General features: G+C 45.7%; 2 protein-coding genes and 1 non-coding gene across 4 annotated transcripts; 1 reads left to right on the top strand and 2 right to left on the bottom strand.

Annotated features, from left to right (window-relative positions):
- Positions 1 to 20,812: 20,812 nt before the first annotated feature.
- Positions 20,813 to 51,464, bottom strand: barr (non-SMC condensin I complex subunit H). 2 transcript variants are annotated; one of them, XM_077665777.1, is made up of 17 exons: positions 51,158 to 51,464; positions 50,724 to 50,912; positions 50,171 to 50,261; positions 50,001 to 50,090; positions 49,781 to 49,910; positions 48,752 to 48,828; positions 47,358 to 47,423; positions 46,299 to 46,464; positions 43,251 to 43,351; positions 38,560 to 38,738; positions 33,675 to 33,799; positions 31,640 to 31,869; positions 31,049 to 31,141; positions 27,891 to 28,022; positions 26,806 to 26,892; positions 26,218 to 26,403; positions 20,813 to 21,741 (listed from the first exon to the last, which is right to left on the bottom strand). In XM_077665777.1, exons 2-17 carry the CDS (start codon positions 50,903 to 50,905, stop codon positions 21,682 to 21,684), a joined length of 1,995 nt encoding a protein of 664 aa, XP_077521903.1. In that variant the 5' UTR covers positions 50,906 to 50,912; positions 51,158 to 51,464; the 3' UTR covers positions 20,813 to 21,681. The 2 variants fall into 2 exon arrangements, with proteins under 2 accessions (XP_077521903.1, XP_077521904.1); XM_077665778.1 differs by having other exon boundaries at positions 50,724 to 50,927; positions 51,158 to 51,277.
- A 535-nt stretch (positions 51,465 to 51,999) lies between these two features.
- On the top strand, positions 52,000 to 53,742 carry LOC144135238 (swi5-dependent recombination DNA repair protein 1 homolog). Its single transcript, XM_077667972.1, has 3 exons — positions 52,000 to 52,246; positions 52,598 to 52,708; positions 53,517 to 53,742. The coding sequence occupies exons 1-3, from the start codon at positions 52,187 to 52,189 to the stop codon at positions 53,694 to 53,696; spliced, it is 351 nt and encodes a 116-aa protein (XP_077524098.1). The 5' UTR covers positions 52,000 to 52,186; the 3' UTR covers positions 53,697 to 53,742.
- A 4,780-nt stretch (positions 53,743 to 58,522) lies between these two features.
- On the bottom strand, positions 58,523 to 58,645 carry LOC144135580 (U5 spliceosomal RNA). The gene has a single exon (XR_013315530.1). It is a non-coding gene; the product is annotated as a U5 spliceosomal RNA (small nuclear RNA).
- Between the last annotated feature and the right edge of the window lie 13,444 nt (positions 58,646 to 72,089).

Raw genomic sequence — 72,089 nt, 5'->3', positions numbered from 1 at the left:
ATCGGAATTTTAAGTGTTGGAAATCAGCTGTACCAAGGATGGGCTCACGTGTCAGGTACTCGTGTATTTGGTAACGTTCATAACGCGACACACTCTCGCGCTGTGAACTTCACATCTTCGTCTTCATTAACTACAACTAATAACCAACAAATATTAGCTGCCTGAGCTATGTGGCGGTAGTGAAAGAGAGATGTGCGCTGCATGCGTTGGCGTGGACAACGCTGCGGCAGAAACAGATTCCCAAGAACCGTGCAGACGCTTGGCACGAAGAATCAACAAGAAAGCACTAAGGATTCTCTTCAAAACGCACCGAACCAACGAAAAGATCCAACATAGGATCTACTGGGTACCGGGACACGCCGGAGTCGAAGGCAATCTGAACGCGGACAAGCTAGCTCGCGAGCTTACTATCCGAGCTGGTGCGTCAAACGCCTCGGACGGCCCGGAGATAACGGTAGAGCTCACGTACGCAGCTATCCTCAACCTCATCAAAGGCATAAGACGCAAATATCCCCAGCCACATCCTCTGCTAACACAATATGACGCGACACGTCGGAGAAGACTCCAAACAGGAGCCTTCCACAACCTTCACATTCTACATAAGATGCATCCGGAGCAGTATAGGGATACATGTCCGTGGTGCGGGGCAACCCCCACGCTGTATCATATCACTAGAGAATGCATACACAATGCAGCTTTCCGGGGTAACAAAGAGCCAAATGCGGGGCAGTGTGAGGACCGGCTAACCAACAGCCAGCGCAAGGTCCTAAGAGACCTAGTGAGCCGCGCATGCCGGATGGCCAGGGACAGTAGTGCCTTGGACTAGGGGCGCCAGCCACGCTCAGCCTGGAAGACATCGGCAATCTTCGGGCAAGCAGCAAGACTCCTTTATTAAAGCAATAAAGTTTATTCACTCACTCACTGTGGCAGAAAGACGGCACTAGAGAAATATGCGTTGGCGTTGACAACATTTCTGCAGAAACGCTGCACTGGAGCATAGGACGCCGGCGTACATTGGGTAAATTGGCATTGACGATGAGAAAGTTGAACGTGGTCAAAACTGGCTTCCTAGGTCATTGAACACCTGAATCGCGCTTTCAGGTACGTGGCGGTAGTGTCCACATGCAAAAGCTGTGCTTTCACACAATAGTTCGTGCTAAGCAATGATAAACCGCCAGTCATTTTTTCTCTGTTTCGGTCAAAGGATAAAATATTTCATTGACGTCTTTTCTTTGTAGCTGCAGGTCAAAGATTACAAAATAAATTTTATATTGATATTTTCTTACAGCTAATTACACATCCAGGAAGCAAACACTGCGTTCGAAGTGAGATAAAACAGCAAAGTAACCCTGCAGAGCCAGGCCCGACATTTGCGAGATAACGCAGCTTCATTCGACACTGCAAATGGCAACAGCACAACATCGCAATTCAGCAAAACTAATTCGAGCTACTCACGCCCTTACCTTCAATCTGATACCATGGACTCATGTAGTCATGAAGGGTATCTCAGAATTGTCAGTGGCAAATTCTTGCAGGTAAAGTTTTCTAATTAAATTTTCGAGCTGCGGATACAGTCTGTAGGAGACAGAATCCAAGAGATTTAGCTGTAAATGTCTGTTAGTTGAAAAACATTGCCACAGGAGCAGTGTTACAAGCACTGGGATACAACGCTTGAAATGCACTTGTATCGTTTTTTTACCGTTTATATTTTAACTTTGTATTGACATTTAAAGCCTACCTGAATTTTATATTGCCATGGCTACGCCAAATCGAAGGCGATGATGCATGATCAATTCCGGAAGAAAATTCGCTGGTTCGATTAATTCAGCAACTTGGTAGTTTTCGCCACCGATTACCCCACCCTCTACGCGTAGACCAAAGCTCTACCTAGGGCCATCTACACTGAGGCAGACCGGTTCCTCACTGAAAACACTGCCCTCAGGCCCGGCATTCCGGCACTGATCTTAACAGATCGAGGGACCGCGTTCACGGCTGAATTATCATCCTGATGTTCCGGCTACAAAATTCTAGCCTACGTGATATTAGACTGCAATACGGCACAGCAATTGAGACACTACCCTCATGTCTCCATACAGTCTCCTTCACGGGCGAGTAGCCATCGCTAAGCAAGATGCGGTCCTTCTCTCGAACAAAGACACCAAAGAATTCACACAACAGCGACAATTCACGCAACTTGTACAGTAAGCACTACGACTTGTGCACGTGTGGATCACAAAGGAACAGGACTATGGTGCAAAACGCTAAAATATCCTATTCGGTCATTCCAGCTCCTATAGGTGGCGCGGCGGCAGCACGACATGGCGGACAAGGCGGTGATAGCGCCGATGCCATAGCGTGCGCCTCTGTTGAAGCAAAGCGGCTTCTTGAAGTTGTGCCACTTTTGGTGCGATTAATAAGATCCTGCATTTAAGTTTGGGTGCATTACAGGCACGAATTAAATTTTTATCGATAGGAGCATGGAATCGCTAGTTCGCAAGTGCCGCAAAAACTCCGAAACTTGCGAACTCAGCATAGTAAAATGCGACGAACACTTTGATCTGTAATTTTTTTTTGCGCCATCACATTCTTGGTCATTCGGCACTCACCCGAAAGCGGAAAGAAACTACTTTAATGACCCAGAGAGTTTGACGCTATATTTCGTGCCTACACGAGCTCGGCCCTTACCCGCATAAATACGGTATGCGTATTTATTGCGCGCTGATTTTATAAGGACACAACTGAAAACAAAAAATCAGCAGTTGGTAACGCTGGCCATGGTCCATGGCGTAATATAACTGCACTTACCAATTACAGCAGTTATTAAAATCAACATTTTAATGTGGCTGTATCAATGTAGCCAGAGAGATCAAAACCCTTGAGCCTACAAATATCACTCGCGATTGGCTGCTTGTTTAGGTAAACAGAAAAGTTTTACCAGCGGTCTCCATTTTCTCATGGAGGAATTCTGTTCGTTGGTGCTGAATGTGGGTGGAGCTTTACTGCAGATTTAATTGTATCCGACTATAGTCCACCTGCAGCGTACGTTGGCCACATATGTGGTAAAAAAAAGAGGCAGTGTAGCTGTTGTTTGAAGCGGCACCCAGGGGGTTGTTCGAGCTTTATAATACAGTCCAAATTAGCGCTCAAAATGTGTTTTTTTACTAGCGGGGGAAAACGCTTTGATCGAGTGAGCAGACGACAGTTGCCAAGAAGCACTTGCGGTTATTCGGATCCACTTTGCGCATTATGTCCGAGAACTGAAGGTACAATATTGTGGAGTTCTTGCCATTCATATCGCCATTTAGCAGTCACGTTGTGGCCAGAAAGCCGTGTTTATTCCAGACTGGAATGGACTGAAGCGCCTTTGTTTTCTGCAAACGTCCACCTTAAAATATAACCAGTAAACTTCATATCACCTCAGTTTTTAAGCACTGCACTGCTTTCATACAGCTGTAATACGCTACGCTAGTCGAATGAACAAAACTCCGAACAGGAATGTATTGACGACACGGTGTCGTGGCGTCAACAGAGTACGTCGCTGAATGAATGAATGAATGAATGAATGAAAAACTTTATTGTATAATGGTTATTTCTCGCAGCGTAGGTGAGTAACAGACGGGTACGTCACTGGGCTCAAACACGTTATCAACCTGCAGAATACACTTAACCACTGCTTTTTGAACTGTTTACGTGTTTGCAGAAACAACGTGTTTGCTGTTTGGGATGTTCGCACATCGTAGAATAACAGAATATGCTCATTTCTGACGCGTATCTTACGCTCCTAACCACTGCGATTGCACGCGCCGCGCAGAGCGATCACCGGCTCGCCGCTTCAGGAAGACGCCGCGTGGCGCCGCCACCGTCGCTGGAACGACCGAATAGATACATCTTGTACGATCCCGGCGACAAAATTGGGTTTAAGCACCCTTGCTCCGCCATGGGCTCTCCGAGAAACTGTAGCGGCAGTACTTTGTTTCCCACACTGTTCTCCGATGCTTGAGCGGCGTCACTTCGGAGTGGTCCCGAACGACTTCTTCAAATCGAAGCGTCTACAGCGACGCCCCGACATCGTCCATGTTGTCCGCATGAAGCTTTATACTTTTCGGACTGAATTTAGCTGACTACTTTCTTGTCTCAGCTATGCGGTGAATAGCCGCCTAAGCGTAATCATCGAAAAAACTAGGAGGGGGGGGGGGGGGGTAAATGCCATGGCTGGGCCGCATAGGAAAGAAGAAGATGCCTGAGAGAGGCTTTAGGCTGAAGGAGAATCAAGCTGCAATGCAGTACTGTTCGCGGTCGTCCATGAAAGTGCGTTTTCTTTAAGTCTTACGAGGGGGATATTCCTTTGTTAAGGCGCGACAGTATGTTTCGTTTGAAGGTTAAACTATTTCTCAGGCTGAAATAAACCGTTTCGGCCGATGTTAATACTAGCATAACATTCCTACCTAGCATGCAGAGTTACAACCTACCCCACATTTGTGAATATTTGTAATAATTTGTGTCATTTGGGTTTACGCAGTGCAGTGCATTCGTCAACAACCAAGCTCTCCATGAAGGCAGCAGTGTAGTTGTTTTTCAATGCTTTGAATTCTGAAGCTCCCTGTCACAATTGTTAAGCGTTAGTCTGCACTTTTGCTCGCTGGGGAATTGTTAGAGAACTATGTCCCTGGAATTCATCATGAGTTTCTCGGCCGGCAGAAAAACTCTAAATGCTACGTACAGTCAAGCACAGTAAAAGACTGGCATAGGTAGGAACCACTTTCTCAAGGCCGCAGCTTCTCCAACAAAGTAAAAAAAAAACGGCAGACAGACGTCTGTGTGCGAATACCGCCGGCATATAACCTTTTTTCCAATGACGCACGCTACACATACATCGACGAATTATAATCGTTGGTGCGGTGTTTATCTCACAGGCGATATTATCGTCAAATATGGCGTGATTTCATATTTATAAGCTATTCTAAAAGCGTTCTTGGAAACAGATATCGATACTTTATAAGAGCTCACCGCTGTGCCAGCATACAGGAGGCTGCACAAGTTCAAAAAGTCTTTTTATCTACCTAGCGCTTTAATCTGCGTGGACCAACTATGCGGTGTCGTCCTCTGATCGCCATCGTTACATGGTATGCCTTAGTAGCTGCGATGGTTGCAGGTACGCCACCTATTTATTCTGTTTTTAGGTGGAAGTTTTTAGACTAGCAAAGGGGCTGGAGATTCACATGGGCAAGCCGAGAGAAGATCTTAATGAGAAAAACTGAGACTTTTCCGAGTTCTGCAAAAAACTAAAGAAGAGGGCCTTGACCAAGTTGTGTAGGTCAGTGACCCCCCCGCGCAAAACAGTTTTTGTCTATCAACAAAAACAGCGGTTTTACAGTTGATGAAGTAAATCTCGAATTCAGTAAGCAAGGAACATATCGGAATTTCACTGCAATATTCGAAGGCTCTAAGAGAATGAAAACTTACTGTTAGCACTGCTATCTGAGCATGAATTCCTGTTTGACATTATAGCTTTATCAGAAACCTTGTTAAAGACTGGCGAAGAGATCCGTGAGCCTGGTTATATAACCTTCCAACCTGGTTAACTGTAGGAACTGTTTGTCACGAGGAGGAGGAGTGGCACACTTAATGAAATGAACATTACGACACAATATAACAATCAACATATCAGTTCGTCATCAAGTATTAGAACTACATCTTGTTGAGTTGTCCAATGTACACGTGTAATACTGGAACTGTTATCAGGCCCTCCAGTTCGTCGTCTGCTATTTATACAGCAAATGGATCAAATCCTTCAATCCATGCATATAAACTGTAAAGTCCCTGTTTTAATAGCACATACAACACTAACACCTCTACACATTTAGCTTGCGAATATACGTTGTTGCTGCAGTGATACAACCATAACAACTTAATACTAGAACCTACTAGAATTTCGGCAACATCGGCTACCGTTTTGGATCGTGCTTCGTGCAACGTTCACAATGCATTTTCTGGAGTCTACAATGTAGCAATATATGACAACTTACCAGTGTTTTTATTCGTTGGCATCGGGAATACAGTTGATAGCCGCAAAACACCGTCACGACAGTCCAGAATCAATCACAACTTATTACGAAACGAACTTGATCTTGTGAACTTAAGCTGTGCTTAATTTTGGAAGTTTATCTCCTTCGTAATAATTTTATACCACACTGTAGCGCATATCTTGAGCGCATATATAGCGACCCTACATTGCTTTGGATAACTACCGCTGTACTCAATGTGATAACGGAGAAAGACGCATGGTACCAAAAGTGAAAGGCACACACGAACAACAGCTTCTACCTGCAGCAGTTTCGCGTGACTAGAAAGAAGAATGGTGGTTATTATTAGAAAGATGGTTTATGGGGTTTAACGTCCCAAAGCGACTCAGGCCATGAGGGGCCATTATTAGAAAGAGAAAAAAAATTCAATACTTCACTTAAACAACAGGTGCAGCGAAATACGAAAAAGAAAAAACAACAACATGGGAGGTTGTTACTAGCGTAACAGGAAAACAACCTCAGAACAGCGCCTTCTTTATAAAAACAGAGAAGGGGCAGCCTCAACAATTCAAAGCTTCTTGTTTGGCAAATCCTAGTATAGCAGAAAATTTTGACAGATACTTTGTGAACATTGGAATGCAACTAGCTGCCCCGACATCTCTGGCTCAGACAATCACAGGTTTTGGTGCAGGTTAAAAACAGTTTCGTGCTTAAAACCACGGACGACTTAGAAATTACCACAATAGTTTTTAGTCTTGCGAATCGAATAGCTCCTGGATGTGATGGCATAAGCGTCAATGTCCGTCAATGTCCTAAAAGACAACAACGATGTTCTGGCACCCATAATGACGGAGTTATTTAATTACGCAATGTAGCAGGGTGAATACCACGATATCTGGCCTATAACGGAGGAGATATGAACAACCCTGACAGCTATCGACCCATATCTATGTAGATACTCTTTGAAAAAAGTAATATATATATATATATATATATATATATATATATATATATATATATATATATATATATATATATATATATATATATATATATATATATATATATATATATATATATATATATATATATATATATATATATATATATATATATATATATATATATATATATATATAGCCGTGTATATATATATACACGGCTAAAACACCTAAATGAAAATAATGTAATTATGCCTGCACAGCTTGGTCTTAAATGTCATAGGTCAACGTAATCCGCGGCAATGGAACTAACACAGACCATCTACTCTTCATTACATAAAGATAACATAACAGCGGCTTTATTTTGGGGCCTTAAGAACGGTTTTGATACAGCCGCATATCCAGTTTTGTTGCGAAACGTACAGCAGTATGGTTCCAAAGGGAGAACTTTAGAGTATTTCACTAGCTAGTCAGAGAAGTCAGCGGTACGATTGCTTAAACAATTACTGTTCATCTTCGCGCCTAATAGTTCTAGCAGAAATCTTTCAAGGTTCCGTTCTAGGGTCAATTTTGTTTGCTCTGTATTTTAATGGGTTACCATAAATTACGTGTCACTCTGAAACTATTATGTATAGCATGTCCATGCGCGCCTGCGTCATGTTGGTCGCTCATGATGTACCAAGTGAACTCGCACTCGTAATCGGCCCGGAGGTTGGCGATATCAGGGAAAAGCTCCTGTGCATGTCGAATCAGCAGCTGCTCGTTCCTGTCCCGGTACCCGTTGGTGGGCTGTATGTGCCCGTTGAAATCCCCCGTCAAGAGTACTTCGTGCTGTGGAGCCCATCGCGCTTTACATCTTCCATGATGCACTGCAGAATTATGTCGTTTCTGTCATATTTCCTGCGTGCAACCGCGAGATATTCGACGGCTACAAGCTCATGGTGACAGGGACGCTAACGATTCTTCCTGCAACCTAAGTGTTTTCGTCGCAAGAGCCCACCATAGCAGCCATGTGAGTTTCTGGGCCAAAGCGCACCATCGCCAACCTCTTTACTGCATACGCCGGTGCGGTTGCAGCCAGACCAGTGTCATCCGGAGTGAATTGGAGGTTCTTCGAATACGTAGATGCATGGGCCTCCACAACACTGTAGACAGTTATGTATTCGTTCTTCAGCGCCGTATACAAAGAAAACCTTACGTTGGCGGCGGTGGTTGCGCGTTTGCTGCGGTGACGGCAACAGCGCCTGCACCTATGCACTACTGAAAGGTCGATTGGGCAGCAGGATGTATTGGCGGATCATTTCCCCTACTGGACTGTACTCGTAGGGGAGAGCTAGCTGCAGGCCCCCCGGGATAATCGGTGTCATTCCACATGATGGGGGTTAGTGCATTGGAATAGAGTCTGGCAGGAACCACTGCTGGAGTTGCTTTGGCATGGGTGTCAGCTCGCTGTTGCCACTGTCTGAGAAGCCACACCGTCTATATAGCGATGTTGACCTCGCAGCTGGCACTGTTTGGGGGGCAGCTTGGGCGATTGCGGTACTTCAGTGCTCCATTGATCGCTGTCGCCGGGACCGCTTACCTAAAAAAGTCTGCAGCATCGACCTTATCTCCTCAGTCATTAAACATACACCATCACGGCTGTATTGTAGCCAGTCGCATGTACGCATCTCAAGGTCTTTTGGCCCAATCGTCAAGTCTATGCTTGTTCTTCCATCACCGTCGCTTTAGCTGTGCATTGGCGGTGATAATTACTGCACAGATCTCTCCGCCGCTGGTAGTGACCTCTGGGACCAAGCACACGAACAGCTCCGTCGGGCGGTCTGCAGTGGCGCTCAGGACTCTTGTGGCAGCTTCGGGATCTCGTCGGAGTGCATCAGCTGGTCCGATATGGGCGACACACTGGCACTTTATTGGCCTGGTTTTCCTCTCGTAGCTGGTGACATAGTCCATCAACTTTTCTGTACTGCCTTTTTTACTGTACAGAAAGCCAACTGCTTTGGGGGCAACAGCCTTCTTCACAGCATCAGCGGTCTTACCGGCGTTTCTGTCGCCGACCAAGATGGGGGATGGTGCCTCCCTGGCCTTATGGGGCAGGGATCTAGGGGCTCTCACACATATGGTGAGAGCTGCTTGTCACCGGGGGTATCTGGTGCTAAACCGTAGTCAGCGCTACAGATGACGTGGTTGTTGCGACGCGCGTCCTTTCTTTCAATCTTTCCTCTCATATCTCTTTCATCTCTCCTACTGCCTGCACGTGGCAGCGATTGTGGCTCAGCTTGAGCCAGTGGGCAGGCCGGTGAACTTTACTTTTCATTTTTCCTTCAGTCGCAACAACAACAGATTAGCTCCTCCTTGTTGACTGTTGGTCTAGGGCTGACCCAGGTGCTGCCGTTGGTGGCTGCTTGTTGAGGAGTGGCCTGCTTCGGGCCACGAGGCTCCTCCTTCTTGCCCCTTCTCCCGTGTGGTCCTGGTTTTCACGTTTTAAAGCGACAACGTTAAGGAGATCGTGTCGCAGAAAATCTGGCGTCGCCGTCGTTAGCTGTGAGCGAAAAATCCACGAAAAATCCCCAGAGAACCAACCTAGAAGGCAGGTGGGCCACCAAAGTCACATAACATTGTGGCATCATCGCAGCCTGTCCACCGGATTGCGAGCAAACTGAGCACTGTGGCAGGTGGTAGATAAATTAATGATTGGTCGCTAGAGGTTGCTCGGAAATAGCAGCCTGGGTCGCACGAGCCCCACCGGTGATAACGCCCGCCATCGCAGGGAAAGTGGCGCATCGCTTAACATCTGCACCACTGTACCAGGAGTGGTAGGACTCCCAGGGATCTTTGAATGTAAATTCGATAATGACGAATTCTGCATATATGGGCATTACCCCATTAGGCTGTCACGTCATACCCTCAAGGCGGAGCTTATTAAGTGTCCCCTCCAATCTTTTTTTTTTACACCCGTACTTGGCCCAATATTCTTGTTGTCTACAGGATACCGTGCACTTGCGGGGCGACTTATATTGGCCAGACTGGACGTTGTGTTAACGCTCGTCTAAATGAGCACCAGAGGTCCCGAGATAATGGGTCATCTTGTAACCTTGCCGTCACTGGAGAGAAGGTGCATGCACCCCTCTGCTTTCTATCACCGTCATCTTAGGTAAACATAATGACAGCCTAACGCGTGAGATATTGGAGGCTTTTCACATCCGCTTGGAATCAGATAGTTGTATTAGTGACCTTTCTGTCGCACTAACTGATAAAGAAATGATGTACTTATCCGGCCAAGATGTGTAGTTTTGCGCTCGTGCGGATTGTCACCGTTGTGGTCATGATGATTAGCTTTTGTGTTCACTTGTTTTCTTTTGTTTTCCCTCTTGTTTGTGTTTGGTGTTCTTGGTATTTAAGATACCTTTGATGTGAATAAAAATCTAGTTGCGAGTCAGCGCTTGTGGTGTCCATTCTTCGTTGTGTCCTGTAGTTTTACTGCGCTGTTCAAATATGAATTCTTGGAGAGTTCCCGTCCACTGCTACCGACTGTTCCCTAGCTGTTCCTTAACCATCGTCTTCCGGTCAATTCTTTGTCAGGGGGCCTTGTAGCTCACCCGAGTTCTCGTTGAGTATCGGCGGCACTTCTTTCTTGCATTCATCGACCATGCGCTATCCATCGTAGACGTTTCTGGAGGTACCAAGGGCTCTAGCATCTCGCTGCAGTCCTGGCCTCCAGTGTACGTGGAGGCTTCGTCTGTGTCGGTGATCTTTGGCTGTGCAACATTAGGTTCTGTTGCCGATGCAGGTGATCCGTGTTGTTTTTCCATTGCCAGGCTTGCACCAACAGGTGGCTGGGTCTTGGAATCAGTGCCGTGGTTTGTCCCAGTGTCAGCTTCTTTGGCCAAAATGTTCTTTCACATTTCTTCTTTTCACAGAACTACGAGGAGGACATGGCAAAGAAGATACCATCAGCAAACCGCAGTGCCAGACTCCACAGGAACCGTTTTTCAATTTATCGGATGAGTTTGATGAATCAGATATTCTGTTTATATTCAACACCACAAGTCAGTTGTGCGAATCTACACTCATCGACCCAAGACATCATAACAACACGTTCAAATCCCGCTTCGAGTGTGTATCTGCCTGTAATCCGAGTAAGTAGCTCTTTAACTGTGCGTTATACACTCCGGGCGCATCATCTGGTTGGCCGCCAGGTTACTGAGTGCCCGCAGTTGAACACTTAAACACTCACTTTCGATGTGGCAGCAGACTGCGTAGTTTTGTGTCATGGCGTCCCTCATAGCCTGAGTCGCTTTGGAACATTAAACCCCCACAGACCCATCTCTATGTGTCACATTGCGTTTTTCTTCAAATGCCGTGACAGCTCTCCTCGTTTGAGCTCCCGTCCATTAGTGGTGCGCGGGCGAAGCCTTCTGCTCTATCTACAGCCTGTCGACATGTATAATGTAGTGTGCAGTTTTCCACGTCACAGCACCTGTGCCTGTGTGTGATTATGTTGCTTCTTGTCCAGCGTGTGTTTTGCAGGTGTGTGAAACAGAGACCTTGGGTGTGTTAATAGAATCTTAGCGCGACCGTACAGCCAGTATAGGGTATAGTGGTTGCTGCCGTTGCCGTCACTGTGTACGACAGGATTTTGCGCACTGTCGTAGCTACTGTAGTTGTCGAATTTACCGCACGACGGTGCTGCAAACTAAGTAATGTGAAAACTCATATGTACCCTGGGTTGCAAAATCGATTACGTGCAATGCATATAGCGCATACACTCGTGTAAGTGATGTTCTTTTTTTCCTAGATTTTGACTATTGATGCGGTCCTCAAATGAAAGCCACACTTTTTAACTCAGTTTTCTTGACTACAGTGCAACCCAGAATTATGCGTACTTCGTTCATGAGGCGACACCGATTTTATGAACAATTAACGCGGACCTGTTAGAGAGTTGGAACGTTGAAAGTCTATATGTTCGACGACATGCTCGAACCTTGCTTAATGAAACGGGCTGGTAGTTCATCCAAGAGGCAGACGTCACGTCACAGCAAATTACTCCCAGTTAGGATCAACGTGGACACATTTGCGTACAACCATCGTTTCGGCAACGATTCAGAAATGCGCCTCTCGCGCGACATTCGCGGCCATCAGTGGGAGGCGGCTGTTAGGTGCTGTAAGGTTCACGCAATTCAGTGTTACCTTCTTTTCATTAAGGGGACTGGTTATTTCGCTGTTGGCAGCTTACCGCGCAACGTACCGAAGAAGAAAATTATGCACTGGTGAACGACATCTTACTCTTTGCCGCTGTTATTTTCTTTTGAAATTTCCGGAAGCAAAGTTAGGGGGTGCGGTCCTTACACGATCGCGGCCCATACACGAGTGTATACTGTAAATTGCAATTCGCATTACTTTGAAACGTGTACTGCAGAGTAAAATTTAGCAGGTAACAAACCGTGAAAAATAAAACTCAAACCGGGCAGGAAAACGAGAACGGGCAAAACATCTTGAAGGGACCGACCACTGACCAAAACGTCATCATCATCATCAGCCTGACTACGCCCACTGAAGGGCAAAGGCCTCTCCCATGTCTCTCCAGTTAACCCTGTCCTTTGCCAGCCGCGCCCACCGTATCCCCGCAAACTTTTTAATCTTATCCGCCCACCTAACTTAATTACTGCCGCCCCCTGCTACGCTTGCCTTCTCTTGGAATCCACCCTATTACCTACCCTTGAGGGACCGTTACCTTAAGGGTTACTCTATGCGGTCATCACGGATGTGCACCCTTTGTTTAGCACACAGGGTTATATCTGCCCTCCATATCCAAGACAAAAAGTAAATCGATTATTCGCATCCTAATTTCACTGGATGCCTCCAGGAAAATTCTTGGTTTATCGTTTCCCACTATCACATTTGCATACATACTAAAAATTGAAACCGCTGAGTATCATACGTATTTAGAGTAGTTATACTCGCAGTTGTAGCTCAGGGGCTATGGCGTTCAGCTGCCGTGCCCAAGGTCGCGCCGTGCCCAGCTACAGCAGCCGCGTTTTGATGGAGGCTGTAGCAAATGGGTCGCAAGCCCCAAGGGTAGCGTTGGCCTGGCGGCCTGTGGCACAGCTGGAAACATCCGAAGGTCCTGGCAAAGGATGAGTCGACTGCCAACAGAACAACTTGTTTATTCTAGCATCGCAAAAGAGCAGCCGGTCAGGGCAACCACGTTACTCGACGGAAGAAATCGAAGCCTCGGCGTCCGTTGCATCCGCGCCGGCTATACCGCGCGTCGTAGGCGAAACGTAACAAGGCCAAATGTAAACGACGCCCGTGCGATGTCAGCGTACCTTAAATGACCCCACATGGTCGAAATAAATCCGGGGCTATCCACTTACTGCATCCCTCATAACCGCGTGGTGCGCAGCGTCGCGAAGCCCCAAATACAAATTAGTTGCACTTGTGCCTTCAGCAGTGCAGCCAAAGACCAAATATGCTACTCTTTTTGAGAGGACCAGGCTCCCTCCCCCTTCCCCCTACCAATTTTCCCTGGTTTTACTTCTGTTTCCAAGTGCAATATTGATGCCTTTTGGTAATTCCATTCAGGCCAGGGCGCCCCATTCTGTGCTCAGAAACCGCGGAGTGCTTGCAATGACTCTGCCACATCCGACGAAGCTGAAGTATCGTACTTCTACAATGTATCATCAAGGAAATGCGAAGAGTACCGAGACTGTGGCGGTTTCTACCAGGACAAAGAAACGGACGTGAATGGCTTCTACGATAATATCAATTGTCGATTCCAGTGCCAGTGAGTACTTCTATAATTAGCTACAACTGCAAAACGATAGCTTTCCAGTCACTACAAAATTATTCTCACCGAAAAGCACATTTATACTGCTCCCATCAGTTCAGGTGATTGCTTCGATTTTTTTTTTTTACGTTCAGCCCTTTTGTTTTTTTTCTTTTGCAGGGGGTTCAGCGAAGCAGACGTATACGGAAGTAACAAATCCGAGCATACTGAATAATAAAACACTGCCGACAAATTACCTGCTGTTCAGATGCCGAGCTGCTTGAGGGAGCAAGTAAACACACTCCCGTAAACTCCTTCTTTACACCTTTTAAGCGTGCATCCCTGCTGCACACTTTTCTATGCAAAGGCGGCGTACCGCACAGCAAATTCCTGCTAATCTATTACGCTACCCTAAGCATTCCTCCGAAATATTGCAGACGTTCGCTCTGGGCCGAAACTAGGAAGTTGGCAGATTGTTCCACCGCCTGCGACGTTTAGACGAAATGCGCAGCGCTGCTCAAGCCGCCAACCTAGTACAGAAACTGATGTCGAAGACGCCACCTACACCCGCCGTGTTGGCTCAGTGGTTAGGGCACTCGGCTACTGATCCGGAGTTCCCGGGTTCGACCCGCCGCGGTGGCTCAGTGGTTAGGGCGCTCGACTACTGATCCGGAGTTCCCGGGTTCGAACCCGACCGCGGCGGTTGCTCTTTTATGGAGGGAAAACGCTAAGGCGCCCGTGTGCTGTGCGATGTCAGTGCACGTTAAAGATCCCCAGGTGGTCGAAATTATTCCGGAGCCCTCCACTACGGCACCTCTTTCTTCCTTTCTTCTTTCACTCCCTCCTTTATTCCTTCCCTTACGGCGCGGTTCAGGTGTCCAAAGATATATGAGACAGATACTGCGCCATTTCCTTTCATCCAAAACCAATTATTATTATTATTATTATTATTATTATTACACCACCTACAACTAATAGCAAAGTACATAGAGGGCTTCGTTGTCTCTTGACCTCTGCGATGTGGCCACTGGAAAAAGCCCGGTTCCGAAGCGAAGTTTTTGCAAATGGTATAATTGAAGAGCGCTGCCGAGCCGCGGTATTATTCAAATACATTAGGAAATCACCTTGAAGTGCGCTCCATTTCGCGTTCAATTCCAATGATGTTCATCTTCAAGATAAAGTCACTATTAAGCGGGCAAGGTTTGAGCAGCGTTCCGCAAAACGAGGCATCTGCAAACTTGAAAATTTTATTTGTTTTCCAAACCGACTGCGTTCGAATAAACCATCGAAAGCGAGGAAGAGAGGAAAAACGCTGAAGTAAGAAGGAGCACAGACAATCCAACAAAAGAAAGCATGCAAAAGTCGAGAAAACATACAAATCGAAGGAGAGGGGTGAACACAAAGGTTCAAAGCAGGTCAGATGTCCCATTTGCAATAAGTGCAGCTTGTGCGGACAGTTTTTGGAAGGTTCGCAACAGTCCGAAGCACAAGACATATAAGAACAGGGAACTGTGATATTATGCCTTGTTTCAGGACAAGAAAAACGTGGACCGAAAAACGAGAAAAAAGAATAACAGGCAACTCAGGGACAATATACATAATGCGGTAGCATCAAGCGGTGTTGACGCATACAGGCAACTCAGGGACAATATACATAATGCGGTAGCATCAAGCGGTGTTGACGCATACAGGCAACTCAGGGACAATATACATAATGCGGTAGCATCAAGCGGTGTTGACGCCTATTCCGGAAGTAACATCTCTTCCGGTTCAGTGAGGTTATTTCAGGTCTGGTGACGTCACGTCACACTCGTCACACGTCGCCTGGTGATGTCGAAAGTGACAATCCGCGGTGACTCAGTAGTCATATGGTTCTCGGCTGCTGAGCCGAAAGACGCGGGTCCGATCCCGATAAGCAATCCGAAGTGGTCAGAATTATCTGGAGCCCTCAACTAAGGCATCCCTCATAGTTAGAGTCTCTATGGGACGTTAAACCCCATAAATCAACCAACCTTACAGCACACGGCGCCACTTTTTTTTTCTCCGACGGTGCTTCCAAAGCTGCCACATGAAAAAAAAATCAGAAAACGCTATTCACGCCCACAAAATCCTGTGGGATACATGATAAAATTTTGCGGCTAGAAAAAATTCCAGTGTGGGAACATAAGCACTTGATGCAGTTGTCTTTATCTGAAAAGAGGAGGAGGAGGTAAACTTCATTAAAGAAGAGGTCTTAGGCGCGGGTTGGGGTGACGTTCCCCTCCCCGCGGTGGGCTCCTCTTCTAGGGCGGACGCCAGGTGGCCGACCGACGATGCCGTTCGGCGACCTCTTCGGCCCGCTCCGTGACTCGGAGTTGAACCTCCGGGTCCGAGCTGAGCAGCACGGCCTCAATTACTTAGAAGATGTTATTTCTCTAGTTAGGTGGTTGCCACTTTTACTGGCATTTTATAAAGTATGGTTAACACCCACGGGGCCTGGAATGAGTATTCCAAGGTGACCGTTGACAACTACCTGCATGTTCTATTGACGTTCATGCAAATTAAACAAAGGTTATATATCGGCCCGGTAAACATTGCCACAGTTAAACAAAAAGGCTCATCCCCCCCACTCCCAAACTTCCTATCCCCGAACATGAACCTGGAGCACTCTCCACCTCCTGCATACCTCTGCCTCATTTGTGAGGCCACCTGAATAATGGGACACATGAAGACACACAGAACACATACAGCAATTTGTTGTGTTTTCTTACATCCCATTGTTCCAGCTAGCCCCACAGGAACCACACCAACTAGTCCGGAAGAATGCCATTATGCAGTACTTCTGTTCTTTTTTTTCTCCATGTGATGAACATAAAAAAGGGTCGAGTCAACATTGTGCATTCAAGGAAAGGGCTGAGTCGGGCTGGTTTATTCATGTTGCACGGTACGCCGAAACAGGGCTGACGGACGTTGACAGAGCACATGCGTGTCTTCTCTTCCGTCCCGTCCACCAGCGCTGTTTCGTCGTACCGTTATTGTGGATGCCTGTATCCCTCTTCAATATTATACAGATTTTATACCATTTCAATTGCAGTGACTATGGAGCTGATATGAGCAGAACTCCAGCATATTTTTTCGTATTTATTCAGAAGGAAACTTTTTATTTTCACGGCCTTGAAAGTGTTAAAAAGTTACCAACCATGCTATTTCTTGCATTAATACCCATTCTCTGTGAGACGTAAAGAAACATTAAATAATCCCATGTGGTCTGCATTAGTCCGTGGAGACCTCCACTATGGCGTCCCTCATAGCCCGTTTGTTGCTTTGGGGCGTTAAAACCAACAGTTTATATTTTTTACATTGTCTTAGTGCGGGACAACATAACGCACACATGCCATAGTTTTGTTTTAATGACACAGCGTTAAGGCTGGTTCACATGCATGCAAGCGGCTGAGCAAATTGAGAGACTGAGCGGCGTGTCTCAGCGAAAATTTCCGACCTGTTGGAACCTCGCCGTCCTTGCCGCTAGAGCCACCACAACGACTCAGAACTGGCTTTTCCGGCGCGTCGGTTGGATTAGCTAGTGTTTTCGCTTGCATGTGAAACAGGCTTTAAGGGTCCCGTTCAGCGGGAACGCCAGCGTGTTGAGAAAATCAAGTAGGTCGCGTGACCTTACGATGTCATCACAACCTGCCCACCGTGGCAGTTAAAGGGACTATGTAATGAATTAAAAGTCGCATGTAAATGTTTTCAATGCTTAGAAACGATGCTAATGAGCATTTACACTAAGTATGAGTCTTCGGAACTCAGCCGGCAATTTATTATGAATTTTTGAAAACCGTGTTTCTTTAAAATTCGCGGGCCGAATGGTGTGCTCGTAGTGACCGGCTTTGAAACTAAAATCGTGAAAAAAAACGTCACTATACCCATGACGTCAGCAGGACACCACACGCTGTCATTCGAGGGAGCCACGGCAGCCACGACGTCACGGGCACACTTCCGGTAGCCGTGAATCGTCTGCTCGGGCCGCCGCGCTAGCCCCTCGGGCAAGCGCGAGCCAGGGCATTGCCTCCGCGCATATGGTTTCAATTTACCTCTGCCGCCTCTTTTTGTCGGGAGTTCCGGCACCACCCGCAGTGTCTTATTCGTCCGAAACAACAGACAAGCAAAAGAATCCGAAGCGCACCGCAATCCAGAAAGGCGAACAGAGACCGCGGAGATGCTGCCAATGCTGCTGCTGGGTGCGACAACTGTCGTTACCAGCGGATGACGTGTCATAGGCGGGGCCCAGTTCCGGGCTTTTCTTAATTTTTTTCTGGTGCCCGGCATGTACGAGTTGAGGGGGAAAGGAAGAGAGTAACTTTTAATCTATATCTTGGTTGTTATTGATGCTAGCTCAAAAATTCTTGCACTGAGGTGACGAGTGATCGAATGCCAATCTCTCGTCTGCTTTATGTAATCTCAATTTATTGCATAGTCCCTTTAACGACTGCTTGTGAGGGGTTGCTCGGGAAGTGCAACGCAACTCTCGCAAGCCCCACCGGCGGCCACCTGCTGGAGCAGTGGCACACTGTTAAACCGCTGCACCACTGCGCCAGGAGCGGTACGAGGACTCCCCACAATCTATGAATGAAAAGCAGAGGATGACCAATTTTTTATATAGGGGCATGTAAGCAGAACCTAGGCAATGGAGATGTGTTGCTTGCCCAGGGAGGGATCTCTAATGCTATCACATTGCACTCTTAAAGGGACTGCGAAACACCGCTTGAACGAATGCCGGTTACACTTCAGGCGGATTCATTATGTCACATAGATGCTGACTCAAAAAGAATTACGAGAATCGATGCATACGAACGGGAGTTATTCAATGAAGAAATGTCAAAAACAAGCAAACAAAATGCTGCCCTCAACTCGATTTTCGTGCAGCTTCCCATTTCACTCTCCCAATGACGACACTTAGTGCAACCAATCAAAACAGCCTATCTGAGCACGTGGTGGAAGTTTGCACTCCATGGTTGTCTGTTCTCTGTAACTCGTTCATGCGAAGGCTGGCAGCGCCGTTTGCATGGTTACAACCATGTGAACAACCATGTGAACGCCCAGCTGACCCAGCGATGTTTCATCATGTCGACGGCGCAGAAGAGAACACTGATCAGCGACGTTCCGTTACTTATGGATCCGAACTCGAGCGCGAGATACTGTGACGGTGTGACAGCCTGCGCAAGATATCAGACACATTTAGCATAGCACGCACCGCTACTGCTTACCGCCAACAATCTCCCGTCGCTCCTAGCCCGCTGGTTTGGTCACGGCGAGCAAGGAGCGCGCGCTGTTGACGGGAACGTGGCGCCATCTGCCGCCGCCCCCCGGTGATCCCCTTAAGCTGACGATGCGCACTCCCTGCTAATTGTGAAACGAACGCATCCTTCCTTGGGACCGAAACGAACGCTTACAGAGTTCAATGGCTCGATCGGATGGATTCCGCAAAGCCGCTCTCAGATACTTAGAAAGTAGCCATAAGTGTGAGTGCTAGGTTGTAGGATTTTTACAGAGTCGCAAAATCCTTCGATGAAAAAAGTAGCCAGAGCCTCTGGTGGTATATTTTTGTTTTACTTGCTTTACAGTGTTTTTATTTAGGGCAAACAAGTTAGTTTTGTTAATGTAATATAAAACACAAAAACTTGACAAAACGTACCTCTAGTTATTAACACAATTTTCAGTATACTTACTCTGTTCAATCAAGCTCCCACTAAGTGATGTCATATCCGCTGCTAAAAACCGCCACTGTAAGGTGACACCGTCAGCGCCCCGAATTTGCTCTTGCAAGCTAATTAAAATGTTAAAAACTGCAGTACACGCAGTACGGCCGATGCTAATAGCATCACCAACTCATTCTATGCAACCAACAGGCAAAACAATTCACTGAAAATGTGTTTCGGGGCCCCTTTAAGGATAGGTTACGGGTTATGCGAGTGAAAAAAAGGTGTCGCTGTGTGTGAAGCAGAGAACTCCACACCACTGAAGGAACCCATTAAAGCTATCGCATCATAGCCTTAAAACTGAACTTAATTGGCTGAACAATTTTTGCTGCCATTCAGGAGGAAGAATATGACATATATTAAATGTTTATTGTTTAATGGAAAGCAGCTGGCCATCTGTGCCATGCAATTCAGGCCATTTAACACCTTGTAGCATTACACATTGATGTAGTCTTGGTCAAACGTCGTATGGCCACAATGTTCAGCTGCAGCGAAATTAATGTTCCTAGAATGCTCAGTGTAGCGGATAATTAAAAACATGTCGAGCAGGAAGCTTCTCTACCGCAAGAAACCTTCTGCTAGCATTTCAAGGTCATACGGTCTTTATTAGTGCTGTAATGGCTGTTATGCGGATGAACCAAAACGCCTTTACACTTAAGACTTGACCAAAACTGTACCTCAGCCCAAACACCCATTAATTTTAACACCAGAGCGTTAAGGAGCTCGCGAGGCGAAAAAACCGACGTCGTCAACGTCGCCACAGTCGAAGGCTGGTGTGGCTCTGTTGCGTTGTTAGCAGCTCCGGAGGCTTTGCGCAGCTTGGGAGAACGGAGCTCTTCAGTTCTCGCGAAGGCCACCAGGAACGTTGAGCATGTCACATTCGCTCGTCCTTCAGGAATTGGAGTTGAAAGTTTACACTGCGCATGGGAGAGACTAGGTGCATTGTGGAGTGATCCAGTCATGTGGGTGGTCTAAAGAGCAGGCACTAGAGCATTTCACTCTTATGGCAGAGCTTAAGCTGCTGCCAAGTGCAGCCTTTTCATAATTATTTTTTCCTCATAACTTTGTGCACCTCTGTCCTGCTCTTCTATACCCAATTCCCTTCCCCACACAGCGTAGCATGTCAGCTAATTTTTCTTGCCAGCTAAAATTTGCTTTTCAATAAAGGGTTTATCCCCTCTCTCTCAGCTTGTGCTGTGGAGTATTTTTTTACTGGTAGAACTGACCATTCAATAATGCATTCATAATGGACAGTGTTGCCATGTTATATGTGGAGCAAGTTGCATGGTATTACCAAGGTTTTTTGATTACCACCAATGAAACTGCTAAACTACAATCAAATGAATACCAACACCTTTTATTAAGAACAAAAGGTGAAGCACAAGATGCTATTACATCTCCAATGCCAAACATATCTGTCACAGGACAAAAAAAATTCAAAATATGACATCTACAATGCCATTACATTCTGTACAAAGCCAACACAACAACTGGCGTATGAGGATGAGGAATGAAATTTAAACTTAGATGGACAAAAGGTATTCAAAATTCTTTCCTCCCTACTACAGACCTTTCCAATAAGGGCTCCCAGGGCATCACCATTATGCTCACTCACGTACGTGAAGCCAGCATAATGGAAGAAGCAGCAGAACCAGTTTACAACAGCCCAGAGAGGAATGTTTTGTCATCTCCCTCACCCTACAGAAAGGTCTATACCAAAAAGGTGTCATGTATAAAGTCAACCACCGAAGTAAGAAAAACAAACAGCATAAAACAGTGCTCCGGTATGTTGCACAGGTCTGGCAGGTGAAAGCAAAACTGCCAGTAAACATCAGTCTTATAAATGGCCATTTCCTTTCATGTTCCAAATGTCTGCCATGTGGTGCTGTCCAGTGCAATCAAGAACATGAGCCAAAATGCTGTTCTCTTCTCTACCAAACGCAAGTCTCGTATATAAGGTAGTCCAGTTAAATTACCAACAAAAGAGGCAGTCCAAAACACTGTTCTCCGGTACATCGAGTTGCCTCATATGGGACAGTCAGTGAAGTCAAAAACAAAATGCACTGTACAAAAAGAGAAAAGAATAACTGTACAAATGTTTTCTTTAACAAACACAGATATAAACTGAAACACATCAGATGTTTTTCCCTCCTGCACCAAACACGCTTGGCACTTGAGGTCATGAGGCGAAAGGCAGTCGCAAGGCGCTTTCACTTCGGCAAGACGATTTCCAAATCCGAAAAATCTTCAATGGAGTTCACGAAAAATTCCTGTAAAAGAAAACGCTCCATCAAACAACCAAACAGCATAAAATCAATTGTTCGGTCCGTATGGATGGCAGAAAAAAACAATCACTCCATAAAACGACCATGCACTCTGTGCCAAGACCTTTGAAAAAATTGACCGGATAATTGATTAAGTACCATAGCTTGCCAGCAATAGCATAAGCAAAACAACATTGCATATAAAAGAATGTGGATGCGGAGTGTGGGGCTCTACGGCCCCTTTTTAGCCATTTAAGCTGCGCGCGCTCCCTTCCAATCATCTAGGAGTGCGTGCGCGCAGCTCAGATGTGGATGACCGAACTGTTTCTCGCGAGAGGTGTGTGATCGCTGCGGTGGCGACTTGATAAGGGCAGCGAAATCAGCACGCGGATGATTCCTGTAGGAGTGCTGCCAGGGCGTGATCACGCATTCAGCGGCCAGCACAAGCCATTGGATGTACACAGACAGCTGGGCAGCAAACTACCAGGATGAAGAGAGATGATGGCGTCTGCAAAGATGGAATAACTGTTTGGGACGAGTGACTGCTACATGAACAGCCAGGTTTCATGTACTGATTCGAGCTCTTACCGTTGCCGCTTCGTGCCATTCAAGTCTCGCTATTATTTTTTTTGCTTGCCCGCTCTACTCAATGTATTTTTGCTCTGCTGCACTCCGGTGTTAGCGCCCGCTTTCTTGTAGGCTTAGCATTGCGCTGTCGAGAGTCTCGACCACATGCCTGGCTCCGCCACTATGTTCTGTGATGCGCCCCTTTGGAAGCGCTGATTTCATCCGGAACAAGCTGGTATCTTTTATGCCGACTGTGGGTGAGTCACTCGTTGGGAGAGACCACGGCTCGATTACCCCATTCCCTGGAAGGAGAGGCTTTGAAATGGCAGACCATTAACCTTAGTGCAGGTTTTTGCAGTCAGCGAACTCTGCAAAGGTAAGCACTGGAAACAGAAGTAGCAGATTCTTTCCATACCTTTTTGCTGGTTAAGAAGCTTGCACTGACTAAAGTTTTCGATATGGGGACCAAAGCTAGCAGCACAACTACATGAGGCTACAAAGCAATGCTTGCATACATAGGTTAAAATACATGCACAAGCTGCTCCTTTAAAACGTGCCCCTATGAATTGGTGACCGGTTATGATGTTTTTCTCTCATGTTTATAGGCAAGGCATGAGCACAAGAAAAATTTCAGTGTACTTTCTTAAAAACAAATGCTTTGAGACAAATGCTTTGCTTGGAGTGACAATAGGAGCACCATCTGTCAGCAACGCTATGTAATGGCAGCTGGAATGATTTCTTACATTTTACAATATAGTACAGTGTCAAGGTTTCTTCGAAGTGTTATAAGCTGACTACCATACAGCACAAAGTCCCAAGTATAGTTTGAGGCACCAGCAGCAATGCAAAAAGACTCATCAAAAGCTGCACCGAGGCTTATCTGCTTCCACACCATTATAATAAGACGTATTCAGATGAGCAATGAAATCCCTCCCTAAGCACAGGTAACCCCCTGGCACTGTCCCTATCTTCCCAGACGGCTTTGTCCTACCAGGACCCTGCACATCTGCGGCTGCAGCCTGCACTGCCCCATCGCTCCTCGTGAGCAGACAGGCCAGACTCCGATTTGTGGCCTCGTCCACAACTGCCAAACTGGCCGCCATTCATTTGGCTGCTGACATCTTGAGCGAGCGCCCTGGGGTCAAGGGGGCAGTTATCTATGCTGACTCCAGGGCAGCTCTCCAGCTCCTCCAGAGGCCCTTCAAGGGTACACCATCGGCCGCGGGCTGTCTTGGCGGCTTGACGCCATTTGCACCAGGGGTACCCGCATCCGGCTGACGTGGGTGCTGGCCCAAGTTGGAGCCCAGGGCAACGAGGATGCCGACTCCCTGGCCAAAGCGGCACACTCCCTTAAAACTCCTCTCCAGGGACTTCTGCCCCTTGGACCTGGCCAGGAGCATAGTGGATCATCACCTCCTTCTTGACCACCCAGATCCCAGGGTGGCTAATGGACATCCACCACACCCACTTCCATCTGTTGGCCTGGATTGCAAAGAGCACAGCCCCCTCCTGAGACTCGGGGTAGGCTGCACCAACACCGGCTCCCGCCTCTTTTGCCTTGGCCTCTCCGCCTCCCCCGGGTGCACACTCTGCAATGACCCAGCGGAGACAGCCCAGCATCCCCTATGTGAGTGCCCTGCCTTTGTGCCCACAAGGACAAACATGGAGGCGGGTTATCGCTCCTTGGGCCTCCCCTGCTGTTCAGCAGACCACCTTCTCTTTCCCGGCGGCCACCACCCTGCCAAGGCTCTGGCCGCCTTTAGGCCTGAGGGGGCAGCACATGCGAACTGGCATGACCATTGCGGCTGCACGCCTACCCTCTCCTTTCAATCTTCTTCCCCTCCCCCACCTCCTTCTATGACACGCAGGCAGTGGGGCGTGGAGGCCAGCCCTCCAGTAGACCAGCCAGTGTCTTCCCACTTTCCATTCTTCCCACATCCACAGAAGAAGAGAACCACACCTTTGAAAGGCCACACAGTGCCGCAGCTTCCTGTTTTTGTCCAGTGGCGGAGACATGGACTGTTTGCTCAGCCAGCACGAATGGCCCGCTTCCTTGCGGTTTTCTTTCTTTTTAGGCATGGCCTGAGCAGCATATTTTTTTCCAGTCTGGCTAATTCACAGCCTATATTCTTTGGGGTGCCGCCAGGCAGCGGCATCTACCATATCCCTCCACACTAGATTACCGCTTGTGAATACCGCTTTAAGGGCAAATACACGTCAAAATGTCTAGGAGTTGCACGACTGGCAGAAAGGTGCAGCTGAAAATGTGCATCCACCAAACCTTCAGCGTGCCAGATACGACGCGTGTAGTGCAAGCAGCAGGTACAGAGGTGCCACACTCGTGCCCACTAGCATCCTGCGCTGCAAGTATGCGCAGACCAGTTTCGGCACGCACGCACGCTTTGGAAATGTCCGTCGGAGCTTTGGTGATAGTCATCGCCGGGTGTATAGGTAACGTCGAGCATGTTAGATACCCCGCATTTCTTGAAATAACAACCAGCAAGCTCCTCGGGAATGCTGGCCCAAGCGCCCGCGATCCGAATGCACAGCGTGGTTGGAGAGGTCCGTGTCCAGCGGCAGTAACTGCAGGCTCTCCCTACCTCATACAGACAATGTGGCAGCGCTTGACACGGTGTTGATGCTTTCAGCAGCTACAATTACTTTCTTTTTAAAAGCAGCCAAGTGCTGCTTTCACAGTCCAGATGTCATGCAAGGTGCAATCGTCCTGGTCGTCACTATGTCAGGTCAGCGCAATGAAGTGGCGTCGAATTCGAAGCTACCGACCTACACTACTGCTGTAGTGTCACCTCTCGCTGGAAGCATGATGATGGCGCTCAATAATAGACTTTTAGCAGAGCAAGTTTGTGCACCTGCTCCTCTCGGTGCCGCTCCCAGGTGAGCCAAGCGGAGCGCGAAGTGACGCAACGAGCGGGCCTCGCAAAACTTGCTGGCCTTGTGCGGATTTTGATCGAAAATGTTTGGATCTGCGTATAATATGAGGTGGAAATTTGACATGCTAAAATTCGGAAAAAACTATTATATGCAGGTTTTTACGGTAACTGCCAATGTCAGCCACCTTCCATGATGCAGCATGACGCCCCCTTAAGGCTCCTAAAGCTGCAACATAGTCACTCCTGACAGCACACAAAGCACTCCCATAGCATTACGAGGAAGCATAATGATCGATAAGAGGTACAGCCTTTGTCAGAAGCTTAGAGCCACGAGGGTTTCCTTCTAAGCCATGCAGTGGGGCGACTATCATCTGTGGGATTCCTACCCATTGAAAGGGGCAGGACCATAAATCTTCTTACCTTCAGGAGATCTCAAAGGCTCAGGATGCATTTCGAGCCACTCAGTGTGGCTCGGAAGCAAACTTCTTTGGCCCTAAACTTTTGACAAAGTGTGTACCAACTCTGGTTACACAGTAAAGCCTCGTTAATTTGGCCCCCATTAAACCAGGAATCCGGATAATTTGAACTGCCGGCTCCGTACCGGCCAACGGACATGCAAGTCTATGGCGTCAGACGTTCGCTAATTCGGATGGTACAGGTCCCGCACCAGTTAATTTGAACGGGCTCCCAAAGGGAGGCCGTATGCAGGTATGACCAGCACAGCAGGAGACTGTTGAAATAGCCCTATTCAAGACCCAACTTCCATGCTGCCGAGTCGTTCCACACCTCCGAGTGCGTGCGATGGCAAACGTGACCGAAGAATGGACAGTCCCGCCTTTGAGAACAGTCCATACGGTTTCGCTTTTCAGAGCTTCGGCACCATCCGACAGAGATGCCGGCTTGATCAGCCAGCCAGCCAGCAAACCTAACCCAGTTGAGCACCGCATCCGACGTTGGCTGACATGTTGCTTGCGTTTTAATGTCAACCCATAGATAAAATAACCAGCAGTGGTCGCACGCTCACCTTTTCCACAGCCAGGTGAAGCAGTGCCACAAAGGCCACTGGGATGTTGAGGCTCTCGCGGTTGATGCGATTCAGCCGTGGCCGCACACGTCTGTACACCTGTCCAAAGGTTAGTGGGCCGTTGCTGGTTGCCCCTTCTTTCTCCTGCTGCTCCTCGCTCACACTGCCTCCACTCGGGATGTTCTCCTAGGAACAAGCCAGCATTCACAGCAGCAGTGACACAGTGCAAAATCCTACTTAATGACATTCAAAGAAATGAACTGTACTCGTTAACTGTGAATAACAGCGCAGAGAAAAAGGACAGAGGAAGCAGACAGGACTGGCACTGACTAACGACTGCGATTTATTAGAAACACAAAAATACATTTTTCATCACCAGTAGCACATGTACAACACCAAACGACAAACCGATACCTCAAGTGTGAACTAAAATGTGAATGACTGAACTAACATGCGCTCCGGGTCGTGAAAAAAAAAAAGTATATTTGTGTCTTTCTAATAAACCGCAGTTGCTAGTTAAGAGGCTACTGTGCTATAGCTGCTTAGCCACTGGCGCAAAACCAACCGAAAAGGGGGAAGACAGCCCACCTTGTTGTCACCACTCATTGTCTCCCACATTGCCTGCTTCATGTCCTTCATGTCGAACCTCTTGAATGAAAACTGGAACTTGGGAATCTGAAATGATGACAGCGATGCAATGTGTGCAGCTATGCTTAGCATCTGCCTCGCCAGCCTCCTCGTACAGTTGCTTGGAAGCTACCAGGCATCTGAACATGGTGGGGTAAGCGTATTTAACTCAGACATGTGAGCGCAAATTTAATTTCTAGTTTCGAAGCAAATACAAACAAAAGTTGTTAGTAAATGGTGTTCGATTTGCAACCACTCTCAATATAAAAAAGGCAGCGTAAAGTTTAAGAACACAAAACTTTTTCATAAAACGTCATGAAAAGAAAATCCATAGGCAATCATATGATGAGAGGCAACAAATCTTCATTAGCAGTATTGGTAGTAGATTTCACTTTTGTGCTGATCGCCTTCCCATTGAATAATGCAACAGCAGCTTAGTGGTTAGGACACTCAGCTATAGAGACTGAGTAAAAGAATTTGAACCAGACCGTGGCGGGCGCGTTTCAATGGAAGTGAAACGCAAGCCGCCTTACACCAGTGGCTGCGGTTCGCAAGACCGGAGCCAGAGCCATCAGCAAAACAGTCATAGGCAGCCATCTGCACATTAATTCTGACTCTGCTGGAAGCGTTACCTACGCTACTGAAATTGACTTCGGCAGCATTTTTGGTGAAGCCTAACGAGATACAGGCATATGTGGATGCGCAAGAAAAAAAAAAAAGAGTGGCTGAATTACTCGGAATAAATCTGTTGAAGCGGAGCCTCGCTCCGAAAATTGTTCATTGTGGGGTAAATAATTGCATTGCCTAATATGGTTCACTGAGAAGAAATCAGAACTAATTTGCTGTTGAGAAAATTTTACTGTAGCTGCGCTCGTAGCGGGGTTTGACTGTACTCCTTAGCTTCAAGTCCACTCCAACTTGAAGGATTCCATCAAACACATTAGATCAAATCCACACAGCTGCTGAACACAATGCCCAGTGTAGTCAGGCTACCTGTACATGCCTTAGAGAAAACATGCTGTAAAAAAGAAAAAAAAAAAACTAACCTTTACAGGACCAGCGGCAGGAACATCATCAACGGACTTGGGTTCAGGCTCAGGAAGGGGCAAGGGATCTACTACATTAAGCAGCCCAGGGTCAGCCCCTTGGTCCATAGACATGTTTGAATCCTCATTAACCTAGCAGAAAAAGCGCGCCAAGAAAATAAATCACAAACAAGCCACAAACATGCAACAGTAGAAAGACCCCAAAGTAGATTACTGACCAATGCCTGGGATGGGAAATTATAGGTTTAAGACAGGCAGAAAGCAGAGTGGGTCAGGGAATAAACGCGGGTTAATAACATCCTAGTTGAAATCAAGGCGAAGATATAGGCATGGGCATGGGCAGGGCATGTAATGCGAAGGCAACACAATTGATGGTGTCTTAGGGTAACTCAATCGATTCCAACGGAAAGCAAACATAGCGGGGGCAACAGAGTCAGGAAAGAGGACGAGATTAGGAAACTTGCGGGGATAAGGTCGCCACAGCTGGCACAAGACAGGGAGATGCCTTTGCTCAGCAGTGAATGTAGATGGGATGGGAGGAAGACGATGTCTGGATGCTTATGACACCGCAAATAAAAAGGAGGAGACTTGCAGACACTAATGGCACACCTTTTCCAGCTTCCATGTTTTGACCAAGTGGTACCTGACTTAGACGTACAGTAATCCCTCGTTATAACGAAATCGCTTTACTCGAAATATTGTTTTATTCGAAATTTCTTCCCGTCCCGACCCAAACACATGCATTTTAAGCCGCATTACTCGAAGCACACGAAGAGCTTGACCCGCTAGAGCGAAGTGGCGAAGTGAGGCATCACACTTTTGCATGTGCAGTGTGAAATTAATACCGCCGACGAATTAGTCTCATACAGACATAGGCCACAAAAGTACTAAACACACGACCGATGACCTGCCTAGTAACGGGTACCAAGTGAGTGGAGAGTGCCCCCAGCTGTTTACAGCGGAGCGAATGGAAGCTGTCAGATTTCATGGTGCAGCGCGCTTGAACCATTAATCTTGGTTGCAATCCCGGTCACTGATGTCCCTCGTGATAGAACACACAAGACAAAGTTTTCCTCACACTTTGCGATGCCAGAAAACCGCGATCTCTTGAATGCCGAAAAGTGGCCAAAAGACCGTGGCCAGACTTGCGTCATACCATTCTATGGGGTGCGCTTGATGAGTAAAGTTTTACCGCTCTAAGGAGCGCTTCTCGCGCTGAAACATGGCAAAAAACACAAAATAAGTGTCCCTCCGATTATGGGCCCATTCACACTTGAGAGTCGCAGAGGTCGTGCGACTGTTTTGGTCGAAAACTGACAGTCGAAAACTGACAGTCACAAACGGTCGCATTGGTCGAAAAGCGACTGTTGTAGGCCAGTCACCATCTGCTCGATTTTCCAGCACTCCGACTGAGAGTCTCAAACCGCTGAAGTAATCAGCGAGAGAGCCGAGCATTCGGCAATGACGCCGACCATGGATACGCCAGGCAACGAACTGAGCTGCTCCCTGGCTGCCGTAATCGTCTCTAAGCCTAACAGTTTCATATCGGCCAAAGCAGCTGGGTCTCTTGAAAGCACATGAACGTCATTCCCGAGAGTTTTCGCTTCAAACAAGAAGGCGTCTTGCATGTGTGAACAACGGTGTTGTCGAGCTGCTGCCTGGTCGCATGCCCTTTGCCATGTTCGACGCGAGGAGCTACATTAACGAATCGGGAAGAAAACTTTAAGGAAGCCAGTCTAGAAATTTGCTCGCCACTCGACATAACCGGCCTGCATCACAATAATACACCACTCCTAGCTTCGTTGCATTTTTGACTGTGCAAATGGACAGATAACTCGCCGAAGACAAGAAAAATCCAAGCATTGCCAGCGGTGAGTCAGGCTGTCAACATGACACCATGATATCTCCTCGGCAATTTTCTCGAGCCGGCCATGCTCAATTCGCCCCATCTGACTAGACAAACCGTCCATGCTCAATTCGCCCCATCTGACTAGACAAACCGTCTAAATGCGTGGTAGGGTCATTGAATTTTGTTCCTAAACATTTGTCAACGGCGCGGACGCGGCGCTGCACAAACACCGACACTTGACATATGGAATTAGCAAAATGTCGTCGCGCTAATGGTGCGTCGAGAAACTTTTTGCAAACTTCACGGCTGCACACCTCGGGAAAAAAATTGCCCAGTAATCATGCAAAGCCACTACTGCAATACCGTTCAGTTTTCACGATCGCGCTGCGTACCCACAATGAGCGGCTAATCGGTTTTTGAGCACAACAAACACAACCTCAGACTCTAGCGACGGCATTTACGGCACTTTCCAGCACGATACTCTTGCAGTCTTCCGAGACCCCCCCTATAAAAGCGGCCACTGCCTTCGCGATTTGAAATACCCCGGAGGTCGCTGACCTCATGCAACGCTTGGTCAGGTTAAAGCAGGGGTTGCACGTGCCCAGTGAGAACTTGAAACAGCCAAAGCTCACTGCCTTTTATTGAACCTGAATAAAGTTTTGTTTCAATGAATACATTGTATATAAAGCTTTGTTTCAATGAATACATTGTATTTTGACTTCCTCGCAGTTGCGGCGCAATTAAAGCTCGACTGCTTTAGCTTTTCTTGGGTGGTCGCTTATATCGAGTTACCGCTTATAACGAATTTTTCCGCTGTCCCGCTGACTTCGCTATAACGAAGGATTACTGTACATTATTAAACAATAATAAAGTACTCCTGTTTCTTGCAAATATGGACCTGGCACATCTGGGTGAGCAATTCACACTTCAGTTTGTTTTGCTTCAATAATTTGTAGTATTCTGCATTTCTACACAAATGAGTAGTAAACAAAGCTCCCTTAAATAAGTGTGCTAGGCACAACAATGAACAACTAATCAGATTCCTCGCATAACAGAGCCATTAGAAAATTACCGAAACAGTTGCTCAATAATTTACAGTCATGCGATTTTGTGAAGATTACAGATTTTTGCAGCATGGAAAGCAGGGCAATATTTTAACATTAACTTCAGCTGTAAGAAGAGCACTATTAGCATATGTGCAGTAAATTGGACAGACATTGGTCATTATATTGACTCATGAACAATAGTCTCTTCGAATTGAAAACACAGGCCATGCTTGCCAAATAAAGCTGAATAAGCAGATACATACATCTGGGCAGAAGCCACCACCCATGTCATCATCAGCATTGTCACCGTGCTCAGAATCGGTGTCTGTTGGCTGTGTGGACACAAACCTGGGAACCTGAAAACAGCAACAAGAGGTGTAATCGTACACTACTAAAAAAAGGTCAACTGTTAAGATGCGCAAATTCAGTCCCTCAGCCTTATAGCAACTCCTGACCTGTATCAATAGGTTACCACATTCTGATGAAAAACTGGATACACTCACTGAAAGTGGCACTTTTATAAGACTGAAAAGGTAAAAAAATTAAATACATGTATCGCTGCCTCTGGCCGTTCTCATTAGCAAACTGCAATGATGTCAAAATTTTTTTTATGCAGATCCCTGAGGCTAGCCTACGACACCATTCACTTCGTTAACTGTAATCATGGAGTCCTCTTCAGTCAGGACGTTACAAGCCTGAAAGTGGCAAGAAGAAAAAGGTTTAAATTTTTTAATCCAACTTCCCAGCAATAAATGAGTCTTTTTTACTGCCAAGCAAACATCAACATGTACACAAAGAGCCAAAGAGATTTTTACTGACAACAAAAAACCGGGACGGAGTTGAACAACACTTACGTTGCGATCGCTGAGCAGAACCAGGGTGCGCATGTTGACGTCCTCCCCGTTCCTCTTGTACGGAATCAGGACTTTGCTTTTCTTCCACGAGGCAAGCGTCGACTTTTCCAGCACGGGTGCCTTTTTCGCGGGCACGAAATCGCTGGGGTCGGGCTCGAGCTTCTCAAAATCCAACAGAGGGACAACTTTCTCGAGCCGCTTGCGACCTTTCTCGGGGCCGGTCGCCTTTCCTGCACGAACAAAACGAGATGGGCCTGAGCTAGCCGGTTCAGTGGCACTGACACACGTAAGAATGAAAACTTGTTACAGTAATAACTCTGCAACCAGCTTTGTCTAATTTACGGGGCTCTTTCCAAAGCTCTCACCTATGCTGTCTGTCAGAGGCACAAACATGTTTACAATCTCTTCAGTCAGGAATTAGTAGTATCCAGTCTACTAGTATCCGGTATTGTTGCAATAGCTACATTACGGTAGCATTTCGAGCCGTCGGCACGGCGGCGCCGCCACAATGTCACGTCGTTGGTCACGTGGTGCGGAGCAGCTGCCAGCGGCACGGCGCCGTGGCTGATCACGTGGTTCGTCACATGACCAAGTTTCACTCTGCCAGCTGTAGCTATCGCGTCACTCCAGGTTTAACCAAAGCTAAACCACCGCCAATTTTTTTCAATATTAGAGATTCGTGCAAAAAAACGCACCTGGACTGCAAAAAAAAAAAAATTCCACCCATCCCGACAAATAATTACGCGGTTATGTCTGCTCCTTATTTATAGGTCAAAGCAGTGTAGTCATGACTACACTGCTTTTAGGATTTCAATTATACACCTCTTGTGATTCATTTCTGTAAGGAGAAGTCGTTATGTAAACAATTCAACTTACAATGGGCCTTTTAAAGTGCTGGTTCAAGCAAGCGAACAAAAATGTAAACCTTCCAGAGCAACACAGGTACTTACAAGTGACATCCATCTTAAAAGGAGTTTCCGGTGTTCACTCACTTGTTTGGTTTCTGGTTTGGTTTATGGGGGTTTACCAAAAGACACTCAGGCTATGAGAGACGCTGTAGTGAAAGGCTTCGAAAAATTCGACCAGCTGGGGTTCTTTAATGTGCACTGACATTGCACAGTACATGGGCCTCTGGAACTTCGCCTCCATCGCAATGTGACCGCCACGGCCGGGATCGAACCCGCGCCTCTCGGGTCAGCACCCAAGCGCCATAACCACTGAGCCACTGCGGCAGCCCTTCACTCACATGTATGGCATTAGATGATTCTACATGGCTTGTCACAAAGGCCTTGAAATACTAGACTCACTCTGGCCGGGGCATTTTATGTATGTATTCGTATCATCCCGAAATTCACATCAGCCAAAATCGTATAATCGAGATTATAATGTATGTGTACACCGTGGCCGAAAGGAAAATGGCTGCCCTGCTTGCCATATTTCCCACGCATACTTCAGGGAAATAGGCACCCGGAACTAACCAATGTTAGTGGGCAAGAAAATATTTTTGCCACTAGTGGTGTCACAGGGAGAAAGGCAACAGTCTGGTTCTCCTCCTCACTCGTTTCCCTTGCTGCCCCTGTAATGCTGAAAGCCCACCTTACAATATGAATGGATGAGCAACCGTATGTGGCAGTTTGGGATGCACGGCATCTGTGTGCGGACCCGGAGGTGGCTGCCACGCCATATTTGGCGGAAATAAATGTTCCTCCTCCTCCATGCATGAGGCATGTCCATCTTACACCGCTACCTCACACCCTTACTGAGAGTTACTAAACGGTCCAACTGGCAGCAGCATCGTATACTGCCCCAATCACCACTGTAATTCGCACTACACAGAGGGTACACAGCCAAAGATTTTTTTCTTTCTTTTTGCCCTTTGTAACTCGTAACTGCGCTAAAGCAGCCTTTTTTTTATTACAATGCAGTGAGATATCGACACAGGCTAGCTACAGTTTGCCCTCACTGCCCCAATAAACGATACTGGCCCTGCAGTAGGGCACACCACAACACGAACAGAGAGAGGGGAAAGCCTAACCTTTCCCTGTGAGGCGCATTCGCCATTGTTCTGGTCCGTGCGGCACTGACGGCAGCTTGTCCGTGAAATACGAGTAGTCCTGGGGCACCGGAGCAAGATACTTTGTTATCTCCGCCAAGTTGTCCCTGCAGGAGAAGATGAAAACAATTTAAAAAAGGAAGTACTAACCACAGCCAACAATGAAACAAAACAAAATGAACATATTTATCTTCACAGGCATCTTTAAATAAAGGTGTCATGGGTGACAAACCATCAGCACTGTTACGTTTCGCCTACGACGCGCGGTATAGCCGGCGCGGATGCAACGGACGCCGGGGCTTCGTTCAAAGTGGCGGTCATTTTGGGCCCGTTCAGTGCTGCCGTAACGCCTCCCGCCAAGCGCGTCCAGGCAGGTTTCAATGCCACGTGTCGTCGTGTGTGCGTGTGTGTGTGTGTGCATGTTGGTGCCCACGCTTGTCAAAGCGCGGCAGCCGGGGGGAGGAGCTCCCCAACTGGGAGGCGAGGAGGTCTGACCGGCGCCGGCCCGGCGGACGCGTCACTTCACGTCTCAACATGTCCGTGCGTCGCCGTCTATTGCGACTCATCCCAAGCCGTTCCTTCTTGCCCTCGACTCCGAGGGTATAAAAAGGAGCTGCCCCGGACGCCAGAGAGAGACTTCGATTTCTTCCTTCGAGTAACGTGGTCGCCCTGACCGGCTGCTCTTTTGCGATGCCAGAATAAACAAGTTGTTCTGTTGCCAGTCGACTCATCCTTTGCCGGGACCTTCGGATGTTTCCAGCTTTGCCCCAGGCCGCCAGGCCAACGCTACCCTTGGGGCTTGCAACCCATTTGCAACAGCACAGAAGCTCAGATGGCCAAACTACATTCTCCAGTTGGCACTAAGTGACAAGATATTAGTAGCACTAGAAACCAAAAAAGCTGTAGCACGTGAGTGCACTGTCAAACCATGTACTTTGCCCACGTGAGCCAGACAGCGCAGACATCACCTCTCCACGCAAACCTGTGGAGCTACACCCTTCATGCAGAACAGGGAGCGGCGCCACAGCATTTTCAAAAGCGGGATACAGTAGCCGACAGGCAATTCGGACTCCAATAATTCGGACTTGTAGGATGTTTCGGACTTTGATGAGGCACCGTCAGTCACCCCATAGAAACGCATACATATTCGCGACGGATATTTCGGACTTAATAGCCCAAAAGTTCGATTTTTCGGACTAATTTCAGTCGCCTGCGGGCCACAATCGGCCATCTTATCGGCTTTTCGCCGACGCGAAAGGCACCATCTTGGATTGAGGTGGATTTACGCTGCAGTTGGATTGGCTTGACACACTTTCAGTACCTCACTGTTGCCAGTAGAGGTCCCTGCGCTCTCTGACACTTCGAGATGGCAGCCGGATTGTCGTCGCCGTTAACTTGTTTTTGTCGCAGACGTTGTCGCGGGCAGTTGTCGCTTGTCTCATACCGCCCATACATTGAAAATTGGTTGTTGGGGGAAGGAAGTTGTGGAGGAGCTATCTCACATCTCAGCGGGAAGGGATAAAGGAGGGACTGAGAGAAGAAAAAGGAAGAAAGAGGTGCCGTAATGGAGGGCTCCAGAATAATTTTGACCACCTGGGGATCTTTGTGCACTGACATCGCACAGCACAGAGGCGCCTTTGCGTTTCGCCTCCATCGAAACGTGGCCACCGTGGTCGGGTTCCAACCCGGGTACTCCGGATCAGTAGCCGAGCGCCCCAAGCACTGAGCCCCCGCAGCGGGTTTCATACGTTCACCATTCGCCGTTTCGTCACCTGGGTTTTTCTAATCGCTTCGACCAAGTGGCACTCAGTCTTCACAAAGTTACATCCGTTCGCCGTTTTGTGATTGCGTCCGGCGGTCCGGCTGCTTTGAACGAAAAGTGCCTTTTCTTTGCGTATGTGCGACGAGCGGTGTGGTGCACACTCTGGTTGTGGACAACATGGCCCCGCCGGGTCCGTCAAAGAAACGTGGGAAGTATTCCAGCTAAATGCAGTGACCTTGCTGTCTAGCGTGTACAGTGAAAGCACAACTTTGGCGCAAATACAGGCGCAAATCGTCGCCAACAAGAGAAATTTTCCGCAAGGTAAAATCAGTGACATTTTTAAGCCGATTTCATCTCAATAAAGTGATTTTTTTGTACTTCAGGGATTTTTCGAACTGTTTGATTATTCAGACCATCTTTCGGGTCCCTTCGAGTCCGAAAAATCGGTCGCCGACTGTATAAACTTAAATTCATGCATTTCCAGAACAAATCTCGAGTAAAATGATAGCTTGCACAAAGCCTCCTCATAACAATGAGGGTTTACTGTAACGATTGCACTCCCACAGCGGCAGTAGCAGCGTGCCCATTTTGCTGTGCAACTCAAGTTAACTGCTGACAGCAGAGGAGTTCCTGGACTTGTTTCAGTATATTAAGAGAAATAGGCAAAAACCAGCACTGAAGAACAAACGAACATGAAGAAAGCCTGTAACCCTTTTACTATTTGTCTTGCAGTTTACAAAAACGCTGTTCTCACATCTTACGCCACTGCCATCGGCACCATTAAAAAAGGCCACAAAAGAGCTTTGCACCAGGGGTAAGAGAAGCGATACTAGATACTACTGAGTCAACATCATCCTCCTGTAAAAACTTCTAACCTTGCTTAGATAGCACCAGAGATATTTACAATTAAAAGCAACGCTGCACCATTTCCCTCTCCACTCAACGACAGACTGAACAAGAAAAAAAAAATTAAGTTTATAGGCTGGGACCCTGCTCCATCCACAAATGCATGACCTGGCTTGGTTGTTTACTTTTTATTTTGCCATTTGCTCCATCACTACAGCACGTGAGTCGTATGATGTAGTCCGACAGGCTTCATACAAGAAACCAGCTCCATCGGACATCACCAGAAGGAATTCTAAAAAAGATTTCATATGAGGATTTCTGGTTATCTTGAAGACTTGTACAGATCGCGAGCGCTCAATAGTCTTTACATATTGAACTTTTTACCGTCACTTTCAAAACCATTGCCTTTAAGGGGAGATGCAGCTTTCAGCAAATTTTTTTGATGTCTTATGCTCAGTTTCCTACGAATACATATTAGAAATAATTTGGTGACTACCCTCACGAAACTTCACTGTTATATCCCCAGGAAATTGTTTTCTAGCATATATTTTTCTTATGAATCTTGTGAAAAGGCTGCACAGTTAAGAAAATGCGGCAGAAGGCTGGTTCAACATATACTGCGTTCCTACTGGCATGCTGCTGGTCTCAAGACATTCTCAGAATCTTATTTTTGGGAGGGGGGGTGGGGGGTGGGGGGAAAAATTTTGGTCTAGAATTTTTGCGATGCATAGTCCGCTGACATATCTGGAGCGAGCAAAAATTTAAAATTCAGAAATTTGAAAAATAATGTTTTGACCTGCACTATAATCACAGAAGTGCAGCAAAAGAAGTCGTGCCAAACACATAAAACAGTGGTGAACAAATCTGCTCCACAAGGTCAGTTTATAGGAAAAAAACAAAATGGAGAGAAATGCCTACCGTTTGACCATTGCCCCGCAATACAGAGTCGCCACGTATCACAAAACAGTATGTTTAGAGTACTTCCTGGTCAATTTCAGCAACGAAACTTCGAGACATCACAAAAACAAAGCACACAAGCAATACAACAATTTTTAAAAAATCAAATTATGGGGCATTTTTGAGGATTTCAAAGTCACCTCCCCCCTTAAACAGAGGATGTATCAAAACAGAACACTTAAATGCCTGCACAATCTCAGCAAAGGGAAGCGTTCAGAGTTCAGAACACAAACTTTCATAACCGCAAGCCCCCTACGCCTAATCCATATGACAACTCGTCAGTGTTTGCTTTATTAAGCGTCATCAACGTACATTTCCCACGCAGTGTTTAAAACACAATAACAATTTTTTGTCGCTTTTTCTTTTTTTAAGACACTATTTTATTTAGCAAATACTGCCGGCCTGAGTTACAGGCCTTAGGCAGGAGTGGCGTACAGACAGTGATAAAAACGAGAAGTATGTTGCAACAGAAGTAGCAAGCGAACAGTCAAAACCAGAACATACAACACCAAAACGATTACAAAGGCAGGGAACTGGCAGTGACATCGAACTTGGCAATGAACGAAGGCATCGAACTTTGCCCAAAACAGGGATGCATATGAACCCTATGCTTCATCCGGTGCTTGTAAAAATAAATTCACCGATTCGCAATTAAAAACGTCAGTGGGTAAACCATTCCATTCAGCGATGGTATGGGGAAAAGAACAAGCATTTAAACACTTTATCAAAACGCGACAACTTTTTTAGAACGGTAGGAGCGTGTAGGGCGGCAAGATGTGAGCTGAACTAAAATTCCTTCCTCTGTTTTTATTTTATTGTAATAATATAAGTGGAATAACTCATTTCTCATGATGACGACATATGGCCAGCTGTTCGAAGTCCTGCGGTTTGCAGTAGGGCTGTTGGGGAAATATTCTAACTGTAAGAATTAAAAATAAACCTGGCTGCTTTGCATTGGACATTCTCTATTTTAAGTTTGTTAGTTTCGGTCCAGGGATCCCACACAGCCGCAGCATATTCCAATATTGGCCGAACAAATGTTTTGTAAGCTGAAAGCTTTATTTCTTGTGTGGATTGTGCCAGCGTTCTTCTCAAACAGTGCAGTGAAGAAGAAGAATGGAAAGAAAAGGCCCATTCGTGCTCACTGCAATGCAGAAGCAACTAAAGTTATGTCCGTACACTGCCCCGCAACAAGCAAACCAACATTTGAGCAGAAACTTGATGCCAGCAAACTTTTCGACTCTGTGATCCTTCCTCCCGAGGATGGCACACAGAGCATGGCAGAAAATAACGGTTGCTTACTTGAAGACATCCTGCGGCTCGTCCTCCAAGCAGGAGTCCCCGTCGTCAAAGAGGGCAGCACTCTCGCAGTCCATGTCATCGATGTCACACATGGATGGCGCACCCACCATCGGCTCGTCCGTGGCCGCAATGCTGGCGCTCGCATTCAGCTTGGAGAATGTGTCCACCGTTCCTGTGAACTAAAATGAAACAGGAGAGTGAAAGAATGGAGCTTTGAGTAAATCCCAGAGACAGTGAAAGAAAAAAAAAATTATGGAAGGCATTTAAACTACTTAGGTGCTTTGAATTCAAAAGCACTATTTTCTTTTTATTTCCTTTTATTCTTCTAAAAATTTCTTTCTAATCACACATCTAGTCATTAGCACATAGTCATAAGGCAATGCATATACCAGGTTCACCTTTGTTCGCCAAGAACGAATGCGGTTTTGTGGCCTATGGTTTGCATGCTTGCCCCGCAATCTGAAGGTACTGGGTTCGATTCCCTGTACCTTCAAAAGAAATTTTTGCTTTCATACCGCGGTGATGTCACCTCGGATTTCTGGTACCACTGCTGCTGGTCAATATCAACAGCGGGGTTTGTTGCCAATGAGCCACAGAATGCCTTCGCATTAATAAAGCAACGCGAGAATTGCCCCTCCTGCACCCCCTCCCACGCAGGCTTCTTTCCATTTCATGGCCTCCTTTGTGAAACCTTTGTCAACTGGAGTGCTTTAGGGGTTCTCCAAGCACTAAGCCCATGAGTGCCTAAATCCCCCACATTCCCCTTAACCATTCTTGGGACCAACCATACTGTAACTGATTATAGCACTATCACCGTACAGGCAGTAATTATTGAATTTAGAAATTTTTCTAGGGAGCCGTGAAACTGCCCAAGTTTGTTTTTTTTTGCGCGAGTGTTACAAAGGGTTACAAATATACAAAGGGTTGTTCCTCAGCATCTTTTCAAAGGTGTTCAGGTTTCGCTAGGCTTTTGAAAAGATAGAGGTACTTCGGCCTATGTAACGTCGGTTAAGACAAACTACAACAACTGCTTGCCACTTTTTCTCGTAAGAGAAAACATCCCACTCTTGAAATGAAGTACTACCGTGACACACGACTGGCCGAGGATTGGGAGCATTTTTCCCGCACTGTGCTCTATGCTCTTCAGCACATCGATAGTGTAGTATGTAACATAAAGAAGGGCTGGAACTAAACTGCACAGCTGGCAAGACTTTTTAAGTTTTTATGGGACCTTTGACTAGACAGGAGCACTCCAGCGCCTTGCTTTGCAGCGGATACAGTAGCCTCTCAATAATCCGAACTCAAAGGGGACTGAAAGATGCTTCTAACTGCGAGGAGTTAAGAGTAGGACCCCTTTATAGTAAAGCCACTTAGAACAACAAAAATCTTTACTATATCAGGGTCTTCACTATATCAGTTGTTGGCGGTGGCATGGTCCTGAGGATGCTATCTGGCAATTCGATTGCCTACTTAGTCAACGTACAGCATTAGTTTAGAAAAACACTTATAAATACATCCTACTCTAGTCATCCCAATACACACAAACAATCTATTTTGTTTTGTTTTAGTTTTAGATTTGAAGAAGTACCACACTTGAATGAATAAAACTCGGCCGCGAATAGAATTTGAGCTGGGTTCCATGTGAAAACCAAAGCGTTGCTTGAACACTACGTCCTCTTCAGCGGCCTCGATGTCCTTTAAGAGGCAATAGTTATGAAACACGCGACAGAGCCAAGTGTGGCAAAACTGCCCAAGCAGTGCTAATGCACTTCCGCTTTTTTCCACCGCTGCCTCATGCTTAGCGATGTTCAGTGCAATGAATGTTCGCATTTTCTTTTCCCTATTCCTCACTGCACTTTCGCTGTCTTTGCTTTCTCTCCGGTGTACGGCGCCTTCTTTCTACATTCATAGCAAGCTTTATTATTTTTTTTTAGGGCATGCCACATGCTTTGCCTCAAAGCCCCAAGGCTTTCGAAAAGTTGGCTTCTCCTCGCAACTAAAAAACTCAGTGGTGAAGCCATCTCAAAAAGTGCCGTTTTATAATCCTCTGTATCCATACGACTCCAAATGCGTGCCTCGCGATCCTGGGCTGCGCGCATGCCGCGATGCCATCATTCCACAGAAAGTATGTCTCTACAGCCAGACACTATTCACTATAACTGTTTGTTTATTAAAGATGCCTGTATTATAAACGAGAAAAGTGTACAGGAAAGCATCTAGGAAGGCGAAATGAGACCGCAGCTTCACTTTTATATCAGTGTTCACTATAGCGGGGTTCTACTTTTTATATACACCTGAAACTGAAAGGTTCAAAGCATTAGTCCAAATAAGTCGAAGATTTACATTCGTGAGATTCCGCTACTATATGGCAGGTCCACAGCTCTGTATGCTACTGATGCATTAAGTAGCAAGTACGTATTAAGTGCGCACTGCCACTAACAAAAAATCTTAATCAAAAAAGCACGTACTTTCGTGACAAGGGCTAGGAGAAAATCTCACTAAGGACCGATTATCAGCCTGTCGTAAATATGAAAGAATTACTGCTGGCATAACAGCGAAAATAAAATCCACACACTGGCTTAAACTGCTTCTTTGATTTCTATGACAAGGCTTATTTTCTAGCAACTTCAACAAGGAGCCACTATCGAGAATACACAATTTTAGTAAGTCAACACTGGACACTGCCCATAAAACACTTCCAAGCTTTCCATGTAAGAACTCCTATCGAAATAGAACGAAACAGTGAATCAAAGAAAGAAAATATTTACTACTTACACGTCTCTGCTGCAAAGTAAAAACAAGAGAGAAAGGAATGACACTCTTTAAAGCCACCTTGATACACTGAAAGCAAACCTCAACACAACGAACTCAGTAAAATCTACACTTTACTTTGTCACACCGAAATTTTGCTACATCAAAATTCATCTCACACTGTGCAAGAACTCCTAGAATACATGTTGCCGGATCACCTACGAGAGATGCCCTTATCTGCGGTAAAAGTGGCCCATTACTTATGTGTGTACCCGCCGTGGTGGCTCAGAGGTTAGCGAGTTCGGCTACTGAGCCGGGATTCCCGGGTTCAAGCCCGGCCACGGCAGCCGTGCTTCGACGGGGGCGAAACGCAAAGGCACCCGTGTCCTGTGCAATGTCAGTGCACGCTAAAGATTGCAAGGTGGTGGAAATTTTTCCGGAGTACGACCCCGCTTTCTTCCTTCTCTCACCCCCTCCTTTATCCCTTCCCTTATGGCCAGGTTCTGGTGTCCTCAGGGATACCAGACAGATACTGCTGTGTTATTTCCTTTCCCCAAAACCAATTTTTCAATTTTTTGTTACTTATGTGCTTTCTTTGCCATCAATGGCATTATGTGTCATACAACCATAGAAATTTCTGTCTTGTGAGCTGTCAAACCCCCTCAGCACGTATACTGCATCAAGCACCTCACAGGTGATGAGGGCAGCATACCCGCCTTGAAATTTTGGTTTTGCTGGCATCTTTGTCCTCGTACGGGCCCCTGAGCACATCGCCAACACAACCTAAACCAAGAGCGCATTCTGTCACCACAGCCGCCGCTTTGTAGGAGGGAGGCAAGGAACGAAGAGAACGGAGATGGGCCATGCCCTTTCTACATTTAGGCAAGAGTGCAAAGAAAAGTCCCAGTGAAATGAAATCGGGCCCGCATCGCACCTCGTCACTTTGCCACTGCAAACGCAAAAATTTTAGCACAGCACGATCCCTGGAGCGCTTTTCGTGCATGCGCAAGCAGAGCTGGGTTCCCAAATAAATAAATCACACCAGCAGAACATGGATTGCGCTGTGCCAAACCTGTTTCATGTGCCTTTGTGCGTGTGCACGCAGTGAGAATCGGGAACAAGACTGCGAGGTGTGAAGCCAGCGAAAACATTCTGTTATGTTGAAAGTGTAGCAAAATTTACTCCGTCATACTGAAGATGAAATACATGGCACTCCAAGGTCCCGAGGATATAAAAACTAAAGTACTTTGCCACATCGAAGGTTACATTACATTGAAGTTCGTTACATAGAGGTTTAACTACACATCTCACACCTGTAACACACGTCAAGGTTTCCAAGGAAAAGCTGCATTAAAACAAAAAAATGTGCCAATTCTTCAGGAATGGCCATTACTTACACGCTTCTGCTGCATCTAATAAAAGACAAAAAAGAGAACATGTGTTTCTACAGCCACTCAACACACTAAGGCAGGAATAAAATTAAATGAAGCAGAAATCAAATTAAGTAAGCGGGGGGGCAAACTTAACGGTCTTAACACAAAGTCCAAGGACTGTTTTCTAATACCAAAACAGAATAAAAAGTGTTAATCAAGGAGATGTCTACTACTTACAAGTTGTAGCTGTAAGACAGAACGAAAGACAAAAGAGGAGTAAGTTTTTGACTGCCAACTCAATGTACTTGGGCAGCAATCCAATGAAAACTAGACATCCGACAACTGCAACCGACCCAAATGTGACAACACAAGAGTTTTCATTGCTAAAAGATACTTTTCTGAAACCATACCCTTTATTCATTTAGACAGATACCTTGCCCAAATAACATCAAGGATCAAAAACTTTCTGAAAAAATAATCAAGGTACATTTCTAAACTGTGAAATATGCTCGACACCTCACAGCTGCAAAATTCTAGACTGAAAAAGCACAGTGTCACGATACTCACATCGTGTCGTTCCGCTTCAACGCTTTCATTGCTCCACATGTAGCCAAGGCGGGGGTCAGAACAGATTCCATTCCTGTTCTTCACACATCTCTGCAGAAAACCTGGTAAGAAAAAAGAAAATCTCAATTCCAGTGCAGCAGTAAGCCACCCAAATGGACAAAGTAACTCAGCTTCATTTCATTTAGAAGCACAATTACATAACAGTGCTATCTCATCTCACAGCATACTGCATGAATTCTTCACAACACAGAATGTACATGTTAACATCTTTTGGAACATTATGCCCATAGAACACTATGCATCTGTAGTGCCTGAAGCTCTACAGGTTATGAATCTGAAACATGGAACACAACAACGGATTGGTTTGCCTGTACATGCAGCCTGGAAACAAGTGACGCAGAAAGCATTTGCAACCGCAAGCGGAAATTGCATAGCATATTGACACAAATACAACACTAGCTTTTTTTCCTTCACTCCAACGGCTTCAGAATGCATCTGGCATTATATTCAAAACCAAGGTATGAATATATAAACTTTATTTTCTCACCTCTCCTCAAATAGCTACAGACCTTCACCACCAGACTTACAAGCTACTACAAGAACTCAGCTTTTCACTGACATTGGAACCGCATGGCACACCAGGAAAACCGACAGGGGAAAGTCTCACCAAACTACCCCTTGCGTTACATTCGTGATCGAGTTATGTATTAAGTACGGTACATTCCGGCCATATGTAATGGCTGCAAACAACTCCATTTTTGATGCTGCTGCTTGCATGTTCCACAAACATTTGCAAAAAATGTGCACAAAACAGTGAACAAACCAGCCTTTCATCTTATCACAAGTGTCCTGGGACTACCACCATCACTCGCCATGTGCGAGCAACCTGTGGCAAGGACCACGTCAGGTCTGTTCGATCTGCCCGCACTACACGAACTGGTTCCCGCGCTGCTGCACTTCGAAATTCATTTAGCAGGTGCAGCACGGTATCTTCTGCACACCTCCATTCGTTTCAAAGCTCTACATCGTGCAGGTACACTTCAGGAAAAGATAGTTCAGACAATCCGAAACAACCAAGTGATCTCCCATGTTAACAGAGCAGGACGCGTGTTCCCTGCGCTCTCTCGCTCTTTGTTGTCTACCATATGATATGCGAGCCAATAATCTACAGACATCTTCATGCAGTATGAATCCAACGGGAATAAGCTGCAGAACTGCCTGTGTGCTTTATGTACTAGCATGCCAGAGACCACCAGCTGGCATCACCTACTTCCAGTTGACGTAACGGACGAACAGGCAGTGCACATATCATTTTGTAGAATTTTATTTTAACTGAAATGCTTCGGAGAATTGCGCATGGAAATTCAAAACTACTAGGTGGCGTTGCATGACTTACCCGAAACGCCATGCGTTTCCCAGGCTTCCGTAGTAATGAACTTTCCCACCTAAGAATGCATGCAGTAAAAATGCAAGCTTTTTTTCTGCAGACGGTGATGAATTAGTGGTCTTTGAGGAAAGGAAATGGCACAGTGGACACCTCAGCCATGCCATGAGGAAAGGGAGGAAGGTGGAAGGGCAAGAAGAAAGAAATAGGCACCGTAGTGGATGGCTCTGGAATATTTTCACCCACCTAGGGGTCTTTAACATGCACTTACATCACACAGCACATGGGCACCTTTTGCGTTTTGCCTCCATCAAAACATGGCTGCTGCGGCTGGGTTTGAACCCAGGTACCATGGCTCAGTAGCCAAGCCCCCAGAGCCCAGACAGTGGAAGAGAAAAATTAACACCACTTTCAACTGCGAGCCTTAACTATGTAACTACCAGTACAGTGGCGAACAACCATCACTGTTCACTTTCGTTATTTCTGAATCTTTAGGTTTTGATTCTGGTCATGCTATATCCCCACTGTGCAATCCAGAACAGAAAAGCTTCGCTTTTTTAATTTAAAATATGGCATCATGACGCCGCCAAGACGAACTCAAGGGCACCGCAACAAGAGAACATGTCACCTCACTTGATGCCAAGGTGACCATGCAGCTACCCACACCGCCGGAGATGGCTGGAACAAAAGCCCGGTGGAAAGCATGCATGCGCACAGGCCGCAGCACTGACCCGCACTCTCATTCTCCCATCAAACAGGATTTCATCAGTTGCAGTTGCCTTGAATGGCAGAGAGATGCAGTGGCCTTACGGACAAGAACTCCCGTCATTTGGCATTAGCAGCAGCTTGTTTTGGCGCATCTTTGGTACAACTTCGGAAAAAAAGCTGTTTGTAGGAGCACACAGCAGCTTTACTGAAATGGCGCAGGTTGGCGCAATATGCGCAGGTTTCCCATCACTGGGTTAGGGAATTTCCTGGTGTAGACGTTTCCAACCTGACTGCTGCCATATTGCTCGCTGGACTGCTCTTTCTGCCTGGCGCTACAACCGCTCTTTGGGCCTCCTTATTAGACACTTGTAGCATACCGTGTACAATGTTACCGTTACCAGAGTACCGGGAGCCTGCACACCGTCAGTGCACATGCGCAGATCGCCTTGAAGCACACCTTAAGGTACCCGGCAGCTTCGCACACACCTGCTGCATCGGGACCAATCAGTGCGTGCACACTGGCAGCAGGCCAACTCTCAACATTCCAGTAATGATAACATCGTACGCTAAAGGTGTCTCCTGTTCACTAATCCAATGTGCGCCCCTGCCGTAGCCGCAGTGGATTGGTACTGACAGGGGCAAAAAGCTTTCAGCAAGCAGTATGGCAGCAATCAGATTGGGAACGTCTATATGGCCTATAGGGTACAGGACGGGGAAACCTGGACATCAACGGAAGAGACCTTCGTCCTCATGTGGAGTGGAAGTAACATGAACAGTGAATGATGAAAATACTGAGTAATGCAGTATTTATTATCAGGCACTTTTCTCGCCACCCTGAAGAGCGAGCAGTTAAATAATGGCAACACATTCGTTTTACAACGGCACCGGATCATGTCACAATTATCCCCGCAGGAAATGCGCAGAAGGTAAGCCATGCACCTGTAAAGAGAACTTGCCTACTGGTGCCTTGGTCCAAGTGTCTTTGATGCTTTCGTGAGCCCTCGGGATGTCAAGGAACATGAGCTCTGCTCTGTCACTGAATGAGTGAATGTGGTTCAGGACAAAGCAGTCCGATGTTCCAGTCGTGCTATGAAGTCGGATGTACTCCTGGAGTGGATCAGCCTAGTAAGGACAAGAAAAAAAGAACGGAAATGAAAAGGACACCTCCAAACAAGATGCACGAAGGGACACCACTGTTGCACTTGTGACGACACCTCTTCTCACCCTGCAATATTTGACAAAAGAATGGTACTGCACTAAAAGCTGCACGGCTGATCAGGGTTCGCACCACAGTGGGTGGCAGTGGTTTCGTCACGCACCAGTCTGTCCGACCGCCCAAGTCCCACCCACTACCACCCACCTTTCTTGGCGGAGACTGGGGGCTTCAAGTGTTACGGCTGATAGAAATCTCTGCGACGTTATCGCCGAAAGCAGGCAAGTTTTTTAAGCAGAGCCAGGCTATCACACAACAGTATTCTAGTAGACTCATCAATGCTGAGCCTCTGCCTGCCGCGCTGCCCAAGGCACCAAGTTAAGACATCTTGGTGCGACACGGCAGCAGTGCAGCCTCCTTCACAGGCGGTGTCATCGGATGTGAAGAGGTTCTACCGCGCTATCTGTGAATAGTGCTTGGTGAGCACAAAGTTAGCATTATTTCGACCAAACAAAATAACGGAAGTGTCACGAGGACAGAATGAAGGAAAACACGTCAGCGCCGGAATGGCGAGACGCTGTCTGGAGAGAAAATGCAAAGACCAGTGACACACTAATCATCACCCTGACCGATCAGTGTGGCACAGTGTTACGCCAATGCCAATGCTGCAGAACCAGGAAACGTACACTTAACAATCGTCACTGTAAAATGCACTTAGCACTTTGCTGATACATGTGTGGCCAATGCAGTGTCTTTTTGTGACGCACTGTACACCATGATAGCCACCATAAGAATGTCTCAGAAGGCATGCCCTCATAGTAGACAAACCTTGTGCACCAGGTAATGCACAGGAGATACTTACGGGCCGAGCAGTTTCCACCTTGTCGAGTGTGATGGTCTTCTCGTTCCGCACCAAAGTGGAGGCACTCTGAAAAGGAAGCCACAGGCAATTTTCACATCCATGCCACTGAAACACTGGGGTCCATCAGAACAGAGGCATGACAAGCACTATACTTTTAAACAAAATCAATGTAGCAGCATGTAAGTGAAAGCTTGTATTTAAAAATGTTATGTACACGAACGATATTAAAGGGAGGCGCATAGTTCGAATCGCAAAAATCTTGAGAAAAAAATTTATAAAACATCAGATTTGCTGTCTGCAAGGTCTTTTTAATCACATCCCAAAAAATCTTCTATTAAAACTGCCCAGAAGTGGTTTAAAAAAAATGTTGGTAGGGTTTTAACGTTAAATCGAGTAGACGTACGAAAGCATGTGTTCATTCTTCGCCTCTTTTTTCTGGAATCTGCATGTGCACGCAAATGTTTCTCGTTCTTCATCTTCACACCCTCTCTCCACTCGGCGGCAGCTGGCACAGTGCCCTCCTCCAATTGGCTACAGCTGGCGCGACGCTCCTCCGAACTAACCTGATCTTATCAGAGTTATTCAGAGGCTTCACACAAGATCCTTGTCTGGGTTTGACCCCACTGAGCAGTGCTTTTGCACTAAAAAACTTAAGGAGGTACCGCATGTTATTCCGCACTTAGCCATACCAACCCATCAGCAATTTTTTTCCAAGCTTAATTATGTTGAGGCCTAATTTTTCCTGACATTTGAGATTGATCTGTTCAGGGAGCACTAAGAACTATTTGAGAAAAAACTGCTTTCAATGACCATATTTCTGAAATCACTGTCAGGTGCTTCCTGCTACACAGCTTTGTAATTGGTAATTTGCAAGCCTATTCCGCGGTTAAACAAACTACACAACCCAAAGTGAAATGATTACCGTATAATCTCGTGTAAGGGCCACACCCCGTTTTGGACAGGTAATTCAGAAAAAAGAAACAAGGTTATATATCTTTTTAGTCATGCATGGGCTGCATGTCCAAAACTTGCAACCGAATTTTTCAAGTGCGACCCTTACACGAGGTTATAGTGCATGTAGTTGTTTAGATGCGAAGTTTCATGCCAAACTGCCCCAAAACAACAATGCATTACTGTTTTGTTCAAACGAGGCATCACTTTTCTAAAGGTTATCCCAACTGGTTGCCACAACATGGGAGCAAGCCACCTTGCTATATGCATGATATATGCTACATGCCTGATATGTGCATTAAAAAAGCTACGACTTTGTACCGCTAGCAGACTGAAAAGCTACAAGCTCCTCTATCAACCAGTGCAATTCAAGGTGTTCACAATGTATGGACAATTTAACGTCTCATGCACATTCTGCATACATACACAATGTGTCCACTTACACGGTTCTTTGTTTTCTTTGCAGGTGTTTTGCCGGTAGCTAGTGGCTGGTCAGGATTGTCCTCGTCTCCTTCATTCCCTAGGAAAAGTAAGAGTTGTGGTAGGTAAAGATAACAAAATGCACAGATAGGGGCTAGATATTCAAGCTTGCTATGCCCTTCCACAGTGAATGTCTGTTTCTTGTCTTTGCGAAAAAAAACTTGCAGGTTTAGCCAAATGTTCTCTTGATAGAACATTACACCAATAACAAAGTGAAACTGTCCTGCATCAATAGACTAGCGTATTCCAATCACAGCGAGAGACTACTCCCAACAGAAAGCAGCTTCGATAAGCTCAGCTAAAAAAAAAATGAAGTGTAGGCATTGCTACATCAGCACAATACGAGTACCACCATAAGTTTAGTATGTTATGTGGGATGTAACGTCCAAAAGCTGCACATGGACTATTAAGAGATCGTAGCGCACGGCTCCAGATGATCTGCAACCACCCGATGCATAGACACTGCACTATACATGGGCGTGCTTAGCATTTGCCCTGCAAAAAAAATCTCAGCTGCTACAGCTGAGATTTTATCTCATCACCTTGGGCGCAGCAGCCAAGAGAAGCAGCCACCAAGCCATCACGGCAGGCTCACAAATTTAGTACAGATGCTGAAAGTATATTTTAGGCTCATTACTAAGTTCATGATTTTGGTAGCAGCAAACAATGAACACCGCAACTACAAGTATGGTCTGCCACAAAAGTTGCGGGAGCCGCGATGCGTGGCGGAGCGAAGCAAAACTGCATTGCTGTGTACGTCTGCCGTCACTAAGCATAATGTTGAGGCTCACGGCCCGCGTGGCGAGGCATTGCCATGAGCCTCAACACCACTCTGATATCAGATGGCACAGCAATGCAGTTTTGCTTCACTCCGCCACGCACTGCAGTTCCTGCAAACTTCTGTGGCTGACAGTACGCAAGTGGATCTGTTAAATATTCTCTACAGCACCACCAAGCATTGTATAAATAATGCAAGGAAGGCTTATATTTACCTTTCAAATCACGCTTCCTTAGTTTTGAAGAGACTCCCAGTTCTCCAGCGATATGCAGCGCTTCGGAATGCACATGGTCCACACGATGCGCGTAGATCTTTGCACTAGCATCCAGTGAACAACCGGCGCTCTGAGAAAAACGGAATCGGGCCGCCACGATGATGCGAGGAGCTGATTTCACTAAGCAGTGCTACAAAGGAAATGAACAAAACATTCTAACCTGGAAGTTTGTCGATCCATCTTTCTCTTCCAGGACCTTCTTCAAAAGGTCAATTAGGTGCAGATGAAACGCATTCTTGATTGTAATTTTCTGAAAACCGTAATTCACCGAACTGTTACTAAAGGCAGCTCAGCAGACCTTTCTCTTCACGATTTTGAAAAAGAGCTCACATTTTCATTGGACAGGCGAATGCAGTTGGAGTAGTGTTCAGCCAGCTGCACATCTGAGAACGTAGGCGGGCCCAGACCCACAGACTTGCGCCTGGAAACACGCACACAAAAAAAGGCTCAAACAACTATCATGACCAGCAAAGAAAATAACGGGACTTTGGCGATGAAGCTGAATTGTTTCACATCCACGTAGAGCGCATCCATTCATATTTTAATGGTTTACTGTAATCCACACATTCACAATAAGGCTGCATTTATTTTAGGTGGTGTGCAAAATGAAGGGGTAAAATAAAGTTCTTCCGTTCATATTGTGCTTCACAAACTCTTAATTTCTGCGGGTCCACGACACCTCTAGAGCTCTTTAATGCATCCTCCCCGCCCCCCTGCCCCGCCCCCTCCGTCTGTAACACACTCAAAAGGGGGCGGACAACTTCGGCGCTCAATTATAACGCTTCTCCAGTCCATAACTTCCGCGACAGTTAAGACAACTGCATAAAAACGCACACTCGGCCCAGTTACCGAAACAAGACGTGCGGTTCAAAAGGCGACCTACTTCCTTCCCGGAGTTCCGGGAGATTCCATATGCTGCGCATGAAGTTCTTGTAGCAGTTCCTGCTGACGGCTGTGTCTTTCCGCATTGTCGTCATTGGGCTCTTCCAACGCCGAATCGCCGTAGAAACTGGCGCGTGCGTTCCTTGTCTGTCTCCGCGGCGTAGTCATCTTCACCTCGGGCATTCTGATGCTGGAAGGCAGCAGACTACTCTTGCATTCGTTTCCGGCTTTCAAGTTTAATTTGTTAGTAGCAAGCAAGCGAATTAGTTGAAGCAGAGCAACTAACGGCCGCACCGTTTGTAGGCACACTTCCCGAGTGACTTACGCAGGCGAGCTCACAGAAACGGGGACTGACGCTGCGTCTCGCCGGCGAAAGTTCGACACGAAGAGTGCGGCACATAAAATTGTATTCGCCGGCAATTTTACTTTACTTACATGCAGAAGACCAGCAACGCTGTTCACTAGCGTCGGATACTTCCATTCAACAAAAACCGCCGTCTGCAATGGGTCCGTCCGAGACCGCCTCACACAATCGCGCCTTTTTGAACAAAGAGCGCCTTGTGAGAAAACAAAAGTAACAAGCGCAAAGCGCTTAAAGAAAGAAGCAAAGAATTAATAGAAAAAATATCCAAGAATTTTGACAAAAAATTGAACAACACTGATAGATGTAGAAGCAACAAATTTTTGATTTCCTTTGCGCGGGACTATTTTTCTTCTCGCAGTGGTATTAATGCGCTCCAGTGTCGGCCTCATTCTTCCCCCATGGTCGGCTTCGTAAACTTCGCTATTCAAACAAAAACCCCATAAAATAACCGAGTTTTCATTACGGAAAGGCTAGTCGCTTCTCTTTTATGCTTGGGGCGATGACGGGTATTATTTTGCTAATAAGAATAAGCTATCACGTGCTTTCTTCGTAACTATTAAACAATCTTCCTTTTCTTTTGCTCTTCAACTATGCATGCTCTCCTTCATCAATCCCTTGAACATTTAATGCTTCACTTAAGATTATTTTCTGAAAACTGATAATACCTTTGTTTGTTTTATACGCCCAAGCATTTTTTAAACAAAACTAAAATTATGATGATGATGATAGTGCCTGTCTTCACTTTTGAGAAAATTGTTTTCTTTACAAAAAATATTGCATTTTGTTTGTTATATAATTATACTATCCTTCATAGAATACGCATGTGCTTTCAGTGATTTCATTTGAAGACTGGAAATTCTGAGTGTTCTTACTGGTTGTGATTTACAAACTCCGAGCATCATCATCGGTATCTAGCGTCAAACACGGCGGGCGACCCAAAATGGTATTGCAACGCCTGTCCGATGCGTCCGATAAGCGTAACTGTGATTAACCGTTATTGTTCAGCACGATTGATCCAAAAAAGACGTTCTAATAATAACTAATTTAATATGCATTCACAGTAATACGCACTCTGCCGAAGCTTTCGTGACTGTTCGAGCATGGATAAAACGCCGACACAGGGACCAAGCGTGCCTCGAACAGAAACTTCAGAAGAGATGGTAGATACTTATCAATATCTTCATTTAGTGTGGCTTTATTTGATCTGATATTTATTGAAATGAACACTGCTTGTACACGCGTTCCACATTCTCATGTGGCAAGCCGAAAGCCTTCTTTGCATAGTTGCTTCGGATGCTAGCATACATTCTGCTCGTCTTTTTGCATTTACATCCAAGACGTCTGCTAATCCCTCGAGGTATTTGTGTACGTCTTTCAGCTCTACGGAGGAATTTTAGGTGTTGTGCACCTGCAATAATCGAGCTGTTGTAATACACATAAGGGAACATTTTAAAAAGACATTGCATTGCTTCACGGTAAGTTGACAAGTTGTCTTCTCTCTTCTGCTGCAGAAAAATGAAGTAGCCTTGCTTCGGAAAGCCATAGCGGACGTACAGCAAGAGGTGACTCGCAAAGAAGGCATCCTCAGACAACTGAACATAGTGAAAGCTCATCGGAAAAAGGTATACGCCTTCATCAAGCTGTCTTTTCCTCAATGAAGTAATCGTGAAACATGGCGTAATGAATTCTGCCGGTATTCTGTGCACTCTACATAGTAACCCCACTGCAGAGTGAACCTATATGAGAACAAAATAATGTTCGTTCTAGCATGATGAATATTGTGCTTTGCTACTATGGCACTATTAGGAAAGGGAGGTAGCGGTGGTCTTTAGTAATCACTGGAGATGTTAGCCTGCTAATCTACTGGGCAAGCTATTCCAGGTCAGGGTGATGGCACCATTAAGCCACGTCAGACACAACAGTGGACATGGCAGGTGGTAGAGTTTGAAATCCCAGTGCGATAAGACGGCAAAGAAAGCAATGCGACATATTGTTATTAGCTGCTGGGCAGGCTAGTTATGCTTGTTGATATGACATTATTTACCACTGTCAAGAATAGTGCACTTACAATGGGGCAAAGGACTGAATTTGCGTTGCGCACATGCTTCCAACAGACTCTATGCATGCCCTATATCAGGTAACATCCAGTCAGCCAAAGACACTCTAGTACAAGTGTTTGCGTGAATCAGTCCATGTGTTTGATACACAATACCAAAATGCCGCAGTGCTAGTAACAGTCATGTCCTGGACATTCCTGTCACTTTCTTTTTGTGCTTCTATTGCTAATGATTACTCTTGGATGTCCTGAACCTGCAGCTCCCACATTTAGTGCACATCCTATTCAGTTAGTAATTATGGGTACAGAAACCATGTTGTACCACGTCCACTATGCAGTTAAAGTGAGCGCTGCTATGTGCCTTTCCTGTACAGAACCAAGAAGAGCCCATTGATGACCTGATTGACCAGTGGCGCTCGGCAGCTCAGCAAGCCATTTTGGATTTCCAACAAAATATGCCTGAACCAAAGCCAGGCCTGAAGGATATCCTCTCCCAATTTCAAATCGAACATTCTGCAATAGGCTACAGTGAGGATGAAGACTGCTTTGTATAGGTTGGCAGTTGTCTTTAACAGAAATAAATCATTTTTGTTTAAGCTGCATAGTTTATAGTTTTCCCTGTTGGTATTTCTTGCAGTCCAGTCCCATGCTACCCAGATTACATAGGGATGAATGACTCAAATAGCTTACTGCCACACAGGCAATCTTTTGTTTTCAAGTATTACGGCATCAAACACCGCACCGTAAACAATATTTGAATGCATGCAAGAAAAAGCGACAGTAACACATGCTGCAAACAGTTATGCAATTTGGGGACTTCAGCTTGACAACATGACACGTGGCAGAGCTGCTTTTAGCATGCATTCAGATAAGAATTATCATGGTGGTATCATGTCAAGATTTTCCATGTCATGTCAAGATTTACTACACAAAATGATCAACCTTAGTTTTCCTGTAAATGTGATCTTCTGCTCCAAAAAATTCAATGTCGCATGAGGTGCAAAGTCGCGCTTTTGCAATTAGAACATTTTGTGATGTTGACGACATGTACACAACAAATTTTACTTATTAACACTTTGCATGCACGAGCTCAGAAAAATATTTTCTTTTTTATCATACATGCATACAAACATTTGGCACATAAAATTAAGAGATGAATAGGCTTGAAAGCTATAATTTGTACTATGCTTCAGCTAGCCTACTGAGTTAATGCAGTAGATAATCTTTATGCAACAAGGTGTCCTTTTGTTGCAGTTCTCTCGCAGGAGTTCCTGTAGAAGCCCATGTATTCTTTGAGGCTTTTTTTTTCACCTACTACTCCTTCTTCTTTTTTTCTTCCACAAGTTTACCTGGATATATAACATGGATAGCATATCCTGCTACCTACAGAGTGTGTATTCCAGCGTCACTTGTGCGCCAGGGTAACTGGTGAGGTTAGAGTAGAGGTTTTTGCTTCGAAGAGGTATACTTGCTCAGTTAGATGACTGTATTCTTTTTGCCTGATGACGTCTACATTGAAATCATCTAGCAGAATAATCCAACTCTGACTACAACTGAACCTGCATGCCACACAGTCGATCTGGAGAGTGGCAACACTCACAGGCTAGCGTGTGATACTGATTAGCCACGGCAGAACTGTGGGCATCATAGCGAGTGCAGTTGTGCTGCTACAGGGGGGTTTCGCAGCAATTCTGAAAATAATGGGGAGGTTTGGGGGAAAGGAGCACCTGTGCTTACTGCACAGCACACTCAACTGAGGTTTACCAACACATTCCGTGCAGTTACTGGGACCAGTAGCAGCTAGAACAAGCAGGACATCCTGCCAGTCAGAAATTTTCACCTGGGCATAGCATTTCATGTATAAAAAATGGGAATGCATTTACCAAGACCCTGACCCACCTAACAAAGTTCAACCCTGCCACCAACAATCAGGAGAGTCCACTCAACGATGAGCATCAGGGAACGAAAGGCCTTCTTATTCCAACCAAGTGCGAAGAGCCATGCCGTGGGGACGGAGTCAGGAGCGCAATCGTGACAGAGTTGCAACCCGCTGCTGAGCGCCTAACAGCGTCACTTCCCCAGAAACCCAGGAAATGCACTTTGCCACTGGCAATTCCCACCACCCCGGCCCACCACCACTCCGGCCACCTACAGCTTCCGAACAAGCTGACATCCTGGCGTGCCAGTGTCGTCCCATAGCGCAGATCTCCACTATGCCCACACTCCAAGCCAGAGGCACAGCGCAGTGTGTCATAGAAGCAGAACAGACCTGAGGTGCCACGCAAATTTCTGAAAAACGCAACGCATCCACCCCACCCAAAGATACTTGATGTCCTTTCTTTTTGTTTTCATGCTTTACAGGGTGCCCAGTCAGCATGATTTACCTTTGGCAGTATCCCATGAGTTGTTGTTCAGAAAACTCACTTAAAAAAAAAGAAAAACCCTCCCTGCATATTGTACCATGTTGGAAGCCGCATTAAACTGATAAAACAGCTGTCAGCGACTGAGTACAATGTTGTACTACCGGTTTATGGGACGTGAACAGATTGTATTAAAGAACTATAGACACCTAATTTTATTGTGTTTTCTTCTTTCGAACGATGCGTTTGACATTAGAATACATGGATCACAGCATGCTATTCGCCTATGACCACTAAATAACTTATAATTGAAGACATTCTCCCATGCTGTTTCGGTTTCGTTTCCATCAACCGAACAATGGCTGTGACGTGTAGTTGCTAATGTTTAGGTCACGTGAGGCAAGGAAAAACTCCAATATAAGCGCTGATATGTAACTCACTGGAGATCTTGAAGCAGGCTATTAGAGTTAAAACAAACGACATATCAGTAACCGAAACAGCAGCAGTCGTAGGCGAATACCATGGGGTGTTTCATGGATATCAATGCCTAACGCATAGTTTGAAAGAGCAGAACACGCAAGCAACAAAATCCGTTACGCGCCTGATGCAACACTAGGCCCTTCAAACTGCACCGCATTATATAAAAGATAACGGCAACCTATTAATATGCTTGAAGGTGTCAAGATTTCATTTATTTCCACTTGACTGCCCACCACTATGCAAAGAAGCAAACCTTGAGCACAAAGCGATTTTTAAAAATTTTTTTTCATGATGTGTACGGACGGCTTGCTTTATGCACAATTTTTCCTCAGGAGCCAAAACTGCCCATAAAGTGAGTCGTCCATGATAATACCTAACCGTGTAAAAAAAAGAAGAAAAAAAACTGCTTTGTGATTAAAGCCTGCATCTCTACATATGTAATATATAGTGGTGGACAGTGAAGTGGAAATTAGACGAAATCTTGATAGCTCCAAGTGTATTATTCTGGTCGCAGTTAACTCTTAAATGTTGTGCAGCTTGAAACGTTACTAGGTCCGGCGGGCAGGTTGTGATGAGGTCACGTGACCTAGGTTGCCCACCTGCCACCTTGGGGGGGGGTGGGCATCTAAACAGACAGGCAGTGGCGACATCGTCGAGTAGGGGGATCTTAGTGCTAGCGCACTAAAAATCTGTCGCCACTATAAGCTGAGAGCAACGCCTTTTCCTCACACGGAGAGGAACGCCCAGCAGGCGAACAGGAAGGGACGTGTTTGGAGATAACAAATCAAAATCAAATCAAATCATATTTTTATTCTCCAGCAAGTATCTGGATGGTCACCTGGGCTAAAAGCTGTACGAACAGCTTGACGAAGGCCCAGGAAACCATTACATGGCAGCAGCAGACAGAACGAAATAACAATTAATGAACAATACAGTAGTGGTCGTCAATAAATAAATAGAAAAGAAATTATACAGCGTATGCATGAGAGCAACACAGCAAAAATAAGATAACAGAATGTTTATCAATAATGAATGAATGCAAAAAAAAGAGTACAGTGATGACAGACATTTTCTCATACGACATAAGAATAAATACAGATTACATTTTCACAAAGTATATTCGCAGTTGTTTTGGACTAAATCCAGCAGTATCTTTATATTTATTAAGAAAAAAATGGCAGCTTGTGAGCCAAGGATTGCAGCTTGTAATCAGTTCGAAACTGTGGTAAGGACCAAGTGTGAGTACAATGAGTGTTAACTGTTGGTGTACGATGTTCAAGGGACGCAAGTTGTGTCAAGAAATTACTCATACCTGTGGAAGAAAAGCATGTTATTTGTAACAAATGAAATTTATATATATTATCTGCACGGATCATATTGAATGATGCTATTGTGGAATTAACACTTGATGTTGGTTCGGTGTTTGCGATAAGACGAACAATTTTCCTCTGCAAAACGAGCAGCTTGTTAATATTTCTTTTAGTTGTTGTTGCCCATACCAGTGTACAGTAGTTAATATGAGAATATTTAATATGAGAATAATATTTGTAGTTTAGCGCTGGTGGGAAGAAATGTGCGGCAGCGTGAGATTACGCCAGTAACAGCAGACAATTTTCTAGAGATATAGACAATATCAGCGTCCCATTTAAGATGGGCAGAAAAACACACACCGAGAACCTTATGCTCGCTGACTACTTCTATATGCTGGTCTTGAAAAACGAATGAATTCACCGGAAAAACTGTTTTATTCTGAGCCCGAAAAATAACGGCTTTGGATTTAGTTGGGTTTACGTTGATTTTATTTACTCTAGTCCATGCCGATAGTTTAGTAAGGATATCATTGCATTTTAACTCTAGTGCGCTAATATTACTCCCAGAAATAAGTAAGGTGCTATCATCGGCATAGATTATGAATTTTACTGTGGTGTCGATATTTACGATATCATTGATAAAAGTATTAAATAAAAGGGGCCCCAATATACTTCCTTGTGGCACGCCACATATTATTGGTAAGAATGATGACCTTTGGTTGTTAATACATACGCACTGGTACTTATTTTCTTAGTAGGATTTAACTAAAACCAAAGCTGTACCACGCAATCCCATATGATGAAAGTTTACTAATGAGAATACTGTGATCACTTGAGTCAAACGCTTTACTCCGGCTGTCAATAAATTATTATTAATATTTTCCAGTTATTTCCCTCAGACCTCCACACTGCCCCGAGGTCACCTCATGATCGAGAACATAGAGGCAGCTGAAATCGGCAAACAACGCATGTAAATTAAAACACCGTGTGACGGGCTGCAGACGTCACGCAATAAGTTTTAATTTTTAATGGAATCATTGCGCTTGCAGCATCCGACTAGTCGCGATCATACGAATAGACGAAGGTTGCGTATTTACTTCAGTTACCCTCTTGGCCCAGAGAGCAATACAGAGGGAAGTGATATATAATGAACACATCCCTCTGCACAGATGTGTTCCTCAGGAAGAGGTGTGCAAGAATTCAGTTCTTTCTTTTGATTCATATAATTGGCCTCGCCCAAACGGGCAAGGCCTTCCAAAAATTCGCCTATAGGCTCATTGGTATGCCCCTCCACACGGCAATCTTTAGTAAAAGGCGAAAGATTGATACGGATGTGAGGAGAGGCCTGAGCATGATTACCGAAATCAACCGACCGGGACCCCATCATCCGCAAGATGGCAAGAGATGCCACCTACTCCCTTTCATTTGAACAGAACTTTTGGAAGAAAAAATGAGCACACTTAGGCCAAGTTTGCAGAACCCGGCTCTCTGACTTCATTAGCATAGGGCCTTTACTGAAATTTCAATTCCGTTTGCTCTCTTATTTTGTAAATTCAGTTTTAAGGTTTTGGATTGTGCTGAGGTTTATATCGTTATTTTAACCCATGACGTCGTATCCGGTTTCAAGAACGACGTCACGTCCGGCAATTTTTTTGTAGTTTGAGCCGAGCCGTTGAGCACTATGGCTGGTCGGTGGAAAGAGCGCGCGCGGTTGTGTTGCACGTGAGTAATTTGTTCTTTCTATCTATTGACATGCACCACGGAGTCATCGTGCCCGTTATGTGACACTCGGCAATCCATTGTCAACTTCCTTGCTTTTGCATGCTCCTGAAAAAAGCGGAAAATTTTGACAACAGTCCATTGAACTAACCGTTTGTGCGATGGGTTTTGTACGCGGTCCGATTTTTTGTGTCCCCGCGACTTGGAAAGTGTGTAGCGTATTGCATTAATGCTTCACTTTACAATTGTGTGCTGCTGTTACAATTGGCTCCATACGGAGCCGCTTTCAAAAACAGGTGCACAAATCGCGGCGAGATAAGCGCTTACGCTTTGATGTCGGCAGCGCGAAAAATGTTCTTCTTTTAAATTCCTATTTATTTCAGAAAACAGCACTTGAAAAACTGAGAGGCAGTTTTGTGGTATGCGCGGACCTTCCTGATTCCAGCTTCTAGTCCGGCGTTCGCTTGCTGGCGCAGAGGCTGAACAAATGGGACGTTAAAATGCTGAGGCAGCAAAGGCTTTAATGCGCCTGGAGGTGAGCCCTCCACCTTCTGTGAGAATTTTCAAACGAGTGCTGTGCCACCTGCACCGAGCATCGGTTTTACTTGGGGAAGGTGTTTGGACCCAGGTGGCCAACTAGCATGGAGTGCATGAGGCAACTGGAAAAGCAAGCTTCCTTTTAGGCCTCTAAGCTTAAGACCTTTTTTACAGCTGATGCTGTAAAGAGCCCTTAAAGAGATGAACACTGTGGACAATGTGCTTGATGTCCTTTGACTGAAAGCTTGTGAGGTGCACAAATAAAGCTCACAAGGCACTGTTGCTGTGTGTGACAGGTCATTGTGGTGATATTAGAAGACAGTGCAGCACAACAGAACAGGGAAAAGGAGCACACAGAATAAGCGCTCGTCCTGTGTGCTCCTTTTCTTTATCCCGTTGTGCTGCGCTGTGTCTTCTAATATGCTATACCAACAAGCCCAAACTACCACTTTGTTAAGATTGTGGTCATTACAGGTTTCTTTGATTTGGCTGCACTCTCTGCACTAGTTCTCTGCACTAGTTCTGCACTAGTTCCGCGGTGGTGCCGGCAGCATCGGTTCAGGCAGTTCAAATGCAGCTTGGCACTGGCCGCTTCCAAAACGAATGGTCGAGTGCAGGCCCGATTGTCTGATAGCCTTGCTGTCGTCACGAAATTGGAGCCAACTGCATGCCGCCGACACCAGCAACTACCACCAAAATCCTGAAACACTTGGAAGAATTTTCAAGCAGCAAATTGCCATGAAGTTTTACCATGAACCTGCTCTAGGAACTTGTCGTTTCACAAAAGAAAAAAAATTGTTGCATGTATACACACAGGCGGCTTACGAATTAGCACTGATATGCTGCCCATGCGCTCAGTGAGCACTTAAGTTTTCATTATGACGACTCAGTCACTCACCTCCTCCATGTGTAGGTCGAAGAAGCAGAGAAGGTATGGCCCGAGTTATTTAATGAAGTGATGACAGTTATTCGTTGAAAGGTTATGGTTTATGGGGGTTTAACGTCCCAAAGCGACTCAAGCTATGAGGGACACCGTAGTGAAGGGCTCTGGAAATTTTGACCACCTGGTGTTCTTTAAGGGAGCATAGATGCCTAACTTTTGGGTGCATGTTTTCTTCTTTGTAATGTAATGACACCACTGCGGTGGCTCAGTGGTTATGGCGCTCGGCTGCTGACCCGAAAGACGTGGGTTCGATCCCGGCTGCGGGGGTCGAATTTCGATGGAGGTGAGATTCTAGAGACCTGTGTACTGTGCGATGTCAGTGCACGTTAAATGAACCTCAGGTGGCTGAAATTTTCGGAGCCCTTCACTACAGTGTCCCTCATAGCCTGGGTCGCTTTGGGACGTTAACCCCCATAAACCTGACCAATATTTTTTGTAATGAGGCATAAGGCATTATTATACACGGATTACTGCGTGGTATGCTCCTACGGCTGCTGAATAATTTATAACTGAATTTCTTTCTCGTGCTGTTTCAGTTTCAACAGCTGAACGATAACTGTGGCATCAAAGAGAGGTTGTAGGTCATGTTAGACGTGAAAAACTGCAGTATAATTGGTGCTTCCACATTTGTTGTCATTCCGGCTCTTGAGAAAGGCTGGCTTCAGCACTGCAGTAAATTAAAGCGATAAAGCAACGATTATATCGCAGGTTTTTCATGCCTCATGTGACCTAAAACACCTCTGACTTCACAGCTCTCATTCGGCCGTTGAAACCGAAAGAGCATGACAGAAAAATTTGATTATAAATTATTTCGCGGTCGTAGGCGAATACCACATGGTGATTCATGCATAGTAGTGTTAACATGCACTGACATCGCACAGTACCCAAGCCTCTAGAATTTCGATGGAGGTGAAATTCTAGAGTCCCGTGTACTGTGCGATGTCAGTGCATGGTTAAGAACCCCAGGTGGTTGAAATTTCCAGAGCCCTTCATTTATGTTCTTCCTTCTATGTTTCTATTTTTTTTTCACAGGTTAGGAGTAGATATTTGTTATAGTTTCACTCTTTTGAGGAAAATCGGGAGAGGGTTCTTCATCTTGAGACATGCAGCCCAAAGGATAGAGCACAGGGGTGACTCACACAACATTAGTGTTTGCGTTTTGTTCCTACTGTTCTGTGTGCTTAAAAGAACATCTTGCTGGGCAAGTTAGTAACTGTACATCTTTTTGGTTACAGGCGCGAAAACAGACACGACACAAGGTAGAAAGACTGGACGAAGCGCCACTCGCAACTGCTTTATTTGAAGGCAACACGGACAACTATATACCATCGTACACGCAAGGAATGCTATCATCTTCAGGGTTGATAAGATAGCGAAGGAGTGAAAAAATTGTTCTCTGCCTTATACAAAGATATGGACGTGCTTGCACCCCTTGCCCCCAAATGAGGCATTGACATGATCTTACGTGGTGCTATGCTGGTAAAGGATGTGTGCTGTATGCATATGGGTGTGTGGCATTCAGATTCAAGCACCAACACAGGGCTTCTAGTGCAGGAGGAAAAAAAGCCTCAAGGATGTAGATGAATAGTTTGCCTTTTCTGAAAAATTCTGTGGCAGGAGGCTTTAATACATGTCAGCCCACCCCTCATGTAATACTCCCTTGTGTGCTCTTGAGGTACAAATAAATAAATAAAAAGTAGTGCCCTTTCAAACAGTATAATTTCCAGCTTTGGTGCAAGATTTTCGGTGGCCCCTTCAAGGAGTGTTTGCCCAGAGCTTGTAGTGATTGCTTAATGGCGCTTGGTCCCAAGAACTAGACAGTTAACCAATTGCCCTTGTGCCACTTGATGAGAAAATCTGAGAGGTTAATATGACAATTCACCATAGCTGTGAACAGTAATGAGCTGACGTATTGCCGAAGAGAATTGAGGTCATCTACTTGACAGTGGTAAGAATTTTGAGTTGGTTAGAGCACAGATGGCTTATCATCTTCCATATCTTAATAGATGTGGCATTGTTGGCATGTGTAATGAAAAATTTGTTTCGATGTGTGTGGCTGGTGAGCTGTCAGCTCGAGCATGACAAAGTAAGCTCAACCAGAAGTACCTGCGCTGTTCGAGCTCAGGGCAAGAGCTTTGAGCGAGGCCACTGCACTGTGTCCTTGTTGTACATTTGGCTTTCGTGGTGCTCCAAGTTCTCCTTCCCCTACCTCTGTTAGGAATGTCACCATGTAGCCGAGAGAAAGTGGTGTGGTGTAATTAGAGCAGTGGCATGGCCATAACATCCATCTGCACAGCACTGCGTAAGACTTGTTTGCTGGATTGGCACTGCTGTCAGAACTGAGGTGAGTTATGAGTGGACCGCTCTGGAAAAAGACAGTAAAGCAGTGGAAAACATGCCACGAATAGTGGAGAGCTATAGTTTGAAGGCAAACTTTGAACTTCAATGCCTGTGTTGCCATTGCTGTCAAAGTTATCTGTGAGACCATCAAGGGCAGCACCTGTTCTGAATGCATCGCATAGCAATAGATCAGAACTTCGATCTTATAGTTGGCTCATGGGCCTCACTGCAGGAGGTATATGAATTGGTTCTGATTTCACATTGAGAAGCATCAAATTCAGCAACCTTAGTATTCACAAGTACAGTAAAACCTCGTTAAGGCATACCTCATGGCACTGTGGAAAAACTATGTGCAAAGCGGCAATATTGTCACGAAGACGACGAAGCTGGCAGTGGCGCTGGAACGGAAAGGTTACGCTATAGGCGAGCGGCCATTAAAATCATCTCGCTGCCATCATTCATCGCCGCTTATTATTTGGCTGGTTGCCACGTAACATTTGGTGTGAGATGCGGGGTAGCATCCCCATCCTAGTCCTGGAGCTCCGGAGTCATCCGCCTGCTGTGGTCGTCGGCTGTGTGCACCTGGTTCGCCTCACCCGGCTGTGCATCAGCCCGCTGAACCTGAACCGACCTCGCCACTCACTTCAGCCCCGTCCCCCGCCCCGACCACAAGACACGAGGACGTGACGACGCTGCCACGACCCAAACCCATGACCCGACCAACCCGAGACGTTGCCCACACGTGAGGACACCGCCCCCCTGCCCATGCTGATCGGTGCGTCCAAGGGCTTCGGCCCCTGGCAACCTACGACCCGGAAGCTTCGTGGACCAGGATTCATTGGCACATATCTTTCATCGTGGCGGCCAGCACTTCTCCCCATGCCATTTCTGTTGTACCGTCCTCTAAACCCATCGCCACTGAGCACGTTTCTTAGTCAATGTCTTCTTCTATTCACGATCGGGACAATCGCTGGGCAGCCCCGGGTAGGGTCACTAAGATGACGAAGCCGGCAGTGGCGCGGGAATGGAAAGGTCGCGCTATAGGCGAGTGGCCATTAAAATCATCACACTGCTATTGTTCATCGCCGCTTATTATTTGGCTGGTCGCCACGTAACAATATGCCCAAACTGAAAGCAGCCTGAGTATATCCGTTGACCTAGTAAAAGATGATACCTGAGGCATTTCAAAGGATGCGCAGGTGAAAGTTTTTAATCACATATCTACTAGCGCAGCCTCGAAGGCATATAAGCCAGGTCCCGGGTACCAGCTGCTCTATTAAGAATGCGCAGGCGAAGCTTTTATATCACATAGGTGCTAGTGTAGCCTCGAAGGCACGTAAGCGAGGTCCTGTGTCCCAACTGCTCTTTTAGGCCGTATTTGAGTGAACAGGCAAATGTCTAGCGCGCATGCAGTTTCTCCAACGGTATGGGTTTAGCTGTCTCCAGCTTCCATGTCGGCATTGCTTTCATTGGATGACGTTTTGCCTTTGATGGAAGCAACAGTGTAAATACCAAACTGTGCTGAAGAAGTCTTGGACTGCAGTGTCTAATGCATCACCAATCATGCAAAAAAATGAGTCTCCACAATGCCTTCTCTGCAACGAAATACCTCCTGTAAACGGGAGGTATTTAGGCATACCTGCTGTATTCCGAGACCTGGATTGGGAACAGTTGGGGATAAGAGTTAATGGAGAACACCTTAGTAATCTGCGATTCGCAGGTGATGTCGCTAAGTCGCTCAAGAGATGAACTGCAAAGCAAGATCAGTGAGCAGAACGGTGGGTTTAAAGAATTAAAGGAGTATAGACTCCTAACTTTTGGGTGCATGTTTTTTGTTTGTAATGATGTACAAGGCGTTGTTATACATGGATTACCACCTCGTATTCTCCTATAACCACTAAATAATTTATAATCGCATTTCTTTCTTGTGCTGTTTTGGTTTTGGTTTCAACAGCCTAATGAGGACTGTGACGTCCACATGTGCTTACAGGTCACGTGAAGCATAAAAAAACTGCATTATAATCGCTGCCTCCACATTAGTTGTCATTCCGGCTCTTGAGGAAGGCTGGCTTCAGCACTGCAGTAAATTATAACGATGAAGCAGCGATTATATGGACGTTTTTCCATCCCTCACGTGACACAAAAGTACTCTTTGACGTCACAGCCATCATTCGGCTGTTCAAACCGAAACAGCATGACAGAAAAAATTTGATTATAAATTATTTAGCGGTCGTGATAGATAGCGTAGTAGTATCTGCCGCATCGTAGAGCAGAAACATGCCGCCAAAATTGTGTGTCTATACTCCTTTAACATGCAGAAAAGCAAAATAAAAATGCTCTTGGCCATTCCCTCCAATGCAAATGCTGTGTGGTGTATAATTTTGTTATGTGCTGACCGGCCAAAGAGTGAGGCGCGATGGACGATGGCAGAGATATGATTTAATGACCGTTGGCCTAGTGCGAGTGCTCCGTACCGCGCCAAGGCCAGCTTCGTCAATCTTCGTCACAATATTCCTTTTTCTCATGGACATTGTCACATGTAGGAAACTGAGTGGTATATCATCGTTTGTGTAAGAACTTAAGGACACTGAGAAGTTCCCTAGGCAGCCGCTGACCACACACCATGCATGGAAAAATTGCTTTTGAAAAGTAATTAAGTTCAATTAGTAATTACTTTCCTAGAAATCTCACAGAAGTAACTAAATTACATTACAAATTACTGGTCTCAAAAAGTAATAACATTACATTACAATCTTAAGTAATGAAAATTACCTCTTATATTCGATACTAAAATGTTGCGCAGTGGTCATAGTTTGTGCAGAATTTCTAGTTTTTTGTTTGCACCGTCACTGAGCTTGAAAATGGGCGTCAGAAATTTTGCCCCTGTTTAGTCAATTTGAGCAGCCGCTTTGCTAATGCAGATGAGGTCTTTCTCATATCACTCTTCAATCAGAAGTACACCGTTCAACATGTAATATGGTCCCACCATCCTGATTTTGAAGAATTTGTTATCCGGGAGTGCATTGACTGCTTATTCACGCTCATCATCCCAGAAGTGTATAGGGGCGCAGAGAAGCTGCCAATTCTGCTGTTCAATTCTGCTGACCTGCACATGATTATCTCTATGTCCAAGTTTTGTGCCATTTCCTAGTCCCTGGCATATATTGGACCTTTGACTTTATTAAAACTTTTGTGAATGTGCTGGCACAAACTTTTAGAAGTTCGTTTTCTGGCGCTTGCATGTTCTTTTTATATTTTCGTTTTCAATTGGGCTGAAGTTTCATGGCACGTCCAGTCCGTCAACTATTTCTTGGCGTTTTCAGATACTTTGTCCAGTTACACTTGTGCACTGTGGAGGAGCCGCAGCTGCTCTTTAGATGCTTTGGCTCCTTCTTTTGTGCAGAGCAGCAGCGGCGTCTTCTCCGCAGTGCTCAGGTGCATTTAAGCAAAGCATCCAAAAATGACTAGCTTGGCTGGCATTTTCTCTTGGTCTCTGAATGCATCATATGGTCAGAATTTGGCAAAATTATGGACATGTATACCAGGGAATCGTTTAAAAAAGTTATCCAGGATTTGTGTTGTGAATAAAAATAGCGCAACACGCATAATTTTTGGTTTTGTGAAACTGCAGATCACACAAACCAAGAACAGAATAGCAAGGTTCTACTGTATTTCTTTGAAGGGCTGTGACGATATTAAAGGGTGTCTGGCAACCTGGAATTGTCAGAGGAATTTCATTTACTTGGATGGATTACGGGGAATTGTGAGGGATACGATCAAGAAAGTGGCGAAGTCTAGGAAAAGAACAGACTGAAATTAGCACAGAGGTCTGCCGCGAGTTTTAACGGTACTGTGAGTGTCCAGCACACGGTCCGTTTTCATTGGCGTGACATATTTTTGCTTATAACGAATATAAAGCATGGCAGCCTGTCTGTTTCAGCTGTCTTTTTCTTGTCTTCGATTAAGTGAGCATTGTATATACTGGTTGATTCTGTACAGGTTGCCACACTCATTAAATTTGGGCTGGTACATATGAATAGACACAGCTACGTTGAAAAGTATTTTCTGTGGAATAAGCTGTAGTCATAGTAATGTGCAGAATTCATGCACTTTCAGTGTACTGATGCAAGGTGGCACGCTAAATCGATCTGGAAATCTTGCTCTCAGACCTCGTCAGTCTTGTAGGCTATTGCAGAAAGAAACAAATAGAAGATAGTTTCTCTGTGGTTCGAGCTGTGATGATGAGGTCATAAAAAGCTGTTACTTTTTGTGGAAATCGCATGGTGCTTGTCCCGGTGGCATTGCTACTGTCGAAAGGATTGCCAGAGTGTGCCTTCATTGGAAAGGCAGTAAAAGGCAGTGCTTCTCACTGATGAGCAAACCAACCTTTGTCAGCCCTGTTGTTCAAGGGTTCCTTCTTGAAAGCCTGAAATATTCTTTTGCAGTACAATGAGCAGTGTATGAAGCCCCTGAAAGCATGCAGAGTGTTCCGTTTAGAAATTTTCCTGAATTTTCTCGAAGTAGAGTTGTTTGTTCCTTCTGTGAAAGCACATGTAATGTCAGCACATGTGGCCACCACTCTTGTGGACCATTAAAAGAAAGCAAAAACTTGTGAGCACAATTTTGACAAACTTCCAAGTCTAAGAGTCCGGATCAGTCAAGCAATTTTTGTCTGGTGAGAAGGGAAACAGCTGCTGAAATTCATACACAGATTCCTATTTGAAATGTGCCAGCATCTGTGGGTCCGTTACGGCTAGGGATTCTAATGTGGTGAAACCCATACACAAGAGGTAGTTACGGCCAGGGATTCTAATGTGGTGAAACCCATACACAAGAGTTAAACGGGCCATGTCGCGTCAAGAATGCTGCATCTGGGGCAGCATTCCACGGCTGAAGGTGTCACAAGGGAGCGTGGAAGAGGTCGTCTTGTTAATGCTCTCACTCTTGTTGTAGCGTAAGCTGCTGTTCATCGATTTTTTGTGTCATTTTATGTTTCTAAACAATGTCACATCACATCATACGCCTTTTCAGTGTCTGAACTGTGAAAAGAAGAGCATCTCCATCGCAGCCATGGCCTCGTGCTTGAGTGCTCGCCTCGGCTATGGGAGGTTGTGGGTTCGATTCCCGCAGCCTTTGGTCCACCCAGCCTAGTGCTCGGCTCTCCAGAGGTGCACCGTGTGGAAAGGATAGCCTGCGCCTCAAAATTTTCATCAAATGTGGGCACAAAACCAACTCCACATGGTTAAAACGCCAGTGGAGGAACTGCTGCGCCAGTTGCGCCAAACTGCGCCAAATCGGAAATCCTGCTACAAAATCGATTTTTTGCCTACTTTTGCACCATGTCTGCGCCAAAACGCCGCTGAATAACTCTGCCGAGAGCAAAACCGAAATTCACTACCGCGAAATCAAACATCTGCCGGCAACACATTCGTGCTGATTGGAAGAAAAAGGCGCGAAGAAAGTGTCCATCTTCATCCCTGCTGGTCATCGCAGCTCACGAGGTCTCCGCCCTGATTGATGAGTTTAGTCTTTGTGTCGCAGCAGATATTAGCCAAATAATCCGAACGACTTGATGACTTCTGGCAAAAACTTTTCCGACCTCAAGCAAGAGGATGGGTCTTGAAAATATCCCTTGTTGGTGGCACTCGTAAAAGTACTTCTGTGCCTCTTGCACAGCAATGCTCATTTGGAGATGGCTTCAGTGAAAGTCGGCGAGTGCTGAGAGACCGATCGTCGTTTTCAGTACAAAGTGTAATTGGGCTTCGGTCTGTAATGACACATTCTCAGCGTTTCGGCCGAAATCCAGCTGCCCTTCCTATGACACAACGATTAATCAGAGCGGTGAAAGGATCACGGACGTGACAGCTGCAGTGTCAGCTGCAGTGATTGGAGGCAGATGCAGCAGAAGAGACGCGTGCAAAACAAGCAAAAGAAGGATGATCTACCGGACAAGGACACATGGACAGAAAATGCTCGCCGCGGCACTGTCATCAAGAAAATAGAAGAAGTAGCACCTCAAATTTGCTGTTTTAAGAATGGTATCACTTTAATCGCTTTGTTGCGTATCTCGTTCTGTCTTCCGTCTGAATAAAAACGGCTTTATGTTTAGCAAAATCTCCTGTTTGCTTATTTTTGGGGCTTTTTAATTAAACGACAGCACTTTAGACTGAATTTGGGCTTGAAGTTTGTTTTTGCATAGCTGTGGTCGTCATAAACACCTGAGCTTGGCTGTTCCAGAAATGGAACACGCCCTTCTTTATTTAAATTTTTGGGGACATGAAAGTTTGCTATGAAACAGTTTTTTTTTTGTTCTGCTACAAAAGCTCTAATATCTGTTACAAAATGCCATTTTTTCTGCTACAAAACTTGAAATTGCTGCTACAAACTGCGATTTCTTCTGCTACAAAAGCTGCTACAAAAAGCCAGTTGCCAGTTCCACCACTGAAACCCGCAAACTCGCGCCTTGTGCCAGTTTACAAAACTTAAAACGCTCATAAAACATTCACTTCTCAAGCTTCATGAGAGATGTGCCGTAGCACTCTCTGCTCACAAACCCCCTTCAAGCAAAGTGCAGCGGTATTTGCTCGCTACCATTGTGGCTTGCTCACACGCATCGGCAAGTGTGCACGACCGGTAAAAAAAAAAAAGATGGGCTTCTACCGCATGAGGAGGGTTTAGGGTTGCTTGATGGCGGAACTTATCTCTGATCCATCAAGGCAACGGTTTGGTCGAAGGCCCTTTTCCCAAGCATCTCGCCCTAGATGAGCCGAGCACCAGGCCGGGAAAATCTTGTACCCATTAAAAAACGGGTGGGTACCCGGGGGCACTGGGAATCGAACCCAGCACCTCCCGAATGCGAGGCGGATGCTCTACCACAAGGCCACACTTCAGTACTATGATCTTCGCCGAAAGGCCGGGAAGTGAAAAGCCGAAATATTGTTCGGCAGCTTACAAAGTCAAGCTGTCATGTCTCCTTCTGAACACAGTTATGGTTGAGACAAATTGTGCCATTCTACACGATTTCCCCTCATTCATTGAGATGCTCAATAAGCTTTAGATGTGGTAAATGAGGAGGAATAAAATATTTGTGTGAAATGTTTCTTTTCATCACTGCATTCTCTGGAAACATGTTTGTATTGTAATTTCAAATATGTTTTGATATTTGAACTACTCGAAAATAAAGCATATCGCAGTACCGGCCGGCATTTCGAATGGCCCTGGTATGCACAGCATGTGTACGAGAGCGGACGACACGGCGGTCCCTGTGTCATTACTTTTGAAGCCCACATGACCAGGGTTGCCGCTCTTCCTCGGGAGTGACTTCATAACACACCCCGACACTCAGAAACCGAAATCGCTCAGTATAAATAATGTGATAATATTTAATACGCATATATGAATCACGGAGCACATATCACGCACCTGGTGGCAGTATGCAGGGTTTGAAACTAAGAACACTGTAGCCAAAAATTTGTTAGCATATGGAGCTTGTGACCTTCTGTGTGCCAGCGTCAGAAGCCTTTCAGAAACCCTTTCGTTGTTTGTCTTGACTATTTTCATTCATTCTCGGTCTCTGCCTTGTACACACTTGTTTTTGTGTGTGGTTTCTCCGGCACATCTTGAACAATGTTCCTTTTATCCTTTTTTGAGGATATTTCTAATGTCCATACACAAAGCCACTACAGGAATGTGTGGGCTGCTGCTATAGTCTGATGGGAGATGTCCTTATCTTTTTTCTCTCTTGCATACATTCCATTTTTTTGTGTATTTGTGCATTTCTCTTAGTGGTTTATTAGTTGCATTAGTTGCATTAGCTTGCATTCTTTTTCTCTTTTCATGGCATCCCACCCTGTGTATGACTGACACTAGTGGAGGGACTGCAGCAACCGACCTTGCATGGCGCGGCATTCTCTGGTCCCAGGCACCTATTCGCGGTTCCAGGCTACTTACTGACTCAAGATTGTGCCAAGTCTGCACCTTGGCCTACAAGCAGAGTCGCATTAGGCCCATGTCGGCCAGGACTTTCGTGCTAAATAAAGTATTCCTACCGACATGCCTTTTCAGTAATTAATGAAGCATATGAATAAATTTTGTAACAACTTCGTTGGCCGTATGGAAAAACCGTGTTACAAAGCAGTTTATTTTCTTAAGACCATACCCAGCCACCACATTGTTTCCTACTCATCTTTGAGGTAAGTACTTGCCGTGTGTCGCATCACAGTCTGAAGTGTTGCTGCAGAACCACATATTGCCTTCCTGTTTATGCCATTGCAGCAGAAAATGCTCCACAAAGCTAATGAGGAAATTTAACCAATATACTGCTTTGAGACAACTGCTAAAAGTGTGCTGAAGACCACTGAAAATGTAAATCAGGTTAATGAACAGGATGATTGTGGGCACTGCCCGTGTCTACTTTTAATGCATAGGAGGGGCCAGTTTCAATTTCTTTACAGGTGGGTAGCACCTTTTCTAATTGCATCATCACTGAGTGGGATGCTTGTACCCATACCACCATCTCATTCCGCACTTGAGCATTGACAGTGCTAAGGAAGCTCTTGTTGAACATTGTAATCGAGGCCCTTTGAATTGAATGTTCTTTGTAGGTATTTTACAAAGGCAAGGTAATTGTCCTAGCAGTGCTACTGGGGTTGCATCTCGCTGCAAACGAGGCAGATTCTGCAGCACTGGGCTCTTGCTGGCAGTTTGTGAAATTGGCTTTACCCATAACTGCACTGTAGAAGAGCACAAAGAAAACGATGTCTTCCACAGTAATTCATGTCGTGCAATATGACATGGAAACCATCACATGGCCACTTTATCCATTGCCTTCAGGTTCAAGACATCTGCCAGTTTCTATACGGTAGCGCTTCAGACTTGCATTGGAAAACGACATTTCTCTTGAAGGCACTTTTTGAGCAGAAATTGCGTTTAACATGGTTTTCATGATCCATGCTTAGGGTGAACAAAGTGGGTAATATAGGCCTTACCTGCTAACAAGGGGCCCTAAATATTTGCTAAATTTGATTTATAGTTTTCTCTTACTGTTGTGACCTATCTTTCCTCGAGCAGAACAGTGGCCTGAGCTAGGTGGCTGAGTGAATTCACATCACCTGTTAATGTCAGGTTAATTTTTTTCTTGTTCTAACTTTTCTCAGCTGCTGAGGGCCATTATTGCCAGAGAGGTATGTATGGTGCGTACTGTACACGGACAGGGAAATCGCTTAATTCAAACCTGCGGTATTTACAAACTGGCACTTC

The sequence above is a fragment of the Amblyomma americanum genome, chromosome 5, assembly GCF_052857255.1.
Source record: "Amblyomma americanum isolate KBUSLIRL-KWMA chromosome 5, ASM5285725v1, whole genome shotgun sequence".
NCBI classification, from domain to species: domain Eukaryota; kingdom Metazoa; phylum Arthropoda; class Arachnida; order Ixodida; family Ixodidae; genus Amblyomma; species Amblyomma americanum.
This window is presented reverse-complemented; position numbering and strand designations above follow the sequence as displayed.

Coding starts and splice junctions, on each gene's coding strand:
- barr (XM_077665777.1), bottom strand. CDS start 50,905: ATGCCCGAGGTGAAGATGACTACGCCGCGGAGACAGACAAGGAACGCA. Junction 50,262..50,723: donor CCCGGAACTCCGGGAAGGAA/GTAGGTCGCCTT, acceptor GCGTGTTTCCAG/GCGCAAGTCTGTGGGTCTGG. Junction 48,829..49,780: donor AAGGAAGCGTGATTTGAAAG/GTAAATATAAGC, acceptor TACTTTTCCTAG/GGAATGAAGGAGACGAGGAC.
- LOC144135238 (XM_077667972.1), top strand. CDS start 52,187: ATGGATAAAACGCCGACACAGGGACCAAGCGTGCCTCGAACAGAAACT. Junction 52,247..52,597: donor CAGAAACTTCAGAAGAGATG/GTAGATACTTAT, acceptor CTTCTGCTGCAG/AAAAATGAAGTAGCCTTGCT. Junction 52,709..53,516: donor TGAAAGCTCATCGGAAAAAG/GTATACGCCTTC, acceptor TTTCCTGTACAG/AACCAAGAAGAGCCCATTGA.